We start from the raw sequence: 72,089 nt of genomic DNA, 5'->3' as shown, positions 1-72,089 counted from the left end.
AGTGAAGAGTTTATAAACGAGGAAGAGAAACGGATGGTCCTTCCATGTGAAGTACCAGTGAGTTTCCAGAACAGATTGGTAATATGTGTTGAGCTCCTTAACAATGTTCATTCTTCTTGACCTGATATGTATTGTCTTCTCCTTGAGAAAGAGTAGTTTAGAAAAACATAAAGCTTAACCACAGAGACATTCATCTTCTTGAATGCTAGGCATTCGTGCAGCTATCCTATTGAACGGGGCAAGCAGGCTGGCTGGGAAATTGGTCTGTTCACTAATGTCAAACTCAATCTAACTTTTGTGTGTGTGTGTGTGTGTGTGTGTGTGTGTGTGTGTGTGCCTGTCTGTCTGTCTGTCTGTCCATGTATGTATGTCTGTCCCTGTGTGTCCATGTGTGTTTGTCTGTCCCTGTGTGTGTCTGTGTGTTTCTCTGTGTATGTGTCTGTCTGTCTGTCTGTCTCTATGTGTGTGTCTGTGTCTGTGTATGCCTGTGTGTGTGTATCTGCCTGTCTCTGTGGATCTGTATGTGTGTGTGTGTGTGTGTGTGTGTGTGTGTGTGTGTCCATTGTCTGCTTGTTTCTTTCAGCCAGGACACTTGCACGTGTTAGGCAAACTGTCTACCACTGAGCTGCACCCCCAGCCTGAAATCTTCTGATTCAAATCAGAAAGCTAATGCATTCCTTTTATTTAACTGACAACTCAAGAAATTGGCCACTTGTAGTAATCAATGAAATTTAATATCTTATTTGGTCTTTTGACTAAATAAGGCTTTTCTTTCCAAATACAGAAAGGGTTTTTATATGATAACCCTTTCACAGACAGCTGTCACATATTATAATGGGAAGGAACAACTCCTATCTTTAGTAAACAGTCCATCTGTCCTGTTATGAACTGGACTTAATTTACTCAGTGTTTGATCGGTGCCAATGGAGCCAAACCCACTGTGTTTCCTCTCAGACAAAGTAGTAGCACAGAGAGTTATGCACAGTGCCTAGAACTTGGGATTAAACGGATATGTTACTGGTTTAGGTATTTCTGTCTCCTGGCTTAGCGTGATGTTAATGCACTCATCCAACTAATGAAAGAGTTAAACTTAACATTACATTAACTTAACATTCTATTCCATGGATATGCTGGCAGCAGCAGGCAGTTTGAGTCTCTTCACCCAATCATTTTGGCTTGAGCTTGACCTGGTTTCACATTGTTTCCTTTGTCCTGATCTGAGGAACAATAGCCTGTACCATACATATATTTGTGTGTATGCATATATGCATATATGCATATAGGTATACCTGTATATGTGTATATGTATATTTGTGTATATGTATATTTGTGTACATGTATATTTGTGTATATGTATATATGTATATGTGTGTATGTATATATATATATATCTATATAGGTATAAATTTATATGTATATATGTGTGTATGTGTATATGTGTATATGTGTGTATGTGTGTGTGCGTATATATGTGTATGTGTGTGTGCGTATGTATGTATGTATGTATGTATGTATGTATGTATACACACACACATATACACATACGGTACAGCTGGTCTTCAACATCCTGATCTGACTAAGTGCACTCCATGATTATTCAGAGTGAGGTCAGCTAATGGCATCCCCAGTGCTAGGCAACCATGACTACAGAAGCACATACAGGCATACAACACTTTGTAGTGAAGTGAATTTGGCTGACACAGGCCTCGGTGCTGCCATGCACACTGGCCACATATGTGGGCACAAAAGCATAGCTTTTGAAAGTTCACACTGTGTACAGCTTATTAGAAAAGCACAGGGTGTTGTGTGTGCTTGTAGATCAACTTACAGCCAAGTCAGCACTCCTCAAAACAAATGTTTAGTGGTTTTCACAGTTACTTGGACAGCTGACTGGCATTTGCTTCTATGGAATTTGGGTTTGTTTTTAGTTCAGACTAACTGATGAGAGGAAGAGGAAAAAAACTAATATTTTCTTCAAGCAGGCAAGAAAAGGCAGATGTTTAACCCAGTCAAGGTGTATGTCTACCAACACATGTACTAAGAGAAAACGCACAACACAGAAAAGAAGTAATCATCATTGAAAATTCTGAATGTCACAGTAGAGTCAATCACCTGGAATTTTTCTTCTTCACATCTAGGGCGCCATCTAGTGTCAACCTGGAGAAGTGACCCTGCTCTCAGGTGTCTCCTAAACCACTTTGAGTTTCTAGTCCTGAATTCAACTGCATGAGTGTCCCAAACTTAGGGCAGAAAGTACTAGTAATCCCTGATACTCAAGTTACCATCTCGGGCAAAGTCAAGAACCACAATGAAACTCAACTTACAATTCAGAGTGCACATGGCACTCACTTGTAAATTCTAGTTAAGAGTAGATTAAAAATTACTATCCTAAGATCCAGAAACACTCTTTAATATAAGATTGCATTAAATTACAAAAAAAGAAAAAAGTTTTCCAGAAACTGTGTGACTCAAAGTTTAGAGTGTTTATTCACACAGAGAGGAGTATTTGTGATATCCTGCTAAGAGGGGACATATATTTAAAACACCAGATACAGAACCTCATAATTAATTTGTTATAAATATTTTTAAATTCCCAAAATGAACATGGTCAGTATGACTTTAGGGACAGCAGTATTTCCCTGTAGGCAGTATGATTATGGACGATTTTTTTCTTTGTCGTAAGCATGTAAATGCTTTGTCAAAGCATTTTACCAAAGGCTAAAATAAATTAGAATATATTATTATATTATAGCATATATACACATATACTAGAATATATTATCTATATTATTGTTATATATTATATGTGTTATATTGTATATTACATATTATATGCTATGTTACATGTTACCTGTTTTATGTTATATGTCATGTATTGCATGTTTTAATATTATATATAACTTATTCTTAGATTATATATACTATATATCACCTATAATATATAAAGGTAATATATGATATGAATTATATGATTTGTCTTATATATTTATTGCATGTTGTATGTTGTGTGATGTATATTGTATGTTATATGTTGTATATTGCATGTTATATATGTCTAATATATTCTATATATTCTATATGATGTGTTACATAATATGAAAGATGTATGGTTATATTATATACTTTATAATAAATAGATAATAGATAATATGTACTATGTAATAGATACTATATATCATATAATAATAAAATAGCAGATAATAACATAACATAAAGTAATATAATATCTAACATCTAATATAGTATATATAGTAGATATTAGAATACATTATAGAATATAGATTGTGTGTCTATTATATAATATATAATGAATATAATTATATAATATATAATAAATATAATTGTATATAATATAACATATAATATATAGTACATTATAATATTGTATATAATATATATAATATATAGTACAATATATAGTATTATATATCACAAATTAGATAAATAGAATCCCAAAATGAGGACAGAGTTATACATACTTGAGTAAAAAAAATATTCATAGATATCAAGTCATCGGCATGTCGCATGTCTTCCTGATCTCATCTATTTAAACATTTCCATCTCCCTGTCCCATACAGCACTGTTATCTGCTGTAATACTGCTAAACTAGGGGTCAATCTGTAGGAATCTAGAAGTATGCACCTTATCAGAGCCCATTCAACCTCTTCTCTTCCACTTTCTCTCCCACTATAAGTCACACACACTACTAGACCAAGACCTTTTAGTGCACTACTGTGATTAAATCCTTGTAACCTTGATACGTCACAGTGAAACTAATTTCAGAACATGGTGGCTGAAGGAATACCCATTCAAGCACCCCTGATTCCTGTCCAAATGTGCTGGGTACTTAGGATCAACACTTAACGTACACTAATAAATTAAAGCCAGTAGAGAGCTGAGTTAGGGTGCCGATCTCTAGACACAAGCAAACCAACGATAATCCCTGCTCTACCACCTTTTAATACCTTCCAAATGAAAGTCTACCTACCCTCTCTTAGTGTTCACATCTGTGCGAGAAGAATGATTGTGTGTGGTTGTGGTGTTAATGAACCCAGAGTGTGCTCTGTAAACACCAGGAAGGTCCCTCATTACTCATCCCTGCCCAGAGTTGGTGCTCCTACAGTCAAGCAGATGTCAATGCAAAGACTGGCTAAAATCCAGGTCTGAAAATCCACAGTCTCCCCACCCCATTCTTGGCCATCCCATTTCTCTGTCTTGCTGCTCTCTTGGTTCCACACTTCATCATTGCACACAGAATGGAACCTTCATGCAGTCTCTCCCTCAGCTTTTCTGAATTGTTCGGCCTCAGGCAGTTAAGTCAGATGGCAACCCCGCTATGCTGAGGAAAGATTCAGGACTGGTGTGCACACAGTGCCTACTCAAAGTCCTGCAGTTCCACAGTCCTCTCCTGGTGTAGTTTGAGACTGGCCCCTCCTAATTCTCATACTGCTACTGTTGGGATGTTCTCAGCTTTGATGTGTCTGTGGCAAAGGATTAAGATTTCACACTCACCCCAGACTTTTGCGAACTGCTATTTCCACTACTTTTATCCCTGTTTTCAATAGCTTAACTCTGACTTTGTTGGGTCATATCTTAGAGTTAATGATGCCGTGATGAAACGCCATGACCAAAGCAACTTGGGGAGGAAAGGGTTTGTTCTGCTCTCACGTATATTAGTGTTCTAAGGAAGCTGGAACAGAGACCCAAGCAGGACAAGAACCTGGAGACAGGAGCTGATGCAGAGGTTATGGAAGGATGCCGCTTACTGGCTTGCGTCCCATGGTTTCTTCATCCTGCTTTCTTATAGAACCCAGGACAACCTGGCCCTGGTGGTACCACCCACAACACACAGGGCCCTCTCACATCAATCACTGATTATGAAAACACTTCTCAGGCTTGCCCACGGCCCCATCTTATTGAGGCATTTTCTCAACTGAGGCTCCATCCTCTCTCATGATTCTAGCTTGTTTCAAGTTGACATAAAACTAGCCAGGACAGCTGACCACATACATGGCACCTTGACAATCAAAACCGTCACTGTTAATCCACAGTCCTTCCTTTCCATTCTTCTCCGGGATTACACATTAACAATGACATCACAATATGGAACATTTTATAACTTAGAATGTGAGTTCCACAACCTTACAAAATCAAACACTTCAAAAGTTGTCTACTTAAAAACACTTAAGTCTCCTTCAAAATCCCAATTCTCTGTAAAACTCAAAAATCTTTTTTAAAAGTTTCAAGACTCAAATGTGGACTCCTATAAAATCAAAACTAAATACTTTCTTAAGTCAAGAAGGAAGAACTAGGACACAGTCACAATATGAACAAAGCAAAACCAAACCCTAACAGTGTCAATAACTATACCCAATGTCTGGGATCCACTCACGATTTTCTGGTCTCCTCCAAGGATCTTGGATCGCTTCTCTGACTCTGCCCTCTGTAGCACAGACAGCTTGTCTTCTAAACTCTACCGCTGCTGCTGTTCTTGGTGACTATCCTATAATACTGGCATGTTGAAAATGCTGGGGTCTTCTGCTGAGACTGGATTGCATTTTTACCAATACCTGTCATGGACTCTCTTCATGGTGCGAAGCCTCAACTTCTCTGCATGGCCCCTTCAGTCCTGGGCCTTCAACTGCCACTGGGACTGCACCTTCACCAATGGTCTTGGCAGACCTCTACAGTACCAAGTTTCAGGTGCTGTCCATGACCTCTTCATGCCTTCGAAAGCAAATACCACCTGTGTAACCTTTACACTACCAAGCTCAGCTGCAGCACAATGTGCAGCACAAGGAACCTTCACCACCTCTGGAACATAGACACTGTGTGCTAACTCTGAGCAAACACTTCCCAGAAGATTTCACCTCAGTGACACTGGTCTCTCCTTAATCCCTGCAACTTCTTCAACTCCAGCTGACCAGCATCACGTGTCTCAGTAACACCAAGTTTTCACCAATTGTGAAACCAATTGTGTTGGTCTCTTATTAATCACAGCTAACTGACACCTCAACCCCAGCTGACCAGCCCTGATAAGAGTCTTGAAACTTCCCTCTGAAATTTCACAAGCCAGGCCCGCATTGTCTACACTGTTCTCAACATTATCTTCCAAATTCCTATAGAACATCCCATCGAACCCTCAATACTCAGTGGTTTTTCAAGCCTGAAATCCTTTCACAATCCTTCCAAAAATATGGTCAGGTCTGTCACAGCAGGGCTCCCAATATCCTGTCACCGACGTGACTTCATTAGGGTCATGGCTGTGATGAAATACCAGGATCAGAACAACTTGGGGAGGAAGGGCTTACTTTGCTTATTCTTCCAGATAACTGTCCATCATCCAAGGAAGTCAGGACAAGAACTCAAGCAAGGCAGATACTTGGAGGGAGGAGCTGGTGCAGAGACCGTGGAGGGATGCTGCTTACTAGCTTGCTCCTATGACTTGCCCAGACTGCTTTCTTATAGAACCCAGGACCACCTGCTCTGAGGTGGTAACACCCACAATAGGCTGGACCCTCTCCCATCAATCACTAATTAAGAAGATGCCTAAACAGGCTTGCCTACAGCCTGATCTTATAAAGACATTTTCTTTGTTGAGTCTCCCTCCTCTGTGATGACTCTAGCTTCTGTCTTGATGACATAAAGTTTTATCCAGAGAGGTAATAAGAAAGACATAAATATATTATACTAAACAAAAATTAATCCAAGTGTATCATATACTTGGGATTTTCCGGGGAAAACATCTAGACATGCCACAGGGTTAAAATCTAACTTATGGTGTTATAATTTGGATATGACATGTTTGAAGGTCATACATGTGGTAAAGCCTGAGTCTCCAGGATGTTGCTACTGGGAGGTGGTGCCTACTGGAAGGTCTCTATGCCTTTAGAAGCATGCTCTTGCAAAGAAGAGTGAACTCTGGGCCTCTTAGTTCCTCTCTTTGCCAACAATTTTACTTTACAGCACTCCACCATCAGGGGCTGTCTACTTACAGATACTAAACAAAGCGGGTTACAGTTCCTGGTGATTCCTAAGTCAGGAACCCAGACAAGATGTTGTTGTCTAGAAATGCTCATTTCCTCGCGACTTTGTTACACAAAGCTTTCTAATGCAATGAACACGTTATAAACACAGCTTTAATTTTTAATGCATGTTTTCAAACCTTAAATGGCTAATACACACACATTTAATTAAATTACACATCATTAATGTTGCTATACATCACTGCATTGATCAAAATGTAGTGCAATGTGCCACCTTTTTTTAAAACTAGATTAAAAATTGGAAGGGCAAAAGCAAGAATAAAAGGGGAAAAATTATCCAAGATGTATAAAGTTTTAGTGTGAGAGTAAATTATGGCTTTAAAATAGTTCACTATCCAAACCGAATTATGCCATGTGGCCCTTGACTATGTATTTATAGAGCACTGTGAAGCCAAAACAAAAATTAAATTTCGAGTTTCAAAAGCATAGCGATTACAGACTAAGGGATTTGACCAAAAATACTTCAGAAGTATTACAGGGGGGGATTTGTGAACACTTTCATAAAAAGACAATCACTGGGGGATGGAGAGATGGCTCAGTGGTTAAAAGCACTGACTGCTCTTCCAGAGGTCCTGAGTTCAATTCCCAGCCACCACATGGTGGCTCACAATCATCCCTAATGAATCCAATTCCCTCTTCTGGTGTGTCTGAAGACAGTTACAGTGTACTCATATGCATAAAATAAATAAATCTTAAAAAAAGACAATCACCAATAGTAATCATGTGTCCTCAATTACTGGTCCATAAACAACTGTACATATGTGTGTGTGTTTATATATGTATATAAATGTGTATATATATATATATATATTTAACTATATTGGGTATCTTGCCAATAACACAAGGGATGATGGGTTTGGGTCCATACACACTGTTAGCAGACTTTCCATTTTCAAGAGTGGATCAGCATGTACAGTTTCCAACTTGACAAGCTGAAGAACAAATTCCTAGCCTGATCGACTACAGAACTGTCAAGAACATTGTAGTGTTCTGAGAACACTTCACACAATGACTCTCAACACCAGTGCTTCATGATTATAGCTGGCCAGCTATAACCTGTCGAAGTGAATACTGAGTGGCTGCTACAACTAAAGTCCACAGTGTGTAAATGTGATAGAATATTTCCACACAAAAACCACAGAAAGGGCTTTAAAATTTATTACCTTTAAAACTTTGTGATAATTTATATACTAAATAGTCCAAAACTCGGTTTCAAACTAGTTTTCAAAGCAAGGCTGGCTTCAGTTGGGCTTACTTTCCCATTCGTTCTTATTCTGGGCTAGTAAGGTCTGTCTCCTGATGGACAACAATCTGTCCAATTCAATTCTGTGTTGATTGTCTTATAAAAAAAAAAAAGCAACAGCCAGTGGAAAGGCTGGCCCTCCACAATTCAGTTAGCCAATCTCACATCCTTAAGTAGATAAGAGAAAGGCCTTTTAGCTCTAGCCCATATTTGAAAGGAACCCAAGGTGTGCTGCAAATAGGATACAAAATGAGTAGCAGCCAGGTGCACCATTCTATCCTGTAACTGGGCCGGTCCCCCAGGAGTCATTTAAATCACAACTGGGTGCATTAGATCTTCTAACAAGATGTCCTAAAACATCAGTCAAGGTCTCTTACCATCAGTTGGCGTCTGTGTGTACAGATTCTTCAAATACCAACTTTCATGCTCTTGTATTCCTTTTCTTAGGAGTTTTTCTTCCTTTCACGGGCATCTCAGTGCCCTAGACTCTAACCAAGATGCCCAACTGTAGAGACAGGAAGAGTAGGGTCGAGACAAGTTGATGATCATAAAAAGCATGCACTCTAGGCTGGACTCAAGTACCTTGATCATGTGATCTAGGGATGGGGTGACAAGTTTTCGTTGTGCACCAGGAAATAATAAACTTACAATAAAGAGGAAAGGATCATAAGAACAGATGATTAATTAGCCAGCCTAGCCAATCAGAACTCCGAAAATAAGAAGCAAGACTGATGACTTGCTCCAGAGTAAGTACAGGAGGTTGTCAACCAAGATACAGAGAAACTTGATACTATAGACTTGGCCTTCTTAAACTTTGTTAATCAGTTACTAAATATCACTGCTTTGAGGTCACAATGAGCTTTGGAAAGAAAGATATATGAGCATTGTTTAGTTAGATATGCTTCATATAAGAAATACATAATCAATCATAATCAATATCCTGCTGTAATTACCTTCTGTGTAATGTTTTTAATCTATTTTGAAGAATATGTTTTTGTGGGAATTATCTTTGGAAAATGTGTAACTTGCGGCTATGGAGTAATTTTCTTTCTAATAGAAGGACTTTGTCTTAAGGGATCTAAAAAGGGGCGAAGAGAAAAATAAATCACTGTGGATTATCTTTGCTTCAACCATTTTCTCTCTCTCTCCCTCTGTGTGTGTGTGTGTGTGTGTGTGTTTGTGTATGTGTGTGTCTGCTTCTCCCCCAGTGAAGCCACACTGAATAAATCTCTCTCTGTATTTTTATAATTACTTGCCTCTTTAATAGGTTTGTTGGGAAGCAGGGGTGAGCCTAGCCTGCTAAGGCTGAGATTACTATTCTGACTTTTGTTTGAAAACTCTGACAACAAATTTGTCTTGAGTCCCCACACAGTTTTTTTATCATCATTGTCATCGTCATCATCATCATCATTTTTAATTGGTTATTTTATTTATTTACATTTCAAATGTTGTCCCCCCTCCTAGTTTCCTCTCCTCAAACCCTTTATCCCATCCCCTCTAAGAAGGTGCTCCCCAACCCACCCACTCCCACTTTACCCCTCTGCATCCCCCTACACTGGGGCAACAAGCCTCCACAGGACCAAGGGCCTCCCCTCCCACTGATGCCAGATAAGGCGATTCTCTGCTACATATGCAGCTGGAGCCATGGACTTATCCAGGTATACTCTTTGGTTGGTAGTTTAGTCCCTGGAAAATCTGAGGGGTCTGGTTAGTTGATACTGTTATTCTTCCTGTGAGGCTGTCATCCCCTTCAGCTCTTTTCTTCAGACTCTGCTCTGTTTCTTGCCCCTGCACACAGTTCTTAATGCTTTTCCTTTTCAACTGACTCTATGAGGTGCCTTGAACTTTTCTAAGCTTGCAGGTTTCCTTGAACAAATCCCTTAGTAACATGAATAACACACCTTTACCCCTAGAGGGAGTTTGACACATTTCCTTCTACTCTTCAGGCATGTTGTCCTTGTCATTGTCTTTGTTGCTGTTGTTGTTGTTGTGGTTGTTGTTGTTTAATGAATCAAGAGCAAAAGGCAATGTTTAAATCTAAATCTAGATCTTTAACCAAACAGATGTATCTTCTGAAAGACTGGGTATAGCTTTGCGGGAAGAAATATACATAGAACTGGACCCTTCTTTCTTCCTTTTGTGTGGGAACAACCTTTTGGAGGCTCTCCATCTTCTGCAACTGATAGAGGATGACCTTGCCTAGGATTTCACACCATGGGAAGGCCACCATGGGAAGGCAGGTAAGAGGGAAAAAGAGTTCTGTACAGGACACAAATCAAGGGTAGAAAGCCCTTCTCCTATTGCAAAGAAAAGACTTGTCCTGCTTCAGAGAGAGAAACCACTGGGTGGGATTGGCAGTGCTATCTAGCTAGTATTAAAAGAGATTGTCCATACAGCTTCCTGTTCATAGACTGTCTACACAACTTCCTCTTCAGTTAGTCCTTGGAACTCCTCTGGGCCTATTCTAGTAATAACAACATTCTGATGCTAGTACCGTAGTGGACTGACTGACAGAAAATGGAATTAGTATAATAATCCTCTTTCTCTGAAATAATGAGAACAAAGACAGTAAACAAATGTTCATTTGCTTAAGGTCACAAATCCAATTAGTTGTGAATGAATGTCAACACAGTCATTTATAACAGTTTAATGATCGCATTAATTCAACATGAACTCTAATTTTCAATGTTTCTTTGTTGGTTTTGTTTTATTTTCTAAAACAGTAGCAGGATATGAACTCCATTGAGCATCTCAGAAAGATAATTCATGGGCTGGGGTGATTTGTTCAGTGGTTGACTCCTTACCTAGCATGTCCAGAACCTCTGGGAGGTGAGGTAGAGGAGGAAGAATTCTCCTCGTAAGTAAGGGAAAAAAAACTGTAAAATTTCTCAACCCAGAACCTCTTGGCTATTCTCTCACCTTGAATCATGCAACCTTGAACTTGGGTACATGGGGTTTGCTTTGCTTTACTAAGTCAGCTTTTGCTTAAACTGTTTCTCAACTCAGTTCTTTCCTTTAAGGAGAACTCAGTAGGGTTCTTCAAATTAAATATATGTATGCATTATGACCCTGTAATTCTGTCCCTGAATACCTATCCAGGGGAAATGTCATGTACCTAACTGAATATGTGTATAAGAAAGTTTATTAAGAGCTATATTTGTAACAAGCAAGGCTGGGGTACCCTAATCTTCAGTGTTTGAGTGAGTACGTAACAAGTGTGATATTCATACAATATAATATTCAGCAAATAAAAATGACACATTACCACAGGTTTCAAGGCTATAATTAAATCTCTTACTGAGTGGGAAAGAGTATACACTATGATCTCATTCATATGAATATCAAAATGAGTAAGGCTGGTCTATATTGATACAATACTGCCACTATTTTGTTTGGAGGAAGCTAAAAAATAACCTTTCTGGGGTAGTGGATGTGGAGGGTATACATATCAATAAAAAGGCATCGGCTACACAATCTGGTGAAGCCTCAGCAAAAACCATGAAACATAGAGGATGATTTACTTTGAGAAATAGAAAGGAGTGTAATCGCATTTGCCAGCATAGACTCCACACCTAAGGAGACGAGTGGGAAAGTCGATGAAGCTTGTTAACACTGTGCATGTAAGGAATCCAAAGTTAACTCATTGGGTGCTTACCGTTTGCTGGAACTGTGCCCAAGCCATATACTTACACAGGTTCAACAGGAGAGACACCCTAGTTTTCTTTCTGTTGTGTGATAAAGCAATGACCAAACAAGTTTGGGAGAGAAAAGGAGTCCTTTGGCTCAGGGGTCACACTGGAGTCAGGAACTGAAGCAGAGAGCACAGAGGAGCACTGTTCACTCACATGCTTTCCATGGACACTTATCTTGCTTTCATATACAGCCAACAACCACCTGTCCAGTGGTCCTACAGCTCACAGTGGGATGGACCTTCCTGCATTAGCCATTAACCAAGAAAATGTACCATAGGCCAATTTGATGGAATCAGTTCTTCAACTGAGGCCCCCTCTTCCCATCTGCCTCTAGTTGACAGTATCCTTTTTTATAAAGCACATGATATCACCATGAAAATGAGAGATAAACAAGCTAATAATAGAGACATTGCCCCATTGATGTAAATGTGGATGGGGAGCACAGTGTATTTTTAGCAAGTAAGCCTGGAGTTAAAGATCCCTGGCTCTCAGAGTTCTGTGTTCTTGAACCATCCTAGCGTTTTCCAAAATCTGTAAACTTAAAAAAAAATCTTTGGCCCGGTATGGACTAATTTCTCAATACCTCAAAAACCAAATCAGTGGAAGGCTGCCTCTGCTCCAGTACTTTTCCCCAAATATCCCGTTTCAGAAAGGAAGATCTGATGGAATGATTGCTTCTGAAATTTGATTTCTATACACTAGTTCTCTTTCATTTAGCTTTGTTAAGTTATGTGGCCCCCAGCAATAGTCTCTCTGCCTCCTTCCCTTGGGATATCAGCCTACAGTGTCCATTTGATACATATTCGGATCCAACATCTATCAATTAGCCAACTTAGAAAACAGAACCAAAGTAAATTCATCCTGAGATAACCAAGACATCTGTAATGAAAACTGAAGCAAACCCCACATCTGACTTCTCAACCATACACTGAGTAACAAGCCACTGCTCAGTATTTGGCCAGCAAAAGCTGGCTGTGCAGAAAGGTTCCTCCTGGTTCCATGCATCAAAGCCCAAATCACGAATAGCCTGCCTGAGCTTCCTTGGACAGAAGCATGGTCACAGCACTCTTCAGCGTGGAGCCCTTTGACGTAGATGCTGAGATAGGATTGGAGTGAGCTTAATGGTTTGATTCAAGAACTCACCCTAGGAAACACCAAGAGAAAGCAGGAGAGACAAGAGGAGGAGAGATTCAGGATCCCGTGCATCTACCCTCCATCAAAATACGACTGCTAAGAGGCTGGGAGATGTCTTTCTGAGAAGGTCCACTGAGAGGTAAGAAAGCTGGAGTGTTAATGCCCCAGTTCCCATCATCAAAACCTGGAGAGGGGGGCCTCTTGTGGTTTTAGCTCTCTCCTATTTCCAGTCGGTCCCTTATGTAGGCTGAGAACACAGCTATACGGTAGCAAATGCCCACAGGAGAAATCAACAACCTTTGCAGCAGGACACCATCTGTGCATGGGGAAATGGCAAATCTGAGGACATATGGATGGATGGTAACACAAATAACTCAATTAGTGAAGCATTCACGTGAGAGTAGGCAGTGGAGTCATTCTTTAAACACAAGAACTAGGTGTGTGATCAAGGTTCTTACTCAGTTAAGTGGAAATTCAGCTGAAGGAAGACAGAGATTACACTAGTGACTGCTTTCAACACTGGAAAGCCTAATAGGAATCTGACGTTCTTTTCTCCCTTGTTTCTTAAACTGTGCACAAACTTCAGACAATTCTAATGCTTAAAAGAATTCTTCTCCTCTGCAAAAGTTACTCTTGTCCTTCATCTGCAGCAAAATGCTTCCTGCTCGTCAGTGAATTCTTTCCCTGGCCGAAGGAGGAAGAGGAAGAGGAAGAAGAGTGGGGAGGAGGAGGAGGAGGAGGAGGAGGAGGAGGAGGAGGAGGAGAAGGAGAAGGAGGACGAGGAGGAGGAGAGGAGGAAAGGAAGGAAGGAAGGAGGAGGAGGAGGAGGAGGAGGAGGAGAAGGAGGAGGAGGAGGAGGAGGAAGAGGAGGAGAAGGAGAAGGAGGAGAAGGAGAAGGAGAAGGAGAAGGAGAAGGAGAAGGAGAAGGAGAAGGAGAAGGAGAAGGAGAAGGAGAAGAAGAAGAAGAAGAAGAAGAAGAAGAAGAAGAAGAAGAAGAAGAAGAAGAAGAAGAAGAAGAAGAAGAAGAAGAAGAAGAAGAAGAAGAAGAAGAAGAACTAAGTCCATATATATTTTTATTTCTTCTGAACTTATTGGAAAGGTAAAAAGAAGTAGAGACTAAAAGAATGACTTCAATGTGCACAACTCTTTCCTCTTCTGCTATTTTCTGACACATTGTTCTAAGGTTAAGAAGGAATTATAAAACTAATAAAAGGTTGGAACTCTTAGGATTTACAACCTAGACTATGCTATTTGAAGCCATGTAAGTGCTTTCCTTTCTTCAGCAGACGAAGTAATGAGCATAATGTCATTTCCCTTTCCCATGTCCTGAGCTTTGTTACTAACCTTCCTGTGCCCTTGAGACATACCAATTTACATCCTTCTTCCTTTGTTTCAGAATAGTCACAATTCTCTTCTGTCCATTTTATACTTAAGTAAAAACACTGCTTTCACCTGTTCTTTCAATATGGCCTCTCCATTCCTTATGCATTTATTTATTTATTTATTTATTTATTTATTTATTTATTTATTTATTTATTTATTGAGCTGGGGACCGAACCCAGGGCCTTGCACTTGCTAGGCAAGCGCTCTACCACTGAGCTAAATCCCCAACCCCTATGCATTTATTTTCATCTGTCTTTAGTTGGCTCAAGTTCATGGTGAGGAATTTGCTTGCAGGGAAGCACAAATGACCACTAACACTTTTTCATTCTTGCTTTTAATGTAAAGTAACATCCTGGTTGCAGATGTGCACTTCCTACCCTCTGCCTTCCCTTTCCCCTGTCCTCAGTTACAGCTCTTTGTTTGCCTTTCATTCCTGTGTGGGGACATTGAACATCATTCTGAAGAAATCTTTTATGTGTCTGGAAATCGGCCTTTGAAGATTACTCCCTGTCAGCCCACAAGTTTCAAGTTTTTTTTTTCTTATACTCTAGTGGTGTTTAGTATTTCGCATATATTTTTTCTAACATATATTCTAGAAATATACACATTTCCTTCCCTTTTCTTTCATTTTTTCTTTCTGCTTGATAAGTTTACCACTTTTGCCTGAAAGCAGTCTTTCTCTTGCCTTATGTGTCTCTTCCCAATGGCCTTGTCTACTGCACTGTAGCAAGAAGACAAAGGGAAAAGGACCCTAATGTCCTCACCCCAGGCTCCAGATATGGTGTACAAACCATATGCTATCTAACAAATGACATAAAAATGAATGCACTTCCTATCTTCTGATATGATCTTCTACTTTGCTCCCTAAAGTTTCCTGTTTCCATGGTTACTAGTATGGTTCAGATGAGTGTCTAAGACAGCCCAGGGGTTAAAGGTTTGGTCCTTGGGGTGATGTTTTCAGAAAGTGGGAGAGCCTTTATGATGCAGTGCCTTGTGGGAAATAGTTGGACTATCAGGAGCAAACTCTTAACTGGTGTTGTGATGCCTTGGTCTGCCAGCATGCCTCTGCTCCCTGAATCACACTGTCATTGCTCTACTTTGTCACAGTATGTCTCCACTAGCAGGATCCCAAAGCTATGAGACACCCAGTCTTAGAATAGGACCTCTAAAACAGTCAGATAAATTAACCTTTTGTCTGAATAGCTTAACTGCTTCAAGTATTTCTTTATAGTAACTTAATGCTAACTAAGTCATCGGCCACTGTTTGAGGTTAATGACATTGAGCTTCTCCTACTGGAAAATAGTTTTTCTGGCTCTTTACTATCTTGGTTTCCATTTATTCAGGGAAATATCCTGTAATACTATCTTACTCTCCCATTTTGACATAGGTACTCTATAAATTTGTGTTTTGATTGATTCGGACGTTTAGTTTGAGCTCAGTGGTCTCTTTCTGAAGTCGGGCACTACTTACTTAATCCCCACTCAGACGTAGTCAAATCTTTCTCTGCCTGGGCCTTATGTGAGGCTGTTGCCATGAGATAAACATGGTAACCAGTGGTCATACATTTCAGAAAATGTCGCCAACTCAAGTTCCCTTAGCAGAGGAATTTGCTCAAATATGGGCTCTTCACATCACTGCTCACAGTACAGGTGTGAAATGAGTTATCTGTGTCCGAGGTTTCGTTTTCTGTAGTAGCCATTCCAGTGAATAAATCCAAAAGTCCCTCTGTATGTATTATTTTACCACAAAGGTCATAAAATTGCCTTGAAAAGTACCCAGGTTAATGGCTTAAATGATTTTAAAACATCTTAATTTATTTGCAGCCTAAAATCCTATAATGAAAAGACTAAGCAACTGAGTATTTTAAAGAAGGGGGTGGGAGGGTAAGGGATAATGAAGCCCAGGCAGCCAATAAATTGTTCGTTTCCACTTGTAAAAATGTTTGCACACTGAAGACTTAACACAAAAGGGTTTCTTTCATTAGAAATTGGAGATTGGTACGCTGGGATGAACAGCTGAGCACACAGGGGTGGAAAATCCGTGTGTACTTTACCTTGCCATAAAATCAAAGACATAAAATACATTAAATAAATGGCCTCACAATTTTGAAAAGTGAGAGCTAAGTACAACCGAATGGAAACTCATTGTAAGTTAATGTGACATGAGGCCCTGCCGGCCCCTTGTGAAAGCCAATAGTTTTATCATCACACTGGGCTTCTCATGAATTAAGCCGCAACCGTTCTCATGACTGGGCTTCCATAGATCCCCACATAACATGCTCACCCTTGAAAGCTCTGCCCCTTCTGTTCTCTCAGAACCCAGTGTCACAATTCCTTTCTCCAGACTTCCCACCCCACCCAAATCAAAATGAACACTTGATCAGCCAGATCTCCTTATCTTTGCTTGTCATTTCTTAGTACACTTCGTTTCCATAGACAAAGCCACCCGGAGTCACAGTAAAGTAACAATGAAGACTTACCTCTCCTGGCCATGGTAGGAAAGTGTTTGAAGAAAAACACTGGGAAAGCCTTGGGTGTCATATGCATGTAAGAGACACAAATAACACGCCGAACAAGAGTGTGTAGAAAAACTGCTTTATATTGGATACATATTTCAAAGCTGGATATAGTTTATTTATAAATAGTATTTAGATACAGAAATTAATAGTATTTCCCAGACCCCCAGCTTATTAATATATACACACCAGAGAAGAAAGATAACATATTCATGTTTCTGCCATTTGACAGAGAAACAAGGTTGGTTATAAATAGATGTCTCCACAGAGACACAGTGGCAGGTCACCTGCAAACTACAAGCGCTGGGTTTGTTTTTCAATTGTGGGCACTTCTGAATACTTTCTGCAAGTGCGCTGATTTTCACTCACTGCCCAGGCTACTCAACTGTGTCAGCCCTATGATTTTAGGTTCATCCCCTAACTGCCATGAGTTCTGGTTTTAAAAGATTGGTAAATAAGCACCCCTTTCCCCTCATGAATTCTCTCTCTAGATTAATTTGTTCCACCTATGCATCATCAAATATAGTCTAATATAGTAAAAAAAAAAAAAGAATAGTTTTACCCATCTAACGTTATCTGTAGTATCCCATGTCACACATAGCATGGAATATTGGAATCCTGGAGGTGTCTGAACACTAACCACATTTTGTATGGTAGCAATACTTTGCACTTAGAATACATGTCAGTGTAGACACTGATACTCTGTAGACCAGAAGTTTGTATCCAAGGCTAAATTCTTCTGCTGTCCCAAGGAGCACCAAACCTAGTGGCCTTTGTGAAGCATGGTAAACAGACTCTAAAGGATATCTCCAGAGAGACATCTATTGTCCACTCAGGAGCAGGAGGAAGTTTTGGGGTTGAATGGAGATGGCTATGTTGATACACATGCACATACATCTCTCCAAATGCCATCAGCCTGCAGTCACTTCACTCTTACTTCTGCTTACATGCCTCAGAGAATTAAAAACAAAACAGTTTCCCATGTGTTCGTGGTCCTTAGCCATAACCTTATTGTTTTTATAATGGTCATGCTCATTTCTCTCATGGAAGAAGGAAAATCCCTATCAGTAAGGGGCCAGTGAAAATGCAGGGCTAGGTGATGAAGCAGTGGTCACAAGGTCCAGATTCCCTGCCAATGATGCTGTTCTCTCCACCCTCAGGGGTAGGTAAATCCAGCATGAGAAACAGCTTTGGGGCTAAGAGTATATGCACAGAGTATGGCTGCCCAAGATGGCTGCCCAAAACGGCTGCCCAAGATGGCTGCCAAAGAACTGAATCATCAGCAAGTCAAGCGTACAGACTCAGTCATCTCATTTAATCTCCAGCTAAGAAAGGATTTCTGTACTGGCCCCACCAGATCTCTGCACGGAAGGTAAACACCAACTGCAAACAACTCAGAGAACAAAGATTAAAAAGACTGAGCTCTCACACAGCATAAACACCTCTCTCTCCCTCTCTCCCTCTCTCCCTCTCTCCCTTGGAGTTCTATAAACATAAGCTGTAGCACAGGGCTGGGCTCAAAACCTGCTCTGCTCAATTTCACCTTGAACCTATACTTTAATCATAATGCCCTGCAAGCCTGTATTTAAACAGGGCTAAAACTCTATCCCGTCATCTCGCTAGTGTGTCTTTTAATGCTTATGAAGAACAGAACTGCACTCAGTAACTCCAAGGGGAATAAAGGCGGCCGGTTGAATTATACATAGATAGAATGTATACATAAACAAGATGTAGAATTCTTTTTTTTTTAAGAATTTGGAAAACAGATTTGTTACAAAATGACTTTCATACTTTCATGAGTGCCATGTTTGGCTCAGCTGCTTCCAGAGGTGTGACAAAGACATGAAGAGTCCCTAACGCAGCTTTGCAAACCGCAGCTTGTCGGAAAGGCTAGCATGAACTCATCCTACTGACAGGCATCCATGACACGTTGCTTTGCTTTTTGGCAACATTTTGGCAACACGTCCTATACTAACAGGAAAGGCAGAAACCAAGCATATGACAAGAACCAGAGCCAGCAGCACCCGTTACTTCTTTTCATGTTTCTTGGTCAGCTCTCGCACTCCCAGCTCGCCCCGGGCCCTGCAGTCACCGGATCTGCCTTCCCTCCGAAGGCTCTCCTGGGAGACTTGCCGCACAGCTTGTAGGATGGCATTCTGAACAATCTGCTTGCTGGCATTCTGCAGTTTCACCTCCTCCAGCTCGTTCCGGGGCTTGTCACCTTAAAGCCAAAGACAAGAAAAGGAGGAGAGAAGAGAAATTAATTCCAGGAACTGTGACTCAGGAGGGGTTGTGAGCAAAGTAGAAAGTGCTGCTGTGGGGAGACCTCAGAGCACAAGGCACTACTGCCTCCTCCATGCTGTGCCCTGCAATGCACCCTAGTTAATGTTCTAACCATCCTCAATCCCTAACCACTAGAGATGTTCACAGGGCAGCCATAACCATCGAAGTTGTCTGGAACTTCTGTTAGGAAGGGACATAGCCACACCCCAACCATTTAGCCTAAAAACATACAGGCAACATGAAGTAGACTCAGTAGGAGAAAGAGATATGTTATATAACACACAAGAACATGCACGCGCGCGCGCACACACACACACACACACATATGTATATATGAAACAATAATTATCAAAGGGGAAGAGATTGTGAAGTTGAGAGCAATGCTGGAGGGAAATAAAAGGATGGGAATGATGTCAATATAGCACTCGTGTAAGAAATTCTCAAGAAAAGATTTAATTAAGAAAAAGAAGAAGAAGAAATGTGAGACAGTAAATCATGTCAGGAAGTTTGGTGAGTAGAGCAAGTTGAGGCCCTGGAAACTAACACCTGAGATGGTAGACGCCTCCCTGCTCCCTGCCAAATTTCTGGTCTGGAATACGTGCCATACTTCCCACATCAGGAAATGTGACCTGTGGTCTTGTAGGCCCAGAACAGACTTCTCATGCCAATGAGGTACCTGGAGGCCCTGAGGGCTTATCCAATAAGGTCCTGTTCCCAGACATTTCTCCCTGCAAAAGGTATTTAATCCGGGGTCCACCCTGAGAAGTTGATATGATACACATCCATTTTATACGATGAACAACCAAGAAACAGTTTGGAACTGTCTCTTTCATAGAGAACCACTGTGGGGAGCATGGAGCAGGCCTTTGCTGCCTAGTCTCCTACAGAAGGCCTATCTGCATCCCGGAGACAACTGCTGCTACCTTTGTCAGTGTGCTAAGCCGGAGCTCTTCAGCATGAGGGCCTCCAAAGGTCCCAACCTTGTTGTGGGCCCATGGACCCCTGATACTTCATTCCTGACTTCTCTGTGCAGTTTTCTAGTAGTGACTAGATGCCTGGAAGTTAGGGAATACCAACTTCAGAACTTCAGACTGTGTCTTCCCACCAGAGAAGAGTTCTCTGGAGTGGTGTCCAGGCACTTCCCTAAAGGCACTGTCAAGCTCCCTGTGTTTTGCCTCCCCAACAGCTGTGCCCAGCAAAGGGGCAAAATGTGGACCCACAAAGAAATATACTCCAGGGGACTGTTATTAGGAAAGTTTTTATTATTGTGGTTGTTGTTTCCTTTTTAAAGATTTCAATATAATTATATTTAGATTTCCCCCTTCCTGTTCCTCCGTGCAAATCCTCCCAGTGGGGCCAGTACAGATATTTCTCTCCGCAAATTCATGGCCTCTTCATTCATTGATTGTCATTACGTAGATATATGTAACCTGCTCAGTCTGTATTATGTTGGTTGTATGTATGTTTCTGATAATATCAGAAGCTATACTGAGAAAAACCTCACCCACATGAGTGTCTAAACATGAGTGAGCAAGGTCAACAATACATGTGCTAGGGTGGGAGACTTAAAGCTCAGGAGATTCAACCCTATGCAAAGAACTACAGCAGCTAAGAAATGCTAAGAGGGGGAGAAAAAGTCTTGCCCATGGTTGAGCATACCAATTGGCTATCCAACATCAAATGGTAGGCCCTGAAAACATGTTTTAAGAGATGGTGGGACTTTCTTCAAATCCTCCTGTGCCATATAGCCATGAATCTTGTACAATTCATTTGACCTTTTGGGGCTCACTTACACATCTGTAAAATGACAGGCAGCACCTAGTACAGAGGATTTCTATGGAACAAAGTGATACGACGTCTGTTCAGAACCCTGTGTGGATCCTGGTATAAGGCAAGCATCTGGTGAATGCCAATCAAACTGAAACATAAGACTGCTCCAGGGTTGAGGTATATCGTAGGGTCCCTATTGTTGTGAAGAAACTCCATGGCATGGCAACTCTTACAAAGGGAAACATTTAATTGAGGTTGGCTTACAGTTCAAAGGTTTAGTCCCTTATCATCTGTCAGGAGCCATCTAGGAGAGGCTGAGGCTAGTGGGTGACTTCAATGGAGGTGGCTCATCAGATTTTGCTTGGCTTAGGATGAGTGAGCTCTGAGAGACAAGGTCCAAAATGACTTCACCCCAGAATTGCTTCTGCAGTTGACATGCCTTTTCCTGTCACTATTACATCTCCTAAGGATTCCTGGGCATCAGCCCACCCTATTGAGCAAATTTCCTACAGATCAACATAAAGATGAACTTTCATGAATTAATACTGTTTGGATGAACTGATGATTTTACAGAATTCCTGGTTTGATTCAAACAATTGTAGGAAGAATGTTTTAAGAGATAATTTTATTGTTTGCTAGTAAGATGTAATAAAGTTAGAATCAAGATAGAATCAAGAACAGAATGTAACCACTCCTCGAAGAATAGTAAGTAAAGGCTGCATAATAAGGAATACAGTGAGTTTTCATAAATTACATTAAAAAGAGAAGTAGAATTGAGACAAATTTGTGATCTAATTCATTCTAGGTCAGATCCAAGGAGGAAGCAACATGTGTGCACTGTGATAAAGCAAGGCCATGTGAAACTGTGTTTTAAACTTATAATGAGCTGATAAAATGAAACACTGCTATGAACTTAACAATTAGCATCATTCTGTGACCCTCCTTCTGTGTAACATTTTATCTATGAGATAACTTTCTAAAGAACTTGTGTTTAAGAAGATATAAAAAGGCCAAGAAAAGAAATAAGATGGTGGCATCTGGGGCTCTGCCCATTCAACACACCTAATGCATATGTACGGCTTGGGGGACTCTGCCCAGTCCACTAAATGTATATATGTATATGTGTTTGTGCGCATATATATATATATATATATATATATATTTTTTAGGTGCTGAGCCCAGTGTGGCCCTGGTGGGGACAGAGTGACATGGCTGTGCCCTGGGATAAGGCCCCGATATGAACCTCCACGAGTGTTAATGTCTGTTGTAGGCATAAGGCTTGTTTGTATAATAATGTACATATTTCACATTCCTTGGAGGAATGTCCTCTCTGTTAACATTAATGACTCCATGACAAGTCCAGTAGGTGTATATGTGGCTAAAGTCTCAGCAAAATGGAGAATGGACCATCAGGATAGCCATTAAGGCTGTGGGAAAGAACTCTAAATACATGAGTTTGAAAGTATATAATTTCTCAACTATGCAAAATATAAGGATGCAATATGAATTATGAGGGGCTTCGTTAATATAAAGGAACAAAGGCAGCCACACTATAAGCCATCTTGTCAGAAAGATACAAAGGCAGGCAGATTCCTGAGTTCAACTTCAGCCTAGGACAGAGCTGGGTTAGACCCAGGTGTGGTAGAAATGGTAATTTCAGGGCAGGGTCCCACCCAACTAACTTATTGGCTGTGCTAAATAAAGGCAGATAGATCTCTGAATTCTTTCGAAATGTTAAGAAAAACAAAGTATGTTTGCTGTCTCCTATGAATCAAAGGGCTGGGGTCATAGGATGCTGATTCATAGGATAATCTAAAGGAAACATGGAATAAATGACTGAATTGATATGTAAATAAAAAACTGGGCTTCTTGTCTACATGAGATGAACCAGCAAACAGTGATACCATTTTTTTTCTTTAGAATTTTCTCTAGTGAGAGCTGAGAATACAGATCCTCAAGAATTTTTTTCTAACAGGATTTCTGACTAGGTCAGAAGACACAATAATTTTTTAAAAACAGCTTTTCTGACTTTGGTCAGAAAAGCCATGAGCTATCCAGGTAGAATTTTTATTAGCAGAAAGAGCTGTCTCAACCAGAAACTGTTTAGAATAGCAAGAAAACACTCTTTGGAGAGGAGAGGAGAGGAGAGAGAGAGAGAGAGAGAGAGAGAGAGAGAGAGAGAGAGAGAGAGAATATGCAAGCTGCAAGCTGTCTGGAATGCCATCCAGGCTGCAACTTGGACCCACAATTTGCTGCTCCCAGACACACATTCTCTCAGAACCTCTCTAGGTATTTGTGTATATATGTAAGTATGCATGAAAACTTGTGGAGTTGATGAGACAAGTGGTCAGGTCTGACCAGAACATATATGTCTGCATGTGTCTGTCTATGTGTGTGCTCAAATTCTCCCTTTCTTTTTTCTCTCTGGTTCACAAAGAGTTAACAAGTCAGAACCTCTTTTGCCTGGCCTTTGAGGGGTGCCTGGTTGGCTAGCCAGAGAAAAGAGCCCTAGCAGTAAATCCTTTATTTAATACCCCACAGGGTGCTAACTGCCTGAGCCAGTAGTTTCAGGTCTCAGAATATCTTTAAGAAAGATAAATATTGAGGGAGAGACATCATGAAGGCAGAGGTCAATGATCCTCACCATGCATATGAATATTCCTTAAGGGTTGGATTTCTATAGGTCAATTTATCTTATCTAGGTGGACGGATTATATCTTTATCAATTGGTTGTGAGTTTATTGTGTGGATGTACTGAATTGAGAATTCAACATATAAATCTGACAAAAATAAAAAATTAAAAAGAAAGATAAATATTAGACAATAAGCAACATTTTAGCTCTCGCAAAATTTAGTTTTGCCCCTGAAAATCACCAACGCTGCCCCCATTGATGCTTTCCTGAGAGAACTGGTGCTCAGGCAGGTTACCAGCAATCACCATGGTGGGTAGCATGGTAGCATGCAGGAAGACATGATGCTGAAGAGATAGCTCTGGGTTGTACATTGGGATTTGCAGGCATCAGAAGACTGAGACACACTGGCCAGACATGAGCTTTTAAGACCTCAAAGCCCACCCCCAGTGACACACTTCTTGCAACAAGGCCACACCCACTTCAACGAGGCCATACCTCCTAATAATGCCACTCCCTATGACCAAGCATTCAAACAAGTGAGTCTATGGGGGTCATGCCTATTCAAATCATCACAAAGGGTATTTGTGCTCTCCCATGTCTCAATACACACAGACCCCAGTGTGTCTGTGGTTTGTGTCTCCTGGTTGACTGAGGACTTTCTTCCCTGTGTGTTATTATCCCTCTGTTCTTACAATATGACCTTCACTTGCCTGAAGGGAACTAACGGTTAAGCAGCATCCCGACTGAACCTGGAAAGAGACAAAAGAAGTAACAGAGAGCAAGAAATTTCCTTTTGAAGATTGTGAAAGAAGCAAGGTGTGGTAATACATCCTTGTAATCCTTTACATGGGAAGTAAAGGCAAAAGGGTCGGGACATTGAAGCCATCCTCAGCAATGCAGTGAATGAGAGGGAGAGGGAGAGGGAGAGGGAGAGGGAGAGGGAGAGGGAGAGGGAGGGGGAGGGGGAGAGGGAGAGGGAGAGGGTAGTCTAAGTTGAGCAGTGGCCTAATTTAAGTAAAATTATCATTTCTTCATTCAACCCAATATATTATACAAATATAAATGGGTTAAGAAGTCAAAATTAACGTGAGCCAGACTCTGACTAGACCCTTGAATGACCAGAAGGTCGGTTCGACCAAAACTCACTGTGAACTAATCCTTCACTGTCCTCGATAACAAATTGCCCTGGGTCATGAATATCTCCTTGCAGAGGACATGAGCTACAAAGCCATTTGCAAGGAAGACACAAGGAAGAGGGAGAAACCACCAGGGGCAGTCAGCAGACAACTAAAGACAAAGAAACCCATGTACAAAAGTCAGTCTCATGCTTGTGATTCAGGCATTTGGGTACCTCCTACCCCTTCCCCCTAAGTTATATGGGAAGGGACAGGGCTGTGACTCTGATGTCATGGCTATCACAGATGACTTATTACCTGAACCTCATGGTTCCAGTCCTGGCTTGTCTGGGTTTCCTCTGCGGAGACAGTCAGCTCCTCCTCTGCTTCTACCAGCTAATACCTCTCTCATCCGTCTTACTTCCCCCCAATTCCATGGTACTTTTGTCTCTGGTTATCTGAGACTTGTCTTGTTGCATGATTGTACAGGCTTCTCACAGGTATTCCAGCTGAGAGACCACCTGACCTTTGTCACATCCTAAGGTGAAATCCTTTGGAGAGAGTCTGTTAGACACAGGACACCACCGCCACCCTTAAAAAGCTGCCCCACCATTCATCAAGCTAGCCATGTCTTTTGTCAACCATCACTGAACATCTATCACTCATTGCTCCCCATCCATCATTCCTAGGGAGGTCAAGTCTACCAGTAAGAAGACAGCTCCTTGAGAGATGAAACCTCTCGGACCTTGCAATGTGGGCAGATCATATGTTCTGTGCCCAGCGTGGTTCTGATGGCTGAGCCAAGGGTTCATTTGCAGGAACAGAGCGTTGGAGAAACTCCTGGTGAAGACCCATGCTTTCCCATGAGCATAGTGTGAAGCTATACAAGCCAACAGAAGGTAGGGGCAGCCACAGAAAGGCTTGCAGCATTGCGGTTTACTGAAAGGCATTTGACGCACTTCAATGTAACGAATCACTTACACATTTTGGATGGCCTGCTGCCTGGTTTTCAATGACGCAAATGCCCTCTAGCCTAACCAGCATTTTCAGTGCCACTTTCCTATTCCACAAAAGATGACAAACCAATTTAATTAGCTTTAAAATCTAAGCACCTAATGCAAAGTCAAGAATGAGATATAAGCTAAATTTGTCTTCAGTGTTTTCCTGTGGAGAATTGTTAGTCTCTTCTCTGCCCAAGTTCTCAGACTGTTTTACTTTCCAGCGATCACCCAGCCTTGTCTGTTAATGTGCCACCTTCCAGAAGCCAAAAGGAGCCCTGCCGCTCCCTGCTATCCCTGACAGTCCATCTCACCCAACCTGGTGAAAGGTTCCTAAGGAATTTAATTGTCATGTGGCTAATGGTTTGGTGCTTAGACTAGACTGGAGACTGCCCAGGAGGCCCAGATAATTGGATTACATGTTTTGCCCCTCACCTAGCCAGGATCATGTCAGGCAGACCAGCTATGGACTGGCACCGGGGGAGATTGTAATCCTGTGGTCCGGGAACTGGCACTTGGCATTTCTCCCATCGTATGTGGTCAAATGTTCCAGATCCTGAGATGTAAAATGCTGTTTGCCATCCCAGAATGTGCCTTACTAACAGGGAAATTGAGATACGGTGAGGTCCCAGTAATTTTGCTGTCTGATACTACTTATTGAACACACACACACACACACACACACACACACACACACACACACACACACACACACGAGAGCTGTGCATTTAACAGACTTGCTGGCCTGAACCACCAGCCCTTCGAGCCCTTCTAACCCAGCTTTTGCCTCTTTCTTTACATTGTCTATTTATTTTTTTGTCCCCAACCCCCCAACCCTGTGACCCTATCCAGAACCCTCATACAGCTGGTCTTGCTCAGCTAATAATTAGTTTTAATTCTTTATGTATCACTGTCAAAAATTATGCTTCTGACAACTATAAGAAGATACAAATTTGCATCAGTTCTTAACTTCTGAACCCTAAATGCCATAACCTCTGTTAACTTAAGCCTATTATATCCTACTCTAGAGGATATAGGTAAGGGTCACTGTTGACATTCTGTCTAGAGGCAGAATCCGGGTGGTAACTTTACCTGCATCACACTGAGAGAGAGGCAGAGGCTCTGTCAGCAGCAGCAGCACCTCTAGTTTCATCACTCTCTGGTGGGTCACCAAACCTGCCAGAGGTGTTTTTACCAGAACACAAGACTGGTTGCCACCTGTCCCCCAATGGGCTCTCTAATACATCATGCTGTCAGTGGCAACCAGCCAGGCATTCTATATCTTTCCTTCTGATCATTTGACATTATAAGGACAGTGTTGTCATTCATCAACGACCAGCCTATGAGGCACAGAGAAGGAGAACTAATTCAGGTCCCTTTAATAATGTAACGAGAATCATTTCTCAGCTCTATGCATACAGGAATTTTCCATGAAGGACCAGCCATTAGGTCTCACCTATCCGTGCCAGTTGTTAATGAAGAAGTGCTGGCCGCCCTGTCTTGGAGCTGAAAGAAAGGTGACATTACAAACGCTGGTTTTCCATCTTGTGCCAACCTCACCAATCTACACTTTCCCCCCCACAGGCCATAACCAAATGCAAAGGAGCACTTTAGAGTCTCCAGAAACAGTTTTAACAATACAGCATCACCAGCAAGTGAAGGACACTTCTGATCATATTTAAGCTGTACCCTGTTATAACAACACCCAGCCACCCCCAGCAAGCCAGGTTTGGGGCAGCGGGAAGACTCTGCCTTTGGTGGGCAGCAATATCACTTCAGGACCTGTCTACTCTCACGAACTGTATGGAGTTCTTTATTAACATTCCTACAGAAAAAATGAAAATGATCAAATAGATTTTTAAATTATTGCACCTTTGATGGTTTCATACACACATTTCATTCATCCTGGTTATATATCCTCCTCCAATCCATGCAGGGTCCTCTCCTCTCATCAAGTCTCTGCCTTTACTTTGTGTCTTTTCTTTTGTTGTTTCATTTTTTTTTTACTTTGTTACCAACTGGGTTTAACCAGAGCCCCCATGTGCAGGCATGAGTATGGAGCTCACCCGCAAGGTGGGTCACTCACCAATAGTTACAACACTGGAGACAGTGAATTAGTTTCTCTCTCCCGGTAGCCTAGAATACTACTGGTTTTCCCGAGTGTGGCAGGGCCCCAGGAGCCCCTCTCCCGTCTATGCCTGAATGTTTAGATGCTCAGTCTGATAACCACAATGATAGTTACAGGTCACCTCTGTGCATGGCATCACCGAGTGGAGCCCTGCAGGCTGAAGCATCTGTTTGTGTGTGCATTCTTCCACAAAATAATTACACAGTACTTTCTGCGGAATGCACACTGCTTAGGGATTAGAGGTCAAAATATCGAACAGAACAGTCACGAGTCCTGTCCTGCTTGCTCATATAATCTAATGGGAGAATTGGGTTTTTTTTTTTTTTTTTTGGTTCTTTTTTTCGGAGCTGGGGACCTCGCTTCCTAGGCAAGCGCTCTACCACTGAGCTAAATCCCCAACCCCGAGAATTGGGTTTTAATTGAGTAATTGAGCAGGCTTTGAGCTGTTTCGAGCTATAAGTCTGAGCTGTGAGAGAGGAACAACCACAAAGGTGACTGATCTAGTCTGGGATGAGCAATAGATTCCCAGACAAACAATCTCTGTGTTGACAGGGAAAGTAAGGCAAGGAGAACTAGAGCAAAACAGCAGGTCAGGGAAGGAGGTCAGAGTGCAAAGTCCCAGGCATGTGTAAAAACAAGGCTCACCAAGACATGGAGAATGCTAAATGGCTGGGTGTCTGTGACAGGGAGGAAGAGACAAGAGTCACACTTAGGAAGGTGGACATCCCAGAATGCTCAGGCTGTGGAAGGGATCAAGAGGACTTTGAGTGGTTTTGTGGCAAAGCAGCATAGATTGTCATATCTACACCACGCAGGATAGCTGGAGAAACCAGAGGAAAGCTGGGCCACCACAGTAGGAATGTGTAGATCTAGAGAGTCCTAGAAAGACAAATGGATTCCGGACCTGCCAACAGGAAAACAAAGTGAGTTTCTTCTGGCCTCAGAAGACAGGGCAGGCATGGGAGCACTAATAGAGCCGCAGAAGGCTTTTAGCTTTAGAGCTGCTAAATTATTTTAGCACATAATTTAATTTCTACAGTATTACTAGGTTGCAATGCCTTAGGGAAGCCATACAGAACAGTGCCAATAAAACCTGAAAAAGGAGACGGCAATTTAATCTAGGATTCGGATTTGATTATTTCAGGCACAAAAGACTGGGGTAACTTGAGAGAGAGAGAAAGGAAAAAAGTGCAAAGTCCTGAGCTAGCAGGACTAACTAACTAACTACTAACATCATTTCTAAAGCAATGGTGGTCAGGAAGGAGTGAGAGCTGCGTTCACAGATGTCTAGAAAAGCATACTAAAAGAAATGCAGGGACAAAATGGAGCAGAGACAGAAGAAAAGACCAACCAGGGACTGGCCCAACTTGGGATCCATCCCATGGGTGGGCACCAAACCCTGACACTATTACTGATGCTATGTTGTGCTTGCAGAAAGGAGTCTGGCATGGCTGTCCTCTGAGAGGCTCTATCAGCAGTTGACTGAGACAGAAGCAGATATTTATAGCCAACCACTGGACTGAGGTCAGGGACCCCTTTGGAAGAGTTTAGGGAAGGACTGAAGGATCTGAAGGGGATGGCAATCCCACAGGTAGACCAACAGTCTCAACTAACACAGACCCCTGAAAGTTCCCAGAGACTAAGTCATCAACCAAAGAGCATACACAGGCTGGTTCTAGGCCCCTGGTACATGTGTAGCAGAGGGCTGCCTTGTCCAGCCTCAGTGGGAGAGGGAGCACCTAATCCTGTAGAGACTTGATGCCCCAAGTAGGGGAGATGCAATGGGAGTGCATTCTCTCAGAGGTGAAGGGTAAGGAGGTTGGGGTGAGGAACTCTGGGAGGGGAGACTGGAAAGGAGCAACATTTGGGGTGTAAATAAATAAAAATAATTAATTAAAAAGAAAAGCATAGCGAATGTCCAGGAACAACCCAGCAAATGTGAGCATCTGACTCAGGATAAATACATCAATCCAATGGGTCAGTGGGTCAGAGTCACACAGAATATTGACCAACTCACATTCCACATAATCATTTCTAGGTCGATTTTATATCTATATTAAATGTAAATTTGGGGCACAGACGTTTCAGGCAGTGAAACTGCTCCTGTGGAAATAATAGGAACATAGTATTTCTCATACTCTGTTTACCCAAACCCAAGGTGGCCCACAGTGCAAGGAAAGAGCCTTAATATTGTGGGCAGACTTCAAGTGTTCAAGCTTACTGATTCATGAGCCATTGTGTGGAGTGTGCTGTAACTGCGGGAGGTTGTGTGTGTGCAAGGGCAGAGGGCACATGAGAAATCTGTGTGCTTCTGGTTTTGCTGTGCAACAAAATTGCTACAAAAAAAAAAAAAAAGACCCGGTAAATTTCTTGTTTTTGTTATTTCTAAATGTGTTGTGTGTATGATGGGGGAGCCTGTGTGCAAGCACTCACATGCGTGAACGCTGGTGTGGGAGGAGGTCTGTTCTTCCCTTCCACCCTATTTGAGGAAGTATCTTGTTGTCCACCCCTGAATTCCCCAGTCCACTCTCTTTCTAGGGATTCCCTTGTTTCTATTCCCATGTCCCAGGAGTCACTCTGGTATTACAAAATTTGGCTTTAAGGTGGGTTCTGGGTATAATTCCAGTCTTCAATCGTAGGGACCAAGTACTTTATCCCTTGAACTATCTCCCCTGTCCAAATACCAATGAATTCTTAGAAGGGGGACAAAAAGCAACTATTGTAAAGGGAGAAAATGGTTTGAAGAAGGAAAATACGGGGTGTGGGTGGCACTGAAAGAAATGGGGGCAGGGCAAATGTTCGCGAAAATGTTATGCGGGAGGTGTTTAAATATTGCATTTTCTGAGCACTTAGAGAACAAGAAACTTAACCAAAAGTGGGTTATGAGTTCAGAGGGACCCGCAAAACTTCTTAGTACAAGGCTTCTAATGGAGTTAGCAGAAACCTGGGTTTCTCCCTTTCACACCATCACTTCCAAGTTCTACTTTCCCGCTGTCATCAGTAATTCTAGAGTATTCCATAAAGGGGCGAGTTTAGGAATGGCGAGCCACCAGGATCAGGCTTGCAGCGCTCTGGGCGAGATAAAACTTCCCGCCCCTTGTCCGGATCTGTCAGGATGGGGCAGTTAAAGGCAGATGGCTCCGCGCACCGGTCCCTGCAGACCCTCAAGCACACACTGAAGGAAGGGCACGGTGCCCGGCCCCTAGGATGCACGGTGGAGCGCGGCCCGGGGGAACAGAAAAGCCAGGCACCGAGTGGCAATCGGACGGAAGACGGAATAGAAACCTGGGCGGACCGTGCAGCCGGGACACGCCGCCCCGCCTCCGCTACGCAGCCTCTGCCGCCCCCTGCCGGCCGCAGCGGGCGTTGCCGAAGTCAGGAAGACTCTCCACCCCCACCCTCAGCCCTAGGCATGAGCTGAGAATCCTGACCCTGGAGTCAGGGAAGGAGAGGTGTTTCTATTTTACCGAACCCACTTAAACTGCTCCAAGGACAGCGCTTGCTAGCCCATTGACTTAAAAGTGGACTTACAGGTCCTGCTTGGAGTTCAGAAGCAACCCAGAGACTTCCTGCCCTAAGATATATATAGATCTTAAATATATATTTGACCACAATGCCAAAGATCTAAATATTTAACAAAATATCTTGATCTCCTGGGAAACATTAACCAGTTACCGGCCCTTCCCACTCCCCAGGGCAGTGGGAGGGATCGATGTAAGTATAAATAGTATGAATGATTTTAAACAAACCCTTTAAAAGCACCCTCTCATGTTGCCCTCTCTGGAAAGCACTAAGTCATCCCCACAGTCACCATCGTCTGCGCAAAGTATGGTTCTAGATCAGTTTTAAACAATCAGCTCTCACAGGTCACTCATGGTCTCTGCAGGAAGAGTACATAGCAAGAAGGATAAGTGGAGGAAGGGAGGCGGCATTTCCTTGAACAAGGGAGTTCCAAACATTTGGAAATAATCCTTTTGTAATGTCAAAATATCTCGTACCTTTTCCTCACAGTAATGAAACAGGGTATGGATTCAGTCGTGCTTAGGTGAACTTGGATACTGAAAACCCATGCATTTGAAAATATTCAGGAGAAGCTGTATTCCACCTATGGAAGTCCAAACATGGTGTACGGGTTTGAATGAAATGCCGGCCCCCAGACTTATATATTAGAAAGTTTGGGGGCTGGGGATTTAGCTCAGTGGTAGAGCGCTTACCTAGGAAGCGCAAGGCCCTGGGTTCGGTCCCCAGCTCCGGAAAAAAAGAACCAAAAAAAAAAAAAAAAAGAAAGTTTGACACCGCTTAGCTAGAACCACTTGGGAAGAATTAGGAGGTGTGGTCTTGTTGGAGGAGGTGTATCTGGGGGTTGGTGGGCTGGAGGTTTCAAAGGCCCACACCATCTCTAGTTAGCTCTTTTCTCTGCGGCATGCTTGTGACTAAGAATGTAAGTTCTCGCTACTGCTCCAGCACCAAGCCTGCCTGCCTGCTCACGGCCGTACTTCCTGTCACAATACTCGTGAACTCTGGCTCTCTGGAACCAGAAACCTGCATGTTAAATGCTTTCTGTTTTAAATTGTCTGAGCCACGGTGTCTCTTCACAACAATAGAAAGGTAACTTAGACACATGGCATCCTGTGCCCTGGTCAATGTACGGCTTGCCTTGAATCCTACCGATTCTGTCCCCTAGACAGCACACAGCCTGCCTTGTGCCATACCAGGCTGGCCTTTGAAGCAACCTTAAAAAGCAGACAAATGTGAGTTAATTCCTAGAGATGAATTTGCAAAACCGTAATGGGGTCTATGGGCACGGTTGATGCAGGATCACGGGCTTCCACTGTCGTTTCCGGTCTCTCCTTAATAATTGGGATACATTAATTAAATGACTGGTTCTGCAAGGCTTGTACAAAGTAGACCTCTTTAGGAGTAATGAAATGGCTAAGATTTCTCTTAATTGAAAATATTTAAGTTAAATCATACTTATTTATCTGGGGTTGGGGTATGCCACGAGTTTGTAGTAGACACGAGTAGATGATCACAGTGCAACTGGTGGGAGTCTCTCTCTCCTTCCTCCGTGTGGGTCTGGGGGTCAAACTCAGGTCACCGGGCTTGGCAGCTTCACCCCCTGACCCATCTTGCAGGTCCAATTTCTTATGTTTTTGTGTTGTTTTGTTTTGTTCTTTTTTTTTTTTAGTGTACTGTGAACTGTGTTGAACAGTTGGAAGAACTAATAAACACAAAAATCAATTCTATTTCCAATTCCTTTCCGTCCGGTTGCTCCGGATAAAAACCTTTAGTGGTGTCAATAAGGGCTTTATGAGTGAATGCCGTGGTCTGGTTCTCAGTTTTAAAAGAAATGCTCTTAGCTTTTCCCCCACTCCATAAAACATTGGCCGTCCTTTGACAGATGAAGCCTCCATTCTGTTGGGATGGGATCCTTTTATTCCTAGTTTTGTTTGGGGCTTTTATTGTGAAAGAACATTGAATGTTATAAAAATGCTTTTCCTGGACCTATTGGGGTGATGGTGTGGTTTTTAACCCTCGTTCTGCCATTGTGATATATTTCAGTTATTAACCTGTGTGTGTTGAAACACCCCTGTGGCCCTGGCATGAAACCACGTGATCATAGGAACAACATTTATGATGTGTTCTTTAACTTGACTCACTAGGGTTTTACTAAGAATTGTTGCAACTCTGTGTACATGGGCTTCTGTTGTCTCCTTGTCTGATCATGAGATGACGCTTGCCTCACTTGGAGTGTGAACTTGTCAAGAGTACTTCCCTTTCAGTTCTATGGGAAAGCGTGAAGGACCAACACTCGCTCTTCCCCCAAAGCGTCCATAAATTCCACAAAGCATCTGTGGAAATAGAGGCACAGAGAGTGTTCTTTGGAGTTACTTCTCCGAGGTCAGAGCTACAACCTTGAGTCCTGACTAAGTTAGAGTCCTTTCCCTGTAGCTTTGCCTGAGGCTCCCGAGCTTGGGGTGAAGAGCTTTGGTCACTAAGAACCCAGAGGCCCTCTGCTCTCTGCAGGAAACTGACAGTGCTCTGTGATAGTGCCTCACGCCCATTTCCTCATGGTCCTTTGTTCCAATTTAAATGACCATCTTGTCTTTGAATCTCCACTCGCTCAGCCAAGATGGTCTTTTGAAAATGAATCAGGCAAGTCATGCCTTGGTCGGGATGACCTCCCTGGGTATGAAATGAAAACTCAGCATCCTGATACGTACGGTGACTGTGGCTTTCAGGGGCTGCGTGAATACCTTGTCCCTGCTCCCACTCAGCTGACGTGGTTTTCAAAGTCGCACACAGGAAATGCAGCTTGTGATGTATGACTGGCATGTGTCCATCTACTCTGAGACCCTGATCAAGCTAATTTCTTCCTCTATGAAAAGAGTGCAGCACAGGCACAGCCTTATGTGCTTGTAATTAACAGTGACTATGACCCCTCTCTCTTCTCTAGGGTGTCTGGTCCCAAGCGGGGCACCCCTGCCCTGTCTTGCTCACTTCTGTTCCCAGTGTCTTATGTTCCTGGTAGACACTTAAAAGCATTGCTCAGTGGATGACAGTCCCAGTAGTTTTCCATTTCTGGCCTAACTTCTCCCGGTCTCTTGGCTCATTAATTCTGCGGTTGCCTTCCTCTGCCCTTCCCTTGCTTTGCAACAGTGAAAAAAAAAAGTATAGGAAGAAGCGGCCTGAGCGAGTGATGTGCTCTGAGCTCAGGCTCCAGCCCTCTGCAGGACAGCTGTGGAACACACCGGCAGGAGTGAGGCTGTTAGAAAACCTTTGATTTCCAGCCTTCCGCCTCAGGGCCGACGTGCAGTTTGGAGATGTTTACACTAAATCCCCATCTCTTATGGAGCAGCTTCTGAGTCTCTCCATCTCTGCCTCCTTTTGCATCTCTGTAAGCCTCACGCAGCGTTAAGGGTTCTTGTCCACAGCTCCTTGCACTTTTCAGAATAAGAATGTGCCAGCCCCTTTCAGTTGGTTCGAAGGAAATTCCCAGACAATGTTGTTCCCTGTTGGCCGAGCATTTTCTGTGAGAATGTGCTCCATGAGGTTATAAACTCCCGGAATCCTGGACACATTGGTACATGAGCATCAAGTTCCACCAATCTCTGAGGCCCTGTAGCCATCAGCCAGGTGTGAGAAAAAGCTCATCCAAGACACTATTCCTTTAAATCCCATTTCCGAGGCTGCCTATCTGTCAGTGAGCACACATCCAAGTCATCATCCATTCACACAACAAAGGTGAAGATGTTCAATTCATGTTTGAAGCAAAGGGAGAGAAGACACATCACCATCACTTCAACTACACCTGAATAAAGAAATGCAAAAGCCCCACTCTGTACATGAACTTTCCATGGTAACACTCTACCGCATGTGGCTTCTCTGGTAACTTTCTTCCCCTCCAATCATGTGTCCCTTTTTTCCCTCCACCCTAGAGAATCTTGGCTCCTTTGACTGTGTTGGGGTTAATTAAAAGAAGAGAACAGTTGGCTGGAAAACAGAAAGGGAATTGAAGAACAAGATCAGATGTTCTGTCTTTTTTCCCCTTCAGTGGTATTTCAGAAGGGAAATGAAGAAGAAGAAGAAGAAGAAGAAGAAGAAGAAGAAGAAGAAGAAGAAGAAGAAGAAGAAGAAGAAGAAGAAGAAGAAGAAGAAGAAGAGGAGGAGGAGGAGGAGGAGGAGGAGGAGGAGGAGGAGGAGGAGGAGGAGGAGGAGGAAGAAGAGGAGGAGGAGGTGGAGGAGGAGGAAGAGGAAGAAGAGGAAGAAAAGGAGGAGGAAGAGGAAGAGGAAGAAGAGGAGGAGGAGAAGGAGGAGGAAGAGAAGGAGGAGGAAGAGGAGGAGGAGGAAGAGGAAGAGGAAGAAGAAGAAGAGGAGGAGGAGGAGGAAGAGGAAGAGGAAGAAGAAGAGGAGGAGGAGGAGGAAGAAGAAGAAGAAGAGGAGGAGGAGGAGGAGGAGGAAGAGGAGACTTTATAAGTGTTTGTTGGAGCTGTGCACCACAAGCCTCGTACCGCATATTTTACCCCGAGTTTCTGTGACTTTCATGTTGCCAGAAATGAAAACTTCAAGTTAAATGCATCGAGATTTTGTCTCAGAACTAGATAATGGAAGAGAGGAAGGGGAGAAAGAAGTAATACCTCCAAGCATCCTAATTAGTTATCCCAAATAAAAACAAAAATTGTTCCCTGTGTCTAACTGTAAGGGGAGTCAGATCCCCTGGAACTGGACTTGCCGGCAGCCCTGCTGTGAATATTGCTAGCAAGCACGCAGGAAAAGAGAAACGCACGAGACACAATGGCCGGTATGGTAAGAGCTGTAGTTTTTCTCTCTTTCAGGAGAACGTCATCCACAGTGTTCACAGTCTTCCTCTCATTTTGATTATTTGTGGAACAGGATGCTTCAACCACAAAATCTTCACCTGTCTGTTGCCATCTTTAGCCTCCTTCGGTGGAAGAACTAGCAGATATGACAAGCTTCCCAAGTGTCCCTCTGTAGGCACATCCTCTCTTCCCACTAAACAAGAAATCTTCTGGATTTTCTCACAAGTGCCTCCTTGCTTTTTTAAAAAATATTGTCCCAAAGATGTACAGCGTCACTGACAGCTGCAGTTTGGTCCTCTTGGTTGGCGTGTACCGTCACATTCGCAGCACACATCCACAGGACAGATCCGCAGCTGCTACAAGTGTGGGGGGGTAGGGTTTGCGAACACTGTTATTCTGCTAAGATAGGTTTGTTTTTATTACACGTATGGAATGTTTGTGCCTCCCTGTGTGTGTTTAGCTTCTGCATGCCTGGTGCCAAGAGAGGCCAGAAGAGGGTGTCAGATCCCCTGGAAATGGACTTGCCGGCAGTCCTGAGCTGCCAGAACAACAGTGCTGTTAACAACTGAGTCCTCCCTCGGCCCCGCTATCCTGTTATTTGATGTCAGCATTATACTCTCAGAGAAGGACTTATGAATTCAACAGAGATGACCAAGCAGGTGATTCAAGCCCTGACATGCACAGTTTGCCTTTTGAGTCTAAGGAGCTAATTTCCAAATGTGCACTGTACTTTAGGAAGCAGAAGCCAAAAATTAACCTTTGCCAAAGGTTTAAACCATTTATTTCGAAGTGCTGACTCCCTCACCTACACCTCTCTAGGCCTCAAGCCAGGGTATCATTTTGAGGTTTGCATGCTTTAATTATAGTTGAATTTGTGAAAAAGCACGCGGTTCATAGGCAACATCTTTTCAAAAGAGTTTTGAGAGGAACTATATATTTCTATATAGTTCTATGATAGTTTTTTGGTCATTGACTGAAATAAACCACATGGAAAATATTCAAATTGTACTTTGGGTGAAGCCAAAGGCCAGAAACACCATCAGGTATGTGTGCTCCCCTCCCCCATGGGCCCCTCTCCTCCCTTTTCACAACCCTCCTTCCCCTGTGAGTCTCCTCTCCCCCAGGCAGTCACATCATCTATCATTCATCCATGGGTATATATCTATGCACAGTGCATGTGCACATATGTGTATGTATGTGTGTTTGCACATGTGTGTGCCTGTGTATGCATGTTTGCACACCTATGGTGTTTTTGCATATGTGTGCAGATGTGTGTGAATGTGTGCGCATGTGTGTCATGTGTGTGTATGTGTATGCACGTGTGTGTGCATACTCAAGTGTTTGGCCATGTGTGTGCATGTATATACACAAGTGTGTATCTGTGTGTGCATTTGTGTACACATGTGTGTATCTGTGTGCTTGCATGTGCAAGTGTGTGTATGCACGTGTGTGTATGTACTCTAAAGTCTAGGAACCACAGATGAGAGCAAAACGTGATACTTGTCTTTCTGAATTGGCTTGACATTTTCTTTCTTGCCCCTAAAAAGTCATTTTAACTCGTTGCTATTAACTTTAATCAAGTTTTACAAGACATTGTTAGGTGGCTGTCAACAAGACAATGCTTTTAGAGTGTAGAGAATTGAGGGTAAGTATATGGGAGAAGGGACAAAAGATACTGACATTAGGAAGATGGGGTAACGAAGGAACTATGCTCACTATACGAGATTTATGTATGTGAAAGGATAAAAATAAAAACAAACACTTTAAAGCCTAATTCTACAAAATCATATTTTTCTAGGATGAGTGTAAACCTGCATAAAACAAGCAGAAATAAGAGTTAATTCCATTTTATAAAAGTAAGAAGATGAGAGAGGACCCACTCCCCACTTTCATGAGGCAGGAACAGGTGATCCAGGAGAGAGAAGGAAATGCTCACAGATAACATGGCTGATACGAGTGTCTGAGGCTGACAACATGACTCCGTGTCCTTGGGATCCATCTGTGACTCCGTGTCCTTGGGATCCATCTGTGACTCCATGTCTTTGGGATCCATCTGTGACTCCATGTCCTTGGGATCCATCTGTGACTCCGTGTCTTTGGGATCCATCTGTGACTCCATGTCTTTGGGATCCATCTGTGACTCCGTGTCCTTGGGATCCATCTGTGACTCCATGTCTTTGGGATCCATCTGTGACTCCATGTCTTTGGGATCCATCCGTGACTCCATGTCTTTGGGATCCATCCGTGACTCCGTGTCCTTGGGATCCATCTGTGACTCCATGTCTTTGGGATCCATCTGTGACTCTGTGTCTTTGGGATCCATCTGTGACTCCGTGTCCTTGGGATCCATCTGTGACTCCGTGTCTTTGGGATCCATCTGTGACTCCATGTCTTTGGGATCCATCTGTGACTCCATGTCTTTGGGATCCATCTGTGACTCCATGTCTTTGGGATCCATCTGTGACTCCGTGTCCTTGGGATCCATCTGTGACTCCATGTCTTTGGGATCCATCCGTGACTCCGTGTCTTTGGGATCCATCCGTGACTCCGTGTCTTTGGGATCCATCTGTGACTCCATGTCCTTGGGATCCATCTGTGACTCCATGTCTTTGGGATCCATCCGTGACTCCGTGTCTTTGGGATCCATCCGTGACTCCGTGTCTTTGGGATCCATCTGTGACTCCATGTCCTTGGGATCCATCTGTGACTCCATGTCTTTGGGATCCATCCGTGACTCCGTGTCTTTGGGATCCATCTGTGACTCCATGTCTTTGGGATCCATCCGTGACTCCGTGTCTTTGGGATCCATCCGTGACTCCGTGTCTTTGGGATCCATCCGTGACTCCGTGTCTTTGGGATCCATCCGTGACTCCGTGTCTTTGGGATCCATCTGGTATACTTATTTGAATCACACAATGTACTGTACTGGGCAGTTAGTTTATTTTTAAAATTCATTAGGACAACAATTATGCCTTTTTAGAAGAGGAGGGAACAGGTACAATTCTAACATTAGATGAACAAAAAAGTCCAGTACATATGTGAGGACATGTGACAAGCTGTGAAGCTGCATGTGGGCTGGATGCTCTAACCATGTGCAGAAAATGTGGGGTAAGATTAACAAAATCTTTGCAAAAAAAAAAAACCCTTGTATCTGAATATGAAATGCATCTAGAAATGGACGTGTGTAAAAGCATGCACTCTCAGGATGTGGGTAAACTAATGCATAGCAAGATGATGTAAGATGAGAAATATACTAACCGGGCTCTGTACTTCTTATCATAAAGTCCTTTCACCTCTAACAGGCCAGAACTCAACCAATTAGAAGAATAAGCTTTTAACTTCTTAGAATTTGGAGCCAGTCTAGATGGGAGAAATGGCCCACCAGTTCAAGCGAATGCTCCACTCATGGCTGGAAAACAGACAGTATGTCTGTCAAGAACCCTCAAAGCTGTTCCCACAGTCACAGGAAAATATAAACACAGCATGTGAGCTATGCCAGCTGTGCAGCATGGCCCTACCTGGTAGCAAGTATTTTCTTAATTATCACACACCACCACCACCGCCATCAATCATTTAAAAGTCAACCGGAGAACCATGACATTCTTGAGCTGTGCTCAGTTCTCCAAGAAAGCACAGGTAAGAGTTTGCAAAGACTGGACACCAATAATGACTGAGTCTCAGCTTCCTCTTGACCTGATGTTCTAGACCATCATGTAGTGAAGAGCTTCATCCTTCATCCGCAGACCTGAAGTGGCCACCTACCTGGAGACCATCATAGGCTGGCTAAGAATAGCTACAGACCCATGTCCTGAGCTACTAGGATAGCAGCACAGACCACATGTACCCCCGATCCTCTGCTAACCAGGCACAACAAGCATACTGTGTAACTTGATAAAAGGCAGCTTGGCTGGAACCTAGGGATCCTCCTGTACTACCCTCCAAATGCCCTTTGTCCTTTAGTCTTCAGGGGAAGAAGTTTTCAGTTATTTATGGGCTGAGTGTGAAGATCTGAGATACAGTCGACCTTTCCACTAAGCTATATGATGTCAACAAGCCATGACCGGGCCCAGGTTGGTCCTCAGGGGAAGAAGTTTTCAGTTATTTATGGGCTGAGTGTGAAGATCTGAGATACATTCGACCTTCCCACTAACCTATATGATGTCAACAAGCCATGACCGGGCCCAGGTACTCCTTCCTAGAAAAGAAAACCCATCCAATGCACAGAGCCCATAGATGTGCCATGCAGTTTCTGTGAGAGTTGTTATTTTCACTATTCTAAACTGATTTCTGAGAAATTAATTAAAAAGAAGGGCATCTAGAAAATAAGCATTTATGACTGAGAATATTTTCCAAGCTAAATGGCAAATTAAATAAAGCTTTGTCATTTATGGATGACCCTTCCTCCAATTAATGGTTATTTATACTATTGATCTTTCATAGGCATTAAAGTGCTCAGGGCATACGGTAATGCATTTGGATCTGTCTGTCTCACAACAAAATCCTGGGGTTGTTTTGTTTGTTTGTTTGTTTGTTTGTTTTGCTTCTGAGTACCTTTGACTTACATTCTTGAATGAAGACTATCAAATCTTCTCTTTCAGTTTCCCCAAGAGCCACAGGAAGGTGTTTGTACAAGCTTTCTTTTCCTTCAAATCCTCTAACTAGACATAGAACCTCCATTCGATGCTATTTCTCCATTCTGTGTCCCAAAACAAAGGAATTCTCCAACACCCTGCCCTCCCACACAGTTCACTGGAATACAAAGCAAACCAAAAGCTTGTACAAGGAGGAAATTCACCAATGAAAAAAATCAGTTATGGAGGTCCGCTCAACATGGGGGCGAGGAAAGTCAGAGCCAGACTTCGTTCGTTCTCTGTTCTTATTTCACTGGCGCCGAAAGTGGCAGTGGTTTGGAACCAATTTCTGAGGAGAAGTTGGCAGATTATACTTTAAGGTCACAAAAAAAATGTTATTCACAGTTATTGTCTTTGAGAATTGCAAGCAGGAGTTTGCTGAAGCCTGTGAGCATCTGCTTCCCTGTGACTCACCGAGGGCCAACTTCTAAACATGCTCAGCGTCTCGAGTCCCACCTCCCTCAAATGTTCCTCACCATCTACAAAGAGCCCTTGTGCATGCTTGGCTTAGGTGACCAAGGCTAGTGACTTTCTCCTCAGAGATGTACACATGCGCAAATCACCGAAGACCAGCTCCCTTCACCGTGTTAAAGGCCAGGTTCAGAGAAACACAGATTCATGCAGCATTTTGCTCCTCGTACTAAAATGCTTTTAATGTATAATAATCAAAGCAGGAAGTGACTAGCCCCGAAATGTACAGATGGCCAATGGAACAGGCCCAGGAGCTCTTCTATACAGGGTGAAGACGCATGTTCAAATGAGCAGAGGAAAGGAACAGAGAAAAGCGGATACAATTTAATCATTAAATCTACAGCTCTAAGTGGGAAACAATGACCTGAGAAGTGCTTCCCCCAGAGCTATGACTAGCGGGGGCAGGTGGCTTCCCTTGTCTCCGTGGTCATGTGACCAGAGTTGGGTCTGTCCCAGGAAATGGGAATAAAACCGTCAGCATAGCCTAGTACAGCGCAGAGCTTCTACCCGAGACTCACAGGCAAAGGCTCGATACCAGAGCAAAACTCAGAATGAAAAACTCCCCCCTTCGACTCGAACAGGAGTGGGGGTGGGGAGGGGTGCTGTTGGCTCGGCGAGCGTCTGCATCTGTCGCACCGGTGTTGCCAACTGTGCAGAAATACCAGGCAGGATCCTGCTGCCAGAAGCTAACAATCGACTTTGTAATGGAGGTGACAGTGCTCAGTGGGACAGATTCTCAACTGTTGCCAAATGGAAGCTCTGACGACGATAACCGTAAAGCCAGACAGCGGTCTTACGACATTATTCCAACCATACCTGAAGCGTTTTGCTTTTTTACTAATCTCCAGTGAAAACTGCTTCCGCGTAGTTGATGGCAGAACATACCATGTTTAGCTGCTCATCTAGCCTGTTTTAATTTTGTTGTTGTCGTTTGGGGTTCTTGTTTGCTTTTGCTTTTTGTTTTGTTTTGTTCTGTTGTTTTTGTAGTTGGCATCTAGATCCGATCTTTGCGATAAGATTGCCCATGGCTACTGTGCTCAGGTAACCTATGCAGAACTCTTGCGATCCTGGCGCCACTATGCACGTTTCAAGAATGGTCCCAAGGGTCCTTATATTATTATATTATATTATGTATAGCCCCCTCTTCCCTTTGTGCAAGCAGAAAAACAGCCACATACAGGGGTGCCTGAGGAAGAAGCCAGCATGTCTCCAGGGCTATATGAACACAGCGTTCCCTGCGATCTGGTTTCTACCAGAATTTTGTCACTGGCTTATTCCTAAGCCTTCTTGGGAAAAAAAGGGGGGGATTCATTTATATTCATAAGGAATGGACAGTCCTGTAAGCAGGGCAGAGTGGAGGAAACAGAGAAGGTGACCTTGAAGGAAACCTAGAGTCCAAGGCCAGCCTAGGTATTGTGGTAAGCTCAATGCCACTCCACCCATACAGGAAGGGAAGGAGGGAAACAAAGCAGGGATGGGGTCAGGAAGGGAGGAAGGTGTGCAGCGCGAAAGCCTTTCAGGACTCCCCCATTCCCTTAATGCAGTCTTTCTGAAGGAACCACCATTCCCTGATCACTGTAACTATATACCTGCAAGAAGATGAGGGTTGTAGTCTTGCATTACAGATAAAGAAACCTACAGCTGGAACTATTAGATGACTTGTGGAAGACCACTCAACTGAGCGGATTGGGTTCAAGTCCAACTGACTGAATTCGAGAACTCATGCACCACACCACTGCCTCCTCTCCGTAGCACCGCTTGTCAGGTGACTTTATCCTGAAGCCTGTGCTAGTCATTTTATATCCCTCTTAAAGAAGGTAGATCCGGCCAAGAGAGCTCTCCTTGAAGGACTTGGCTCCTGTGGAAGCTGATAGTGTGCAAGGAAACGCAGCAGCCTGGAGACCCGAGAAAAGCTGAGGTCACCATCTCGGAATGCAAGTCATGGGGACAGCACTTCAGGAAAGTGGACGGTTCCCGTGTGGCAGACTTGAGGGTTATTTCACCCTGCAGCAAACTCATTCCTTTTCTCCTAAGTCTGTCAACTGCTGTGCGAGATCCAACAGTATGATGGAGAATAACCTGTTTCACTCAAGGGTGATGATTAAAACGTTAGTCGTACCTAACAATCTGGCGACACCTAGACCAGCATTTAACTAAATCACCGAGGCCATGGTCTAGACAAGTTACCATTCCCAGGTAACCAACGCAACAGGTATGAGCAAAATTCACCAAAATAGCAGGTGCACAGCACACAAACGTGTAGCCAGCTCCTCGGTCTGCAACCACGACAGACATTCCTTGACAGCCAGCACTCTCTCCCCCACAGTTCAGCTCCACTGGAAGGTGAGGACTAACCTGTCTGTAATCCAAAGATTATCGTGTAGTGCAGATCCATCACTTGGGTCACCGTCCTAAGGCCGCCATCGACCCATCTGCCACCCCAGCCCCCTCGGAGGCCTCTCTGAATTTAGCTGGGTTATGTCAGAAATCCTTCACAAATTAATTTTTAAATCCATTTTTAATTCACATGTTTCAGATCAAAATGGCCAAGCTTAATAATAAATCACACTCCTTTTTCTCTAGGGAAGACATGAGCGCTAACTCATCAAAACCTCGCTGCATCGCCCACCACTCGAGGTGCTTGCCTGGTTACTGTCTTTCTTCACATGCGGCCTTTCAGACGTGTGCTGGCCTGAAGATTTAGCAAGTGTAACCATAGGAAGCTGCGCCTTTTATGTAACCGCGCTTAACACCAAAATGTGTGTGCCTTCTAAGGCATCAATTTGTACATTTTAACATTCAAACGTATTGTAATTAAAAAAAAAAAACAAAAAACATTGCACATTTCATGTCCTGTGACCTTCGGGATCTTTGCAGAAATTCCTTGGTCACGTTATTCCACAAAATAAGTGTCAAAAAACAACTTTGCAACTGATCAGAAATACACTCCAAAGTAAAAAGGAGGCCTCTTGCTTTAGACTTCCGGCTGTCTTCAAGTCAGGATCCTCGGTTCACGAACACTGGGTGTTCATTATGTGCCTTCACCCACAGTTCAGAGGTCTGCTCTGTGAGTGCCAAGTCTGCACTTCCGAGATCCACAGTCTGACCTGCAATGAGTAATTCAGTCTCAACTGTGGTCTCCTGGCCTCAGCTCCTCATGGTTGACTGAACAAGTCAACCCTTGGGCTTGAATTTCCTCTGCCTGAACTGACAACTCTACCATCCGGGTCTCCACTGATCAGAGACTCTTTCAAAGAAGTCTATCTCAATTACATAAGCACTAACAACAGCACACTCCCAAGTGCCAGTTGCAATATATATATCGGCCTTGTACATATTGGCTCATTTAATATTCATTAAAGCTGTAGTGTGAGATTGTAGTCTGCAAAAATTTACCACAGCAATACGTACTCTCCGACATGTATTCTTTAGAACTTTGCCACCTCTCAGTAAAGATTCTCTACCCTGTCTCCTTGAACTTGCCTTAATTACTACCATGTAGTAACTCGAGACTTCCAAAGGTATGCTATAAAAGCTGACCTAGTCTTTTCCCCTTGTATTCAGCCATCCTACAAGAGTTCCAGGCCTTCCTAACAGCAAGTAACATAAAGGGGTTGCAGTCAGCTAACATCTTACCTGACAGGCAATGTCAATCACGAGTCATCCAGTACTGAACCTTTGATCAAAACCTCTGACATCAGCGTCTTCCTGCTAGTGACAATTCTGGCAGCGCTGAGCTCTCTGCAAAGCCCGCCCTCCAAATCGAAGCCTCCTTGTGACCACGCTGCCTAGCCGCTGAGCTCCAACGTGCTTTGTTGGCAGAAATGGGTAACTAGTACAAAGCTACTTGCAGCTCAGCCTCATTTTACACATGAGCCTGTGGCCAAGGATCTTCTCACTGGATCCTTACAGGCTGCTATGCCTTCCCTTACCAAGCCCTTGTGGAAAGAACCAGGCCTTACACATAGCTGTGTCTAGTCCTTGAAACTTCTCAGCAACACCTCACCTAACCATTTAGATCAGTTAGTACAAGTGACATATTTTACATAGCTGTTAACGCAGCCACATGTATTGTACCCAAGAAATCATACCACTAAAGGGTAAGGTGGCTGATGACATCATTGGAATAAAAGAAAAAAGAAAACCAACATCAGAAAAGAATTTGCCACTCAGACTGTCCCATGGATACTTACTTACCAAGAATATAAGAAACTGAAATTTTACTGCTGGGAACAGCAATTTCCAGAAAGCCTGACTCACTTCTTTTGCAATGCATCTCTAAGACCCTCTCTGAGGAGTATCTTCAGACTGAACATGGGGCTCCTTCCAAGAAGTGAAAGAGCTATCATAGGGGGAAAATGGTGGCATTGTCTAAATTACATAAAGGCTGTAACTCCGGATTGATTCCTGAAATGCCGGTGTGTCCCAGAGGTTGCCACCTCAAAATGGTGTATGTGGGGTTGGGGGGGTGCACTGTAGTTCTTTTAACAAAAAGGTAATCATGAAAAGAGAAAAGCAGGTAATAAAATCTGCACAAAAATAAAATAAAAGCATAAAAACGGAAGTTAGCTTTTAATACGAACCAAACTGAGTTGCTCACGATGCTGCCTGCCTGTGTGGTCACTACTTGGAAGGTTGAGGCTATGGGGCTGTGAGCTCAAGGCTAGCCTGAGAACCAAGGCGAAACCCACAGGAGCTGACATCACTGCCTGAGATTAGCATAGGAATTGTTTGACCAATTATACAAGCAGAGCCTCTGATTAAGGTTAAAAACCTAAATATGATTATAATTCAATTTTCTGTATGATGTGCAATCCATCAAGCATTTTACGTGTTTCCCTTTAAGTCATGATTACAATTCTATAAATGAAAAAGGCTATTATAAATTCTATAACTAGGTCATCTGGGGTTCAGAAAGACTAAGAGACTGCCTTCAAGGCAAATATCAAGTAACTAGAAAAACCGCTGGACCAAAATTCCTGATTCAATGTCTTAGTTCATTTACTAACTCTGAGTTACATTTAAAAAAAACACTGTATAATATTTTACATTATAAAATATGGTAGCTTATATTTTAAATAGTCGTGTGTGTGTGTGTGTGTGTGTGTGTGTGTGTGTAATTAGCCTTCATAGCATTATGAAAACCAGTTTAATTCCTGAGCTCTCAAAACAAAGTGAGACACCTAGCAAATGTGATAACATTAATGTTTATTTTCAAGGTGATACATTATATACTCTACAAATAAAAGATTTAATTTTAGTATATAAATTGACTCTAAGATAAGTCATATAAAAATTCAGGGCCTGAGAGGAAACTAATTCAATAATCTTCTTACCTCCATTCTGTCCTCCCGTGCTTGAAATTTTCAATAGTCTATTCCGGAGTATGGAACCAAGACAACTATCCCTATTTGCCCATCTGGTTCAGATTACTGTCTGAAGAAAAAAAAAAACACCAAGCCCTGAGGGGAAATGAACTGGGAAGGCTTCCCCTGGGTTGCAGTTCTCAGGACTGCTGCCTGATTCCTGCGCCAACTTTGATTCTGTCTCAGACTCTGATCAAACAGTCAAGCAAGACACTACTGGTCCTCGGTTCAAATCCATGGCTGTCCTCCAAGTGGTGATATCCTCCTGTACCCTGTATCTTTTCCCCTGCAACGAAGGTCTTTGCCAGCTCAGATTGTGTTGATTTGAAAAAGAATGACCACACACACACACACACACACACACACACACACACACACACCTGTCTTCCCGTCCCCCACTCTAGCATTCAAATGGTGTCCAGTTGGGCTCAAAGGCCAGAGAAGAGGATTTTCTGGATCTCAAACCTCTTTTCCACCCCTCCAGAACCACCCTCTCAAAGGAGTCAGACACAACTAAGGCCGTTGTCACTCAACAGAATTAAGCCATTCTTCCTTTCGATCCCCTTTACCCTTTGATTTTCTAACACAGAATACTAACCTCTAGTGTTCCCTTTATGAAAATTCCAGTGTCTACTGACTAGTTGACTATAGGATTCACAGAAGATAAGCACTTTACCAAAACAATAGTGAAATTATCAAGAGTACATCCCCCCCACACACATAATGCCACTCAGGGTTCCCCTGAGAATCTAGCTCTAACTCCACCACGCTGTTATCTTCTTCCCTTCAGGACATGTGACCTTCACTGACAGGTCTGGTCCTTTATAAGGGGGGCAGAAGAAAGGTTAATCCACAGTCTTGTCGATCAGTTCAGCCCCCTGCACCTAGCATGAGGTTCCAGGCACAAACAAAATAAATAGCAAGGTGAATGAAGCTTTAAAGTCTGACCTCTTCGATGTAAGTTCTTCTAGGAGTGAAATAACATATTTTTTGACTTTTATGGCATGACCTCATCGTGTGGGAAAAATAATATATTCTGAGCTATAGAGAACTTCAGTCTAAACTCCTCGTTAGGGATGATTAAAACCTCATCGATGACGCTGCAGTGAGCGCATGATTTTATTTTTATGAAAATGTACAGTTTAAAAGGCCACTTCTGGTGACCCATGTCTTTAATGGGATGCGTTTGGAGGAACTTGGGAGGAAGTAAATCTCTGAGTTCAAGGTCAGCTTGACCTACATTACAAGTTCCAGTGGAGCACGATAGGACTTTGTCTATAAAAGGCAGGGGGTGGGGGAAGAGAAAGGCAAAGATTACCTAAGAACGATATAAATAAACCCCATGAGGACAAAAATAACATCATCTCTCATCTAACACGAGCAGTGGGCTGTAAAGAGATATCCGATCCAAATACCAAACAGACCACCACATTCGCCCCAGAAGCAATACTCACACTGTGTTTATTTCTCAAGAACCATAAGGACTATTTGTCTAAGTTTGAAAAAAAATACATTCTTAAGGAAATTGGAGGAAACATTTCACATTGGTCTCCTTCTTTCAGCAAATAAATCCTCTACAACCCTGAGGAATGTAGAGAACCTCTAGCCGCAGGCTAGAGGAAGTTGCAGACATCCCCTTAGCAGATGTCATTGCTTGCTGTGGAGATCTGATCCACCAGATCGGTGCAGCAGGTTTTCTTTCCCATAAGTCTCCCCCATTGCTCTGTGTAGATCATCTCTTGGGTTCATCCCTGTGATGAAAGGTCTGCACCGAGAAGGAAGATGCTGGGCCTCTAATCATGCTGCAGGTGATCGTTTAGAGCAGGATGGGAAAGAAGACTCAGCCACGGAGCAAGTAGACGATTCTAAACGTCGGTCCTCTTCAAACCCCTTAGAGAGGACTGTGTGATTATCTCACCAGTAACACCGTGGCTGTTTCTCCCTAAGAGTATTCACATTGGGCCAAAGATCAGGTCCAAAGAATAGTCCCTAAGAATGTGTGAGTGGCCAGGACAAAAGGCCACAGTACGGAAATTAGTTCTCAGGTAAACCAATGGATGGCCAGATGGGGAATAGTGCCTTGATATACAAGTTCACGTAACTCAGTGAAGCGTTGGAAACGAGGGGTACGGTGTCCTCCTCAGAACAGCAACTCATTGCTCAGTGTTCTTAAGAGTTCATCCCTGCACCTAAATACAGTCAGCGTTTAAATTTAGACAAGATCAGAATTACTCAGATCAGCGAGATAGCCATCTGCTTTCGAGCGTGCAGCTGGTAGCTTTGAAACAGCAGCTTTTCATGATTCATAACTTATTCATCCCAAGATGCGCCCCGACATCTGCTTTATCATCCATTCAGCCTGGTGAGGCGTTTTGCTTTAAAGTTTCATAACGTCTACTCAGGTAGGTAACTTTCTCAAGACTGATAAAAATCCACACTCCTAGATGTTCCCCCCTAAAGTAAGAGTGACAACGGCAACAGCTACCATTTAGTCTAATGTCCCCCGGTTTTACCGGCATGCGTTAACCAAGCTCAGCTCACTGCATCAGCGTACATTTCCAACTCCTTGTGCTTAGAGCCTTTGGAGTCTTTCCTCTAGATGTCCCTAAAATACGTAATAGATTGCTGCGAATTACAGGCGTCCTATTGTGCAGCGGAACGCCAGAACACAGATCCCTTCCATCCCTGTCAGTGTATTACCTCACCTCCCTCATCTGCCTCTCCCTTCTTCCAGCAGTGACTGGTTTTACCTCAGAACGGCATTGTTCAGCTGTACAACAGAGACGATTGTCACTTTGCATCCGGTTCACGTCACATTAAAGGATGTCCAGCTGCAATGAGCAGGTGTCACTGTGTGGGGGCTGTGTTCCCCTCCGCCGGTCTTCCACCGATGGACATCTAGGTTGGGCCCTTATCTTCTCTGTTCTGAATAGTTGACACACTAACTTTATTGTCGTCACTGCTCTGGGAAATACGCATGGTGACCGTTATTTCACAGCTGAGAAAGTCAACAAGATTGAATACCATACTCAGCAACACTGAGGACGGAGATGGCGAGGAGTGTTGCTGAAAACCGGATGCATCTGTCTTCAAATCCGGACTTTTGCAATACGCAATGCAGGCCTCCCGTTGCAATGTCTGCCCAGAGCTGGGAAGTCTTTGCCACACTATGGCGAGCCCCGTGACAGTTATCCTCAGTCCTGGAAACCTTCAGGTGGCCCTTCATTCATGGGAATGCCCTGTGAACATTGATTAAATTCTTTAACTCTGATGGACAACTTAGGGCAGTCTCAGCTACCCATTCTCCCCATCACTGACAACAGCAGCTGGGGAGATGGGGAATCCAGAAAGTGTGCAAGGATGGACTTCTTCTATGTGATCTGAAAGTAGAGATGCTGTCCACTCAAATGTGGGAAGAGTGTTTAATACATGGAAGATTCTCTGTGAATAAAACCAATTATGTTAACTATGTATATTTAACATATTTAGCTTATAGCTAACACACACAAACATATATACACATAAATACACACACACACACACACACACACACACACACACATATATATATATTAAAATTTTAAGAGCCAGTGAAATAGTACTGGCCTCTGCTATTGACCTGACTTTGATCCTCAGAGCCCACGTGGCAGAGGGAGAGAATGGATTCCTCTGGCATATACATGCGGGCACACACACACACACACACGCACACACACACACACACACACAATAAATAAAATGGATGCACAACCTTGCACAAACTGACTGCTGTCTCCTGCTTACTCCACAACCATACAGCATGAGAAAAGAAAGTATATCCTCATTCAGGTCCTGATTCTGTGATCCAAAGATGTTAGGCTTCCAAAGCTCACAACTGTTTTCTGAAGGAAATGAAAACAATAACCCCTTTTGTTCCATGTTTTAAATAAGTAATGTGTGGAAGACAGCTGAGAGACATTAAAAGCTGATAAGAGTACATGGGGTAAGCAGTCGTGGTAAAAGAAAAAGAAAAATACCATGTCAGAATGGTGTTTTGTTTTAAAAGCAGAAATTTGCTCATGAGGACAAAAAGTAGAAATTTCACCTAAAATATTAACATTTATTTTGTATTGTGGTTATATTTATTTTCTTTGTTTTGGTTAGCTAAAATTATAACCATGTAAATTTCCAGATGGTCAGATAAAATTTAAGAGATAACAGAGAATTAGAAAATATGGTAACTATAGAAGAAATGTATCTAGGTGGTTAGTAATCAATTTAAGTCACCTTTGAGATGGTAGACCTGATTTTAAAAAAAACGAATAACCCCCTGTGCCCCATATACCCACGTTGAATATGACTTTTAAAAAGCTAACTTAAAAGCAAAGTGAATTCAAGCGTCATGGTGCACACCACTCAGGTGGGAGACTGAGTCAGGCAGCCTGTATTGCATGAGGATGTCCTGCTCCCAGCTCAAAAGAATAAAACAAAAAGTTCAATGAAATGCTACAGTTAGTTTGCATTGTTGACTGTAGTCCAATCATAGAAAGCCTTGCAGACAATGAGTTGGTAATTATGTGACCACAGCTCTAAAGGGAAACAGTTGTATCCTCTATCACATTTTTGTCAAGGAATGAACACATAACCTTGATTTATGCTTTTCCTCAAAGACACAGTGCTTCACATGTATGGTCTGCTCATTAAGGTTGAACTCCCGCCGACAGCACCACAGCACACACCTGGAACAAAGCTTCTGAAGAATATATTTTATCTCTGTAGGTTTGCAAATGCCCCAGTGCTTCTGAGCACAGGGGTGGGAGCCATTTAAGTAACGGGGAAAGCACTCCCCAGTACAGAACAGGAGCTGAAAAGCTAGGGACATTAACCATGGCTGGGGATAGACTGTCAGGTGACTCAAACCCTTCACCATATGCATATACATTTGCATATACATATCATTTTAGTAGTTACAGTTTAGAAAGCAGACAGATCTCTACAATCAATGAAAGCGCACCGCCTTGTGCAATCACTAAAGCAAAGAAATGTGAGTTTGTTATTTGTCAAAAACAGACTTCAGAGCAAAAGGACAGTTGGCTTACTTTAAAGGTGTGGCCACTTGTAGGCACATAGAGAGGCGATATAAGTTGGATTTGGTGGTGTTTTTTTAACCTATATTATATACAGGCAGTATAAATTAGTATACAGAGGCAGCATAAATTTGGATTTGATTTTTTTTAATCTATATAATATTAAGGACACAAATTAGCTGGGTGTGGAATGGTTGGGTGAACTTGAAAGGGGTGGGGGGTGGATGAGTATGATCAAAATACAATGTATTGTATACGATTCTCAAAGAATTCATTAAAATGCTACAAACTTAAATCCAGTTTTCAAAAGAGAAAGACGTTGGCCAGAGAAATGGCTCAGCAGTTAACAGCACTCACAGCTCCTTCCGAGTAAAGGGGATTTGTTTGCCAGTCCCCACATGGTAACTAAATCTCTGTAGCTACAGTTCCAGGGAATCCAGTGCCGGCTCCTGAACTCCACAGGCCTGCATGTAAGTGGTGCGCATACATACAAGCAGGAAAAACATTCGTACACATGAGACAAATGTAAGTAAATCCTAAAGTGGAAAATCCACAATTTTTATGGCAGGCACTATTGTCCTGATGACCAATAGAGCTGTAGACTGAGTATCAGCTAGGACCAAAGCGGACTCACTGTGTCACAATGACACTAGTACAACTACACACACACACACACACACACACACACACACACACACACACACACACATTTTCAAGTGTGTGTGAGATATTCTATGAGTTATGAACCTCATTCATCTATGATCCTTGTCTGTGGATCATAAACGTCTCACCAAACTCTCACAGCTGAAATTGGCAGGTCTAGGGAGAAAGCAAAAAGAAATTAGAGACTCCTCTGATGTCTGGAAATTAGGCAACACACGACTAAGTCAAGATTCTGAAAAGAAATTGAGGAAAAAAATTGTAGTCAAAATATCTACATAAAACAGGAAATCCCTCGTTTTTAGTAGCTGAATAGTACTCCATTGTGTAAATGAACCACATTTTCTGGATTCATTCTTCAGTTGAGGGACATCTAGGTTGCTTCCAGCTTCTGGATATTACAACTAGGGCTGCTATGAATGTCGTGGTATGTTGGGGCATCTTTGGGGTATATGTCAGTGGTCTTCAGGTAGAACTATTTCCAATTTTCTGAGGGACCGCTAGATTGATTTCCAGAGTGGTTGTACCAGTTGCGGTCCCACCAGCAATGGAGGAGTGTTCCTCTTTTTCCACATCCTCGACAACATGTGCTGTCACCTGAGTTTATCTTAGCCATTCTGATTGATGTGAGGTAGAATCTCAGGGTTCATTTGATTTGCTCTTCCTTGATTACTAAAGACTTTGAACACTTCTTTTAGTGCTTCTCCGCCATTCGAGATTCTTCTATTGTAAATTCTGTTTAGTTACGTACCCCATTTTTTAATTGGATTATTCGGTTTGGGGAAGGTTAACTTCTTGAGTTCTTTACACATCTTGAATATTAGCTCTCTGTTGGACGTAGGGTTAGTGAATTTTGCAGGCAAATGAATGGAAGTAGAAAATATCATCCAAAAATATCATCCTGAGTGAGGTAACTCAGACTCAAAAGGACATGCGCTCACTGGTTAGTGGATATCATCCAGAAAGTACAGAATATGTGGGGTATAACCCACAGACCATAAGAAGTGTAACAAGCAGAAAGGCCCAAGTGAGGAGGCTTCAATTCCACTTAGAAGAGGGAAGGAAATAATCACAGGAGACAGAGGGAGGGAGGGATCTGGGTGGGAGAGGGGAAAAGAGGGACAGGATCATGTATGAGGTGGGGCACGCAGGAGAGAAGCCCAGAGAGCGGAGAGAATGGATTGGGTTACCAATTCAAATTTCCTGACCCAGAATTGTTCCTGTCTAGAAGAACTGCCAGGACAAAACTGGAGAAGAGACTGAAGAAAAGGTGGTCCAATGCCCCGCCCAACTTATGATCCATCCCATGGGGGTTGGGGGGGGACCAAGGCCTGACACTATCACTGATGCTATGGTGTGGTTACAGATGGGAGCCTGGCATGGCTGTCCTCTGAGAGGCCCTACCAGAAGCTGACTGAGATAGAAGCAAATATGTATGCTCAACAATTTGAACTTAAGTTGGACCCCTATGGTTGAATTAGGGGAAGGATTGAAGAAGCTGAAGGGGAGATCGACCCCATAGGAAGACCAGCAGTCTCAACTAGTCCAAACCCCAGGGAGCTCCTAGAGACTGAGCCACCAACCAGGAGCCTACATGGGCAGGTCCAAGGCCCCTGGCACAAATATAACAGAGGTCTGTCTGGTCTGGCTTCAGTGGGGGAAGATGCACTTAATCCCTGAGAGACTTGAGGCCCCAGGGAAGGGGAAGGCCTGATTGGGGGAGCACCCTCTTGGAGGCAAGGGGGAGGAGTAATAGGATGAGGAACTGTGGGAAAGGGGATGGGGGGGGGCAACGACTGGAATGTAAATAAATAAAATAAATAAATAAAAATTTTAAAAAAGAATACCCGCAAATAAAGTAACCAGGGACGTGAATGATCTCTGTGGTGCAAATCATAAACACCAGTGAAAGTGATGGAGCGAACTTCCTTTTCGCAGATTAATATTTTGTCCCCAATGTTATGGCAAACAGTCTATGTGCTTTCTTTGAAACAATGGTAATCTTTACCTAGCTAGAAAAATAAACACTTTTACAATACACTGGGCCATAAAGGTCTGGAAGAGCAAAGAATTTCTAAGCCAAAGGACATATATGCATCACACTATCTGATTTTAAAACACGTTATAAAACTATCATCATTAAAACAGTGTGACTGTGCGCTGAGGCAGACAGCCCCCAAATATGGCCCACAAGATTCAAAAGCAACAAAAGCAAAACCAGAAAACTTCCGGTGCAGCGCCGGAAGCAGCCAGCAAAGTGGGCTGCAGAGTGACGTCAGGAAGCGGGTGGTTACAGACCACTCATGAAACCAAGAGTAATATCCGGAGTAAGTCAGGAATTTTTAAAATTCAACAACACAAACAAAATGCTTTTAAAATTGGACAAGTGATATAAATGTGCCTTTCTCAAAAAAGAAATGCAAATGGTTGACAAATCTGTGAGCAGCGTTGGTCATCATTAGTCATTAGGAAAGGGAAATCAAAACCTCAGCAACGCGCCTTCTCACCCCGTTATCAAACAGATGCAGCTCAGCAAGTGCAGACACGCTGTGGAGAATAGAGGGCTTCCTTACAGTACAAACACAATAGATAGAGCATCATAGAAAGCGCTTAGGATGTTCCTCAAAAACCCGGCGTAAGTCCCCCACAGACCTCACTTCTGGGTACCAATGAAAAAGAAAGAAAATCAGCACAGCAAACAGACGTACATATATATGTATGTGTCTGTGTATATGTGTGTATGTATGTATGAGTGTGTATGTGTGTGTATGTATACGTGTGTATATATATATGTGTGTGTATGTGTATATATGTGAGTATATATATGTGTGTGTATGTGGGTATATGTGAGTATACATATGTATGTATGTGTGTATATATGTGTGTGTATGTATATGTGTGTGTATATATATGTGTGTGTATGTGTGTATCTGTGAGTATATATGTATGTATGTGTATGTGTATATGTGTGTATATGTGTGTGTACATATGTGTGTATACATGTGTGTATGTATGTGTGTATGTATGTATATGTGTGTATATATATGTATGTGTGCATATATATAGTGTGTATATATGTGTGCATATATATATGTGTGTGTATATATGTGTGTATGTGTGTATGTACATGTGTGTGTATATATGTGTGTTTATGTCTGTATATATGTATATATGTATGTATGTGTGTATATGTGTGTATATATGTGTGTATGTATGTATATGTGTGTGTATATGTGTATGTGTATATGTATGTATGTCAGTATCTATATGTGTGTATATATATCTGTGTGTGTATGTGTATATATGTGTGTATGTGTGTATATATACACATGTGCATATGTGTGTGCATATATATAATGTATGTATATATATATATATATGTATGCACTATTTACTACAGCCAGTATATGGAATCAGTCTTAGTACCCATCAACAGATGAGTGAATAAGGAAACGCAGGATGGGGGCAGGGAGAGAGAGGAGGGAATATTATTCAACCAACAAAAAAGAATGAAATCTGTCATTTGCAAGAAAATCTACAAAACCAGAAGACACTAATTTTACATAAAATGAGACAGAGAAAGAAAGTAGCTTATATCTTCTCTCCAATGCAGAAGCTTAAGGACTCAGTCTAAATGGAGAGTAGCCCAGTGATGACTTACCATGAAGGGTGGAAGTCTGGATGATGAGAACCACAGCACAGCTGAAGAGGTGGCATTGCTTCCTGTGCTCTGCAGCACCACGGCACTGGCTGTAGCTCACAGTGGGGCTGGCTGTAGCTCACAGTGGGGCTGGCTGTAGCTCACAGTGGGGCTGGCTGTAGCTCACAGTGGGGCTGACTATAGCTCACAGTGGAGCTGGCTGTAGCTCACAGTGGGGCTGGCTGTAGCTCACAGTGGGGCTGGCTGTAGCTCACAGTGGAGCTGGCTGTAGCTCACAGTGGGGCTGGCTGTAGCTCACAGTGGGGCTGACTATAGCTCACAGTGGGGCTGGCTGTAGCTCACAGTGGGGCTGGCTGTAGCTCACAGTGGGGCTGACTATAGCTCACAGTGGGGCTGGCTGTAGCTCACAGTGGGGCTGGCTGTAGCTCACAGTGGGGCTGGCTGTAGCTCACAGTGGGGCTGGCTGTAGCTCACAGTGGGGCTGACTGTAGCTCACAGTGGGGCTGGCTGTAGTTCACAGTGGGACTGACTGTAGCTCACAGTGGGGCTGGCTATCAGCCACCAGGTTGGGGGTGGGGGTTGTTGTACATCTCACCAAGAAGAGAGGAACTTAGGCTCCAAACCTAAGGAAGCCAGGGGGAGGCAGAACTGGCGACTTCCCTGGTGTGGTCAGAGTGTGCTACAGCACATGAAGAGGTAACATTCTGCAACTCCCAGGCATGCACAGCTGTTATATGTTAACCAAAAAGAGCAAAGTGCATGAGAGGATTTTCCAGTGCATCCCAGGCTGCCCTGGAACTTTCTATGACCTGACCACAAGGTCTAGACCTTCATGTCTCAGTCTCCTGGGAACAAAAGCATAGGTCCCCTACCATGAAGGAGTGAGAGTAACTTTAAAAAGCCACTTAAAATAGATCATACACATAAAAGTATAAAACTCACAGAGGAAACATGGGAGAAAGAGTCTTGAAGAACATGAATGACGCAAAATTTCTTAGATATGTCATAAAAATATTACCTACTAAAATGCATGAGCTCCACTAAAATTAAAAACATTTGGCTTTAAAATGGTCTCGAGTAGATGAAAAAAATCAGCAGTAAATATCATGTATCTGACACAAGGCTATATAAGGAAATCCCCCAAACCCAACATCAAGGAAACAAACCTTCTCATAATAAATTGACAACATATTTAAATAGACACATTAAGAAGATAGACACTTAGCAGATAAGCTCTTGAAAAAAATTATCCACTAATGGTCAGCAAATGGTTCGGTAGAGAAGCATGCTGACAACCGTCTTCAGGACCCATGCAGTAAAAGGATCCAACAAAATTATCTTCTGATCTTCATTTGTGTGTGCATACATGCACATGCACATGTACATACATACCGACACATGCACATATATATACACATACAAGCACACACTAAAAAAGTACACAAATGCAACCAATTATTTTAAAGGGTAACAGTCACGGTCTTTAAAGAAGTGCTCACTGAACCCTGCTGTACACCATTACTCGCCCATTAGAATGGCAGAGGTGACCAGACCAGGACTCCTCACAGATGGTTGGTGTCCTTGAAAACAAAACTGTTTCCAAGCGAGCAACTGAAGATTAACCTCCTCTAAGCACCAGCAGTCAAGTCTGATATATTTCCCCCAATTGAATAAAGTCTAGAATTGTACACATGCTCATGTGAATATTTAGCTCAACCTTATACGTAATCTCAAACTGGAAGTGGCCTAAGTGTCTTTCATTGGGGAAGGCATAAGCCTCTTTAGATATGGCCAAACGATGGGATACTACTCAACAGTAAACACCAGTGAGCTCTTGATGCTCGCCACACACCATGCTGAGGGGAAGAAGTCAGTCTCCAAAAGCGACGTGCTGTGTGTCGTGATTTGATTGTTATGGCCTATAATGGCTATGTCTGCTTGTCAACTTGACTATACCTGGAATGAACTATAATCCAGAACTGGAGGGCTCACCTGTGATCCAGATCTTGAGGATGAAAGATTCAAGTTTCTGACCTGGATCTTAACGTGGAGATCTTGAGGCATAGTGGCCATGAAAAGCTTAGGCCCAGGTAAGGTAGTACACACCTTTAATACCAGGAGACTGAGGTAAGGAGATATCTGAGTTCAAAGTCAGCCTGGGACAAAACAAGTCCCAGATCCAGGCATGGTGGTACATACCTCTAATCTGGGCCACACCTTCTGCTGCAGACCTACATAAGGACACTGGAAGAAGGAAGACTTACTCTTCTTCTCCTGCTTGCACTGACTTGCCAGCACATCTGTTGGAACCGACTTCTACAGAAGACCAGCTGAAACAACTAGCCTCGTGGGACTAAGCAACTACTAGATCCTTGGACTTCCCATTCACAGCTGACCATTGTTGGGGTAGTTGGACAAAAGACCATAAGTCGTCACAATAAATTTCCTCAATATAGAGAAACATTCCACAAGTTCTATGACTCTAGAGAAAACTGACTAATACATGGCCCAACACTCACCTGCTAAAATCCAATTCTCTACAATGACAGTATCAAGAAGTGAGCAGGTCACAGAGGCATGCCTTTATGACTGACACGAGTTCTGTTCCGAAAGATCTATTGGAGACTCATGCTCTGCCATGTGAAGTCATGAGGAGGTGGCTGTCTACAGGGCACCTGCTGTACCCAAGCTATAACACTTTGGTCTTGGACCGCCCGGCCTCCAATTCTAGGAAATGATTTCTGTGGTTTAGAAGTCACCTGGCCTGTGGTATTTTGTTAGTGTGCCATCAGCGGCTAAGGCCCAACGTGATTCCATTTGTATGGGGTCTGACATTCTGAACCGAGCAAATGGTTAGGGGTGTAGAACGGATCTGTGATCAGTGCAGGTAAGGGGAGGGGAGACGTCAGCAGACAAGGGTAACTAAAGAACAAAACTTTAGTGCGTTAAGGATGCTTTGTGATGACTACCTGAGCCTATGTATGTTTTTAAACTCATTGAATTGTATGCAAAAGTTAAATGCAATGTATGTAGACTTTAAAGAAATGAATACATTTAAAAAAGACTACACTCATAGGGAAAAAAACATAAAGCTGGAAGATTATAAAACTGACAGCTAAGAAGGTCTGCTTTGTAATTTATCCATCACTTTCTTGGAATTGATAGATTTATATAAATGTATAAGGGCTATCTTGTAATAAATACTTTCTTAAACATACTTGATCACTTTCTTTGGAAACACTGGTATTAAATGGTCTCCAAACTGAGTTTAGACATCAGTGTCTGTCTACTTAATTGCTTGCAATTATACCATTTTTTGTCTTTATGAAATCCTCATTATTATACCTTACCTGATCTATGTGCAAGAGAAAAGGTCTTTTTGTTGGTACAGGCTCTAACTTGAAGCAAATCCAACTGAGTCAAGCGTGTACTAACCGCATCCACAGGAGAGGTGAGTTAATCCCTGAAATGTACGGTTCTCACCTGCGGAAGCAGTAGGAATTGGAGGTGAGGGAACCTGGTCCCACTTCTCAGCTATGGTTTTATTTCTCGCTGTGTGGGCATTCTTTAGTGAAAACAAAGTGGCAGGGAAAGGACTGGAATTTGCCAGGGTATCTTTTTCCCCTCCTGGAATTCAGCCAAGATATACACTCTGCTACATTTTAGCAACTTTCATACAAATGGCCAGTTCTCTCTCTCTCTCTCTCTCTCTCTCTCTCTCTCTCTCTCTCTCTCTCTCTCTCTCTCTCTTTCTCTCTCTCCTTCCACTTTGGCCTTGTCTATAAATAGATAAGAACACTGTGATACCCCCACTCTCCAAACACCAGCAATACCTCATGGAAAGTGCAGAGACCTTACGGTACTTCCCCCGTCCTAGGTGGTAACTGTTGCTATCTATGTTCCTCACTGATGTTATGTGGGCCAGTTAAACATTACAAATGGGAAGCAAAGTATTTCTCCGTACTGGTTCATCAGCCTCTTGCTTGGGCCTGGTCATTTACCCTTGTGAAGCTTCTCACATTGCTCTGGAAACATTTGGCCTTCGGTTTGAGGAGACAGTAACAGGAAAATGAAGAGGGAAAGAATCACAAGACTCATTTGACCCATGTGCCCCGACTTGATTAAATCTCTGTTTGAGGGTACCAAGTCAGTCTTTGCCGAGATACTGATATGCCCTGATGCTCATCCAACTGATACCTCTGTGTAACCGTCACAGAAGGTACAAAAAATGACTGAATTCAGATCCAAATTATTTAAAATAAAATAGTCATGGCCTCTTAAATTTGGAGATTTTTTAAATTAATTTTTCACAAAATTAAAATTCCTCTAAGTCACAATGCCTATCAATCATGTAAAAGAAAAGAAAGATGTGGAGTTTACTTTTCTATTCCTGTCAAACTGAGAAAGACTACCCAAGGCTCTTGCCCAAGCACAAAGCCTTGTTTCTTACAATGCATTCATACCAAGACACAAGAATGCACCTGTTCTATAGCAAATGACAAGAGTTCATAGAGCTTCCTCCTGGTGCTCCCCCACCCCATTGCACTTCTAGACTGAGAGTAGCTTTGCTTTTCACTTTCACCTTTGAGGTAAGTGGAAAACCATTTAAACACAGGTCAGTGTGCAAAAGCAAGGTTAGATCTAAAACCTGTGACCCCTATCTACTGTGCCAAAACCCGGTAAGAACACAATACGCACGGGCCAAGTTTTATGAACAGCTAGGTTTTGAGTACTCTGTAGCCCTCGAGTCTCCTACCTGTGTATTAGGTCAGCTTGGAGGAAGGCAAATGGGAAAGTATGCCCAGTTTAGAGTGATCTGAAAGAATAACAGACCAGAAATGAGAATAGAATAATGAAATTTTAACAGAGATAAAAAAAAAATCACTCTTCGGGTTTTCTTTCAAAATGATGTAACCACGGAGATTAGAAAACATATGAGAGAGGACACGATGATAAGCTGACAATATCTTTAGCCCCCAAATGCTTACAATTTTCAAGAAACTCTCAGAATTATTGGGGGAGGGGTGGGTGACTCACTTCATGGGTTTCTGTGCCTGTCATATCCAGGTCAGTTTCTGAGATTTGTGTGTGTGTGTGTGTGTGTGTGTGTGTGTGTGTGTGTGTGTGTGTGTGTGTGCGTGAGGTATGAATCAACACTATTTCCCCCACAGCGATAAACAGGAACTACACAAACTTGAAAGTTAGATGGGAAAGTCTCCTCCTGTTAAAATTCTGAGCTGCTGGAACCCAGACAGCCTGTCTCTCCAGAATTCGCCTAAGTTCATTGCACTGCCCTCCACCCCTTCATTTGTAGGAGAATCGTCTAGATAACAAGATCCCACAACACAGCACTAAACACAGCTCTACCTCCCACCTCTGTCGCCGGGGTGTGTCTCCTCAGAGGAAAGACTCTGAGGACTTGAAGAGGCTAAAGCTGAACATCCTCAGCTCCACCTTTCAGGAAGAGGTAGCCACACCACAGGGCAGCTGAGTCAGAGGGAGACAAGAGCAGGGGGGGGCGTTAAAGGGGAGCTATTAAGTGCGTTCTGTTCTGAGGACTGAGACATGCTGCTTTCCAACTCACTGCCCTTGTGCTGACTGGCCCACACAGACCAGATCTCCACTTCACTTCCCTTTAGTTATCTCTTTTGGAAGGAGAGCGACATTCCTCTAAGGCAGGGATTTCCCAACCTTCCTAATACTGTAACTCTTTGATGCCGTTCCTTAAGTGGTCACCCCAACCATAAAATTATTTTCGTTGCTACTTTATAACTTTACTACTGTTGTGAATAGTAATGTAAATACCATCTGATATGCAACCCCTGGGAAAGGGTCAGTCGACCCAAGGGGTTAAGACCTACAGATTGAGAACCACTGTTTTAATGTGCACACACGCATGCGCGCACGCGCGCGCGCGCGCGCGCGTGTGTGTGTGTGTGTGTGTGTGTGAGAGAGAGAGAGAGAGAGAGAGAGAGAGAGAGGTGGACAGCTTCGTCTTCTTTCATTTTTTTTTAAACCAAGTCCAATTCTTTCCTTGTAGAAATGCTTTATTTTTCTTCTCCAATGTCTGTTCCCCTGCCCAGGACATTTTCGAACATGTTTCTCAAATTAAAGGCCCCCAAAGCTAGAGTGCTGCCCTGCATGTGCCCCTAAACAGAAGTACAGCCAAAGCAAACAAACAAAAACAAGAAGGGGAGAGGCGAGAGGGGATAGGGGCACGCAAACTCAGAGAGGTTAGAAAGACAAAATCTGAGAGACAAACTTTAGACATAGAATGTTAACTCTGAACTGATCCATGCTTCATTCAGCCCCATCTCACCCACACACACCCCTAGGCCCAAACCCCAGCAGAGGCACCGGAATGCGCGAGTGCGCGCGCAAACATACACACACACACACACACACACACACACACACACACACACACACACGCAGAGAGGGAGAGAGACAGAGGGAGACAGAGACAGAGACAGAGACAGACAAGGACAGAGAAAGACAGAGACTGATAAAACCGTCAACCTCAAATAAATCTGACTCTTCTTCAACTTGTAGCCTCCAACCACAGCAAAAGGACCAAGGTCCTTCACCACCTGCCCGCAGAAGACGCTGCAAGCGCCCGCGGCGCCGCAGTAGCATCCTCCTGCTGCAGTCCCGACAGAGTTTCAGACCCAAATTCACAGGGCTACCGCTCCTCTGCCCCTCGCTCCGCTCTCTGCCTTCGACCTCCTTCTCCGGAGGCCCAGAGGAAGCAGGGCACTTTGCCACTTCTAAGGATGGGGAGGAGAAGCGGCGACAGAGACTCCCACCGAAGGAGCCCCAAGCCTTCGTCCCACTCCCCGCCCGCCCGCCCGCCCCCGCAGGTCCGATGCTGGCAAGTGGGCCACTTGCCAAGGTGTCGCGCTCACTCCAAATGCTGGGATTCAGGCGGGACAGTGAGACGGAGGTTGAGGGATGCAGATGAGGCGGGTGTGGGAGAGGAGCAACCGGACGATCTCCTTCCCCGGGCCACCACAACTCCAAAGCGCACACAGGGACCCCGTCGTCTTAAAGGCCTTCCCTCCGGGTGCGCTCGCCTCCCGCCCCGCTCCCCGCCTGGACGTCTGCGGGGAAAGAAGGTAAAAGAGTACCTGGAGCGAACACCATGACTTCCTTCAGCCGCTACACCCCTGAGTTTAGAGAGGTGGGCAGTCAGAGGACGGGAGCAGGCCGGGAACCGGGGAACCGCGGGGCCGGGAGCAGACGGGCGCGCCGGGCGCGGGCGGGACGGTCAGAACCTCGGACAGCTCCCCGCGCGCGGTCCCGGGCCGCGGCTCAGCGCGGGGCGCGCGCTGCCTCCACAATGCACCGCTGCGCCGGCGGGAGGAGAGCCAACCCGACTCAGCTCATCCTTGGTCCCCGCGCCAGCTTGGCGATCCACCGCCGAAGGAGCAGGGCGCTTCTACCGCTTCCACCCGAGCAGGAAGGACGGAAGGGGAAGCCAGACAGAAAGGTAATTGCCCGGTTTCCCGGCAGGCGCATAACTAATTGCTTCTAACTACCTGCTGTCACTCACCCCCAGGGATGCCGGGCTGACATTTAAGATGAGTTTGTCTCTTTCCCCACATCGCACTAGACTTTACTCCAGAGACTGAGTTCTCAGAGTGTGACTGGCTCTGAACAGAGGGCGGAACCACCAAGTTAACCCATCTCTGCTGTTCACGACTTCTCTGGCTGCCCCAGGCCTCTCAATATCAGCAAGAGAGCTAAAAGGAGAAAAACAGAATGACCTTGGAATGCATGACAAGGGCACTGCTCACGGGTCCTGTTCCCCCATGACCATTGGGTCAACTCCCACATTTGCAGGTTCTCAAGGTCATAGCCTCACAGGAAACGGCGTTAGTCAAGGCAAAGAAAGTACAGATGAGACGGGTCTCAGACAAATGCCAACTTCTGCAAGGATGACGCAAAACATCTCTGACATTGATTACATACCTAAGAGCTTGTCCAGACCCGGCTCAGTTGTTATCCGTGCCCCTTCCTCACAGTTGGCTCCACCCTATACAAGGACCTGCTTGCTGGAGGCTCACTGCAAACTCCTAACCCATAGCTCACTTGAAGATATCTATTCTCTGATTAATGTTGGTGCAGTGTGGGCAACCCTCATTAGATGCCACCAGCTTGCCACACAAGCTTGTCAATGAGTTTCAATGACAGAGTCAAAACCACATAAGGATCCCCTTCCCTCAGCCTTTATCCCCCATCGCTGTAGTTGAATGGGGCTATCCAAAACCAAAGGCAATCAGAGTTCTTCAGGCCATTCTCCACCTTTTCCTGGAAATAATAGAGAGGTTCTGAAAACGCAGTATTAACAATTTGGTTAGGAGCCATGAGCTCTACTCTGTTTTTGGCAAATATAAGCATTGAAATAGCCAGGCTGGCACTGAGTTTGTTCAAAACCGCATTCGGTTGAAAAACATAAATAGTTTCACAGCTCTTGCATGACAGTTTTCATGGAGGCATACGGGCAGCCTGATCACATCACCACCACAACATCTCTTAGCACCTGGTGTCATACAGGCTGAAACAGACGGACAGGGCCTGCCTTAGCAAGATGCGCATCAGCCAATGGGCAGGATAAATATTGTGCACAAGGGGTGGGGTCCTCTCCTATCCCCAAAATACACCAAAACCCTCTGGGACCAAAAATTCTTTGCCCACCTTGCTTTAGCACCATGGGACACAGGAAGCACTGTTTGCAATTGGCTTGAATGGCAGGCCGACTGCTTTAAACACCCCTCCACCACTCTTAGGTTTTTTTTTTTTTACAGCTTTATATGTTAATGACCTTTATTTACCTAATGCATAAATAAATATCCACAGTTAAAATCAAGGAAAATATAGTGTTGAGAACATTTGCAAACATTCTTAAGGATCAGTAAGACCCAAACTCAGGTAGAGCACTTTCACCATTAACTCATGTTTAACCTTGGATATGTCACCCTACTTGACCCATCTCATCTGTACTAGAAGAACTGAGGCATCTGCAGGATTCACCGTGAGGACTTCCTGAAATATAGACTTCAGTAGATTAAGAAAGAGCAAGGGTTCCTGGTGTGGTGCTGTGTGTCTGCCTCAGGAGGCAGAGGGAGAGGCCATTCTGACCTACACAGTGAGTTCTAGGACAACCAGAGCTACATAGTGAGACCCTGTCTCAAACAGAAAGGGAGAGACAGAGAAAGAGAGACATAGACAGAAATAGATAGACAGATAGAAAGAGGGGGAGGGAGGGAAGGAGAGAGAGAGAGAGAGAGAGAGAGAGAGAGAGAGAGAGAAGCATGACCCAATTAAACTCGCTCCAGAAATCCTTGACAACCTGGGAGTCCATTGTGCCCTATGGGAAACAAATGAATCAGCAGATCCCTACTTCATAGATACTAATGTGTATGTGAGTCCTGGGGACCATGCTAAACTGTAGCCTGTCAGTCAGGAGGGTACAGGAGAGCCTGAGATTCTTCATTTCTAACCAATTCCAAACGATACCCACTCTACGGGGGAGTGTACAATCCTTTCATAGCCAGCTAGCAGGCACATCAGCATGTTTTTAAGTATGGACATTTCTCCCAGACCCGTTGCTTATCTTTTCAAGAGTTAAAAAAGAATAATAATAGTAACTGAGACAAAGTCCCACACAATGCTAGACTAGAAAGTAGCCAAACCAGTAGAAGTAACAGTAACTAAATAACAGACACATCTGTATATAGACCAACGGGCCCTCTCGCTGTTTAGTGAGCCTAGAATAGAAGTAGACAGGAACATAATCTAACAGGACCCGAACGGGCCAACGCTAAACAAGAGTTTCTCAGCCTCCTTTCCTGAACAAGAGTTGTAGACTCTGTCCTTTCACTCTGTCCTCTTCATTACTCCCCACCACCACCTTCCTAATGTCATTCCTACAGGGCCAAATGACAGTATGTTCTCAATCTAATGGGTGTGTGTGTGTGTGTGTGTGTGTGTGTGTGTGTGTGTGTGTGTGCACAAAATTTTACTTACACTGAGGATCATTGCTGGACTGGACATAGGCAGGGGATGGAGTACCAAGCTACAGTACCAGCCCCTGTATATATTTTAATCAAGACAATATTATCCTTTATAAATGCAAGTCGCTTCAGTGGCATGCATTGTTTTTTTTTTTTGTTGTTGTTGTTGTTATTGTTGTTGTTGGGGTTTTTTGTGTGTGTGTGTGATTTCAGCCGTATATTTCACTCAACCTTATCTCAAATTTGTGCCACGAGCAGAATTATTCTGTTGGTTTTCTTTCAATATCCTCATGGAGCTTCTAGATTTTAATGTCTTTATATTTTATGTAAGTGATAGATTTAATAACTGAATACCTAAGAGAAAGATAAATGTCCGCGTTTATTTAGGCTTAGTATGAGCCGGATTCTTTGACCGATCTTTTACCCAGACTCACCTCACCTGAAGCTTTAACTCTCGGTGTAGTTTCCCTGTGTTCCTGTGTCTGTGCACGGCAGCCATTCTACCAGTGAGGTAGCCACTGCTCCCATCTACCACGTTCTGACTCCCACAGTCATTTCTGCTCAATAATGAAAGCAGCGATAAAAAGCAAGACAGCAAACAAGTTATAGTAGACGCCCAACTTTCTTGGTTCGGCACTGAGCCTACCAAACTGGTCACGCCCCCTTCCGGAGGTGCCTGGAAAGGTTCTGGACGGCCTAGAAAGCACACGTGGAAAACGATCGCCTCACCAAAACCACGGGGGATTTGGGAGACATTTTGGCTTAAACTACATGTGGAAACATTATAAAGTGGGAGGCAGAATTCTTGTGATAAACGAATGCTAAATAACGGGCTCTGAGGGAAAAAAAAACTACAGGCGATGTGGAGCTGTACTTCTCCTGGTCCCTCAAGCCTTTGTTCCTTTAGCTTGCCTTTCCTCTACTTTGTGTTAGAGCTTTGACAAGGAGAAAATGTTGCAAGCACTTTCTGGAGCACACTCCAGACCCTAATTTGGGGAGACATGTGGTTCCAAACATACCTGGATTCTCTTTGCTCAACACTCATTGTGAATACATTATTCAGCCAAGTAGACTTTAAAATAATTTTTCACCCCTGGGCACTGCTGAAGTAGATTTTTAAGAAGAGACATTTTCATCACGAGAAATTAAACCATGACTCTTTCCGACATGTCTGAGCCCGTAAGTTTTGAAGGATGATAGAAATAAAATTCTGGAAATGAACTCTTTCTCTCCTGAAAGCTCTTTCAGGTTGCCGAGCTGGCCCTCAGGAAGGACACTGGGTGATGTAAAGCGTAATTAAGGGAGGGATGAATACTTTGCTGAGACACGGAGATAAAACTGAATGAAGAAGGCACAGAAAACGACTGTGTCATTTCCGGTCTGTAAAGACAAAAGAAAACGAAGGTAAAAATACGCACGACAAGGAAAGACAGCATCAGTGAACAAAGTGAGGGCAGACGGTGAAATAAAGGAACGCAGTGACTTTACCGCGCTAAACATCTGCCTCTGCCTCTCTGCCTCTGCCTCTGCCTCTGCCTCTGCCTCTGCCTCTGCCTCTGCCTCTGCCTCTGCCTCTGCCTCTGCCTCTGCCTCTGCCTCTGCCTCTGCCTCTGCCTCTGCCTCTGCCTCTGCCTCTGCCTCTGCCTCTGCCTCTGCCTCTGCCTCTGCCTCTGCCTCTGCCTCTGCCTCTGCCTCTGCCTCTGCCTCTGCCTCTGCCTCAGGAGGGAACCCAGCTGCAGCAAAAATCTATCAGTCAAGGTCTTGAGTGTCACAGTCACAAGAAATGTGGATACAAGTGAGAGTGCCACTAAAGCAACAGGACTTTAGTTGGGGAGGAAAGGTAAGAAAGGAAATTATGAAGTTATCTTGTGCAAGCAGTAATGAAGCCAGTGTTCTAGCTCCCTGGTAACAAATAAGAAAGTTAACAGGACTAGAGGACTACATTTAATGTTTCAGATATGAAGCTATTCTGGATAGCAACAGGATCTTGAAAGTGGCCTGTACATGACTGCTGAGCAGACAGGGACAGGAGAACTCATGGCAGTGAGGTGCTGAACTGCTAAGTCATGCTGGATGATGAGGGGACACAGAGGTGGAGGAAGGCAGCCCACCCCCAGCATCCTCAGTACCTAGCCCAATCTCAGTTATAGAGCAGTCAGTCAAGCCACATTCAACGACTATGCAGAATTCTGTGCTTATCTGGATTTATCTTATTTAGTTCTCACAATTGTGTGGCATATGTTCCTGTTTTTATTTGAAAGACAGGCATGCAGAGACACTGACACTTAAATTCCCTTACAGTGGTTATACAGGCAGTCTGTAGTAAAGCCAGGATTTAAATGCAAGTGAACGTTAGGAGGGAGATGACAAAGATAACTATGATTAATAAAAATCATTTCCTCTCCTGTGTCTTACATACCATCTCCTGCACATGTGCAAAAACAGAGGCCTGGGCCTCTAGCCACCCATGTGACACTGGAGCAAAACCAGTTTCTATATCATTTCTGGAAAGTCAATGGGTTCTGGGTTATTTGGAACCAATGATATAGAGGGCTTCCTTGATGACAAAGTATAAGTTTCCAGTATTACCTGTGAGCTGGCTAGGTTTGTTTCCTTGTCTTATTTGGTTTTGATGGTTGGTTGGTTGGTTGGTTGGTTGGTTGGTTGGTTGGTTGGTTGGTTGGTTGGTTGACTTGCTAATTGGCTGGTTGGATGATTGGTTAGTTGATTGGTTGGTTGGTTGGTTAGTTGGTTGGTTGGTTTTGTTGTTTGTCACCTTGATATAAAGTAGGATCATCTGGGACAAGGGCTCATCAATTAAGAAAATGTTTCCATCAAATTAGCCTGCAGGTAGGTCCTTGGGGAGATTTTCCTGCTCAATGTTTGATGAGAGGAACCAGTTCACCATGAATGGTGCCAACCCCACTGGATGGGTGGTCCTGGGTGATATGAAAAACAAGCCACGAGGAGCAAGTCTGAAACAGCTCTCCTCCATGGTCTCTGCCTCTGTTGGTACCTCAGGTTCATACCTGGACTTCCTGCCCTAAGCACCCTTCAGGATGGACTGTAAGCTGTGAGGTGAAAGAAACCCTTTCTTCCCCGGGTAATTTTAGTTGTGGTGTTTATCATGGGAACAGCAACAGAAAACAAGCAAAATGGCTTGGATCCTCCTGGAGGAGATTTCATACTACAAGGAAGAGACAGAGTTATGTTTGGTTTGAGAATTCTGTGGCATAATCTTAAAACACAAACCATGGGAGAGTCACTATGTAATAATAACCAGACTGGTCCTAATCCTAGACCTTTCAGTTCTTGAATCTCATAAGTGGGGGTCAGGTGAGGTGACATGTGGAAGTAGACTTATTGCATTCAGAGCTAATGCTTTTTCAAAATCTTGTCCTCATTCACAGTTCTCTGCATTCTTGCTCTGTCCCAGTGAGTAGCAGCCAAAGTCTAAAATGACCCCAAATTTGGCAACAGTTTTTTAAGTGTCTTCAAGTTATTGTCTACCTTCCACTTCTGGTAACCTTGCCCAGATAAGCCAATATTCTATCTACTATCTATCTATCTATCTATCTATCTATCTATCTATCTACCTACCTTTCTTTCTTTCTTTCTTTCCTTCCTCCTTTCTTTCTATCTACTATCTATCTATCTATCTACCTACCTACCTTTCTTTCTTTCTTTCCTTCCTCCTTTCTTTCTATCTACTATCTATCTATCTATCTATCTATCTATCTATCTATCTATCTATCATATACCTACCTATCTATCTATCTACCTTTTTAATGTTATATGGATTGGTGTTTTGCCTGCTTGCATGTCTCTGAACCATGTGTCCCACAACAGTCAGGAGATGGCCCCATATCCCCTGGAACTGGAGTTACAGATGGTTGTTAGCCACCATGTGGGTGCTAGGAATTGAACCCAGGTCCTCTACACAAACACAAAAACAAAGTACTCTTAACTGGTGAGCCATCGCTCCAGCTACCCCTCCTAGCATTATCTCCTACCTGTACTATGGTAGTACTATTGAAACTGATCTTTTCATCTCATAGTTTTATTTGTATGCTTTCTCTGCAACACTTTCACAACTACTAGCTGCTTTCAGAATACAGAAACACTGCAGACAATGTGAAAATTAATAGTCATGATAGTATTTCAATAAAAGTTTATTTACAACAACAGGCAGAGGGTCATGTTAGACTCCAAGGGGGCCGATGAAGTGGAACTTTCTGGTTTCTTTTGGAGACTCAGTTGTGTCATGTGATGTTTTTTGGAAACTGTCTTAGGAGAGGATGGTTTGCTGAGAACAGACACTTGATGTTTCTCTAGAAGCTGCCTGGAAAGGGGCTTGTGGTGTTTTGCTGGAGCGGATGCTTGAGAGGACACATGTAGTTTGGAAAGGGTATAATTACAACGCCCAACAGTGGGCAATGCTTCGGCATTGGTTCGCTTTGCCATGCTTTGCTGCTGGTTTTCACTGACTTTGCTGTGGCTTTGGTTCGCCTGGCCTTCTTCCCTGATCGTTGCTTGTCTTGACTTTGTAGAGAGAAATGCACCAAAGAGCTACTCATATTCCCGCAGCTTCTTGCCACTTCTGTGTGGACTCCGACCAATTGGCTCGTTAAACCTCATGGTTTCTTTTCGATGGAACTGCCATTGCTGATTCATGAATGGTGTTTGCAAGTGGACTGAGCTACTGGCACTGATTCATGTGAACTGAACTGCTGACGTCCTGACAACAGAGCTCGGAATCGCCCCAGAGAACTATTTCTAAACAGGACCCATATCCTCCTTTCCCCTATTACCCTTTCTTTTCCGCTACCTCTGGTGGCTGGTGGGCTAAAAAGGAGGATAAAGCATTTTAAAAACCTTATTAAAGTAGGTTTTGAGAAATCTAAGCCTACAGGTCGCTAGGGTTTTCCGTAAACGATACAACACAGACCATGTTGCTATGTCACTTCTCGGAGAAACGTTAGACTTCTGACAGTGCCACGCAGTCTGTTAAAATCTGTCAGAGCCTAAAAATACCTGTGAACTGTGAATGTGGCAGGGTGAATGTGTGTCCCACAGCGTGTCCTTCTTAGATACACTTGAAAGGAAGGATGAAGGAACTGTCCATGTCACCTCTGTGGAAAAGGCCAAGGCCTGGGAGGAATATTCTTGGCTCTTTACACCTGACCAAAGATGACAGGAAGTAACACCAGGGGGTATCGCCTCGCTGTACTTGTGCTTGCTTAGGTTAACTGTAAGTGTCACCTCTCGTCTTACTTGCCTTAATAATGAAAATTAGAAGTGCTTTATTTGCCCTACTCTTGAGCTCAAACGCCTGGAGTCCCCTGCTTACCCCACACAGAACTTTGATGTTTCCTTCCATCTTTTGAGACTTACCCTCACTCGCTGGGGCCGGTTGACAGAAGCCTGCCTTTGAAAGTGTACGGCCAGCTTGATCAGTCCCCTGCCTACTGGGCAGCTTTCTAAATCACCACTCCCTGCCTAGGACTTCATAGCCCTGCAATGCCAATGGTTTCTACACAGCCCGGTGTTCCTAGTCTGGCACTTATTTCCATGTTTTCATCTTGCATAGACAACTCTATGAGAACATCCTCTTCACTGGGCTAAGTCCTGCTACACTTCCAGGCCTTACCCAGCCTCCTCCGAGCTCCAGGGATCCACATAGGATTAGGTATCCTTACCACCACGTCTTGCTAGAGTTCCTTCTGTCTTTGTTGCTGTTTTTACCTACACTGCATTACCGCTTTCTGCTTTCCATCACTGAAAGGGAAGGTTTTGCTTGCTATTCCTCATTCCTTTTTGTGACCCTCATTTGCCTTAGCAAATATTTAAAAAGTCTAGATAGCTACAGAAGGTAATGAGTTTATAAAAAGGGGTCAGGGCTCTGTGAACACATAACATGGTTTCTACCATATGCACATTTCATCTTGTCCTCACA

General features: G+C 43.4%; 1 protein-coding gene and 1 long non-coding RNA gene across 2 annotated transcripts; one reads left to right on the top strand and one right to left on the bottom strand.

Moving 5' to 3' along the window:
• Positions 1–17,079: 17,079 nt before the first annotated feature.
• Akain1 (A-kinase anchor inhibitor 1) lies at positions 17,080–63,450 on the bottom strand. The gene is made up of 2 exons (NM_001399423.1): positions 63,245–63,450; positions 17,080–19,235 (listed from the first exon to the last, which is right to left on the bottom strand). The coding sequence occupies exons 1-2, from the start codon at positions 63,258–63,260 to the stop codon at positions 19,042–19,044; spliced, it is 210 nt and encodes a 69-aa protein (NP_001386352.1). The 5' UTR covers positions 63,261–63,450; the 3' UTR covers positions 17,080–19,041.
• On the top strand, positions 42,271–44,082 carry LOC134480431 (uncharacterized). Its single transcript, XR_010054899.1, has 3 exons — positions 42,271–42,405; positions 42,990–43,707; positions 43,948–44,082. It is a non-coding gene; the product is annotated as an uncharacterized LOC134480431 (long non-coding RNA).
• Positions 63,451–72,089: the final 8,639 nt, after the last annotated feature.

The sequence above is a fragment of the Rattus norvegicus genome, chromosome 9, assembly GCF_036323735.1.
Source record: "Rattus norvegicus strain BN/NHsdMcwi chromosome 9, GRCr8, whole genome shotgun sequence".
NCBI lineage: Eukaryota > Metazoa > Chordata > Mammalia > Rodentia > Muridae > Rattus > Rattus norvegicus.
Note: the sequence above shows the minus strand (reverse complement) of the source record. Positions and strands in the feature narration are given on the sequence as shown.